The sequence below is a fragment of the Lactuca sativa genome, chromosome 4, assembly GCF_002870075.4.
Source record: "Lactuca sativa cultivar Salinas chromosome 4, Lsat_Salinas_v11, whole genome shotgun sequence".
In the NCBI taxonomy this organism is placed as follows: domain Eukaryota; kingdom Viridiplantae; phylum Streptophyta; class Magnoliopsida; order Asterales; family Asteraceae; genus Lactuca; species Lactuca sativa.
Window position 1 is genome coordinate 169,506,940 of NC_056626.2, and position 72,089 is coordinate 169,579,028.

The 72,089-nt window shown below is 35.3% G+C and overlaps 3 protein-coding genes across 3 annotated transcripts; 2 read left to right on the forward strand and 1 right to left on the reverse strand.

Annotated features, from left to right (window-relative positions):
- Positions 1 to 7,283: 7,283 nt before the first annotated feature.
- LOC111906854 (ABC transporter C family member 8) lies at positions 7,284 to 14,134 on the forward strand. The gene is made up of 12 exons (XM_023902629.3): positions 7,284 to 7,518; positions 7,705 to 9,659; positions 9,740 to 10,060; positions 10,139 to 10,225; positions 10,568 to 11,152; positions 11,895 to 12,059; positions 12,162 to 12,456; positions 12,613 to 12,827; positions 12,973 to 13,278; positions 13,358 to 13,421; positions 13,514 to 13,753; positions 13,824 to 14,134. The coding sequence occupies exons 1-12, from the start codon at positions 7,494 to 7,496 to the stop codon at positions 13,919 to 13,921; spliced, it is 4,356 nt and encodes a 1,451-aa protein (XP_023758397.1). The 5' UTR covers positions 7,284 to 7,493; the 3' UTR covers positions 13,922 to 14,134.
- Positions 14,135 to 19,328: 5,194 nt separating this feature from the next.
- On the forward strand, positions 19,329 to 20,359 carry LOC111906855 (serine acetyltransferase 5). The gene has a single exon (XM_023902631.2). It carries the CDS (start codon positions 19,392 to 19,394, stop codon positions 20,274 to 20,276), a length of 885 nt encoding a protein of 294 aa, XP_023758399.1. The 5' UTR covers positions 19,329 to 19,391; the 3' UTR covers positions 20,277 to 20,359.
- Positions 20,360 to 34,308: 13,949 nt separating this feature from the next.
- LOC111906856 (inorganic pyrophosphatase 2) lies at positions 34,309 to 35,495 on the reverse strand. The gene is made up of 4 exons (XM_023902632.3): positions 35,310 to 35,495; positions 35,108 to 35,229; positions 34,819 to 35,020; positions 34,309 to 34,726 (listed from the first exon to the last, which is right to left on the reverse strand). Exons 1-4 carry the CDS (start codon positions 35,445 to 35,447, stop codon positions 34,379 to 34,381), a joined length of 810 nt encoding a protein of 269 aa, XP_023758400.1. The 5' UTR covers positions 35,448 to 35,495; the 3' UTR covers positions 34,309 to 34,378.
- Positions 35,496 to 72,089: the final 36,594 nt, after the last annotated feature.

Below are 72,089 nucleotides of genomic sequence, written 5' to 3' on the forward strand. Positions count from 1 at the left end.
GGTGGTGGTGGTGAATTTTGGTTGTGGTGGCGAATGGTAGTGATGGAAGGTTGAAATGAATGGTGGCGGTAGGAGGTGGATGATGGTTATGGCTGAAGTGGATACTGTTGGCTACTACTGAAGATTGTTGCGATATAATTTAATATTACATCGTGCACAAAAACTGCTAATGATAAATCGTGTATATAAAAAAAATACCATTAATTGTAATACATGGTCAAAATGATAGATTGTAAATAGCTCATATGAATTTATGTTAAATAATGTAAAAGATTAATAATAATAATAATAATAATAATAATAATAATTTAAATGGTCATATCCTTACAAAACATTTTGTTCAAATTATTTTCGAAGGCATTTAAAGCCTTGTACAAGTTATTATTTCTTCTTTGACAACAACTCAACAAGGAAAAAAAACCTGGTTGTGTATTAAGTTATACAAACATTTAATGCAAAGAAAATTTTGTGTGTTAACCTATACAAACATTTAATTCGTTCTTTTATTTATTTATTAACATTTAATTCGTTCTTTTATTTATTTATTAACGACAAATTAATCTACAATTAATCTACATCTTAGGCTTTTCGGTATGGGCTTCACATTACGCGTGAACATCGCCCCAAACATGGATGGGTGTCTTGTGGCATAGTAACGGTTATGGACGAAGACGTGAATTGTGATTGGTTCATAGCTTTTTTGATCCTTTTTTTTTTAACGTTGGAACAATATATATAAAAAAATCAAATTTAAAACTTAACCTTCTCTCTCTCTCTCTCTCTCTCTCTCTCTATATATATATATATATATATATATATATATATATATATATATATATATATATATATATATATACCGACATATTTTCAACAAAACAAACACATTTTCAAACAATATGAATAATTTTATGGGTTCAATTTCTTCTTCTTCATTTGATGATGAGCTGGTTTTAAACACGTTATTGTCCGTGACACAAGACATGATGCATCAAAGAGACGAAAGTTCGAATATCGAAAAAAAAGCGTAGAATTTCGATCAATCGGGATCGTATCACAGCACACAAACTTTTGGTACGTGATTACTTTGCCCCTGATAGTTTATATGACCTATTGAAATTTGAAGATCGTTTTCGTATTAGCAGAAATTTATTTTTACGTATAGCTAGAGATTTAGCAAATAATTATGAGTTTTTTCAAATGAGATGAGATGCTAGAGGTAAACGTGGTTTTAGTACAATACAAAAATGCACAACTCTTAGACAATTGACATACGGCATAGTCGCATACGCATCAGATGAATATTTGAAAATATCTAAGAGGTTGGGTCAAGAATGTGCCTATTTTTTTGTGAGTATGTTATAGAGCTTTACGGTGACATATACTTGCGACATCCGACTATGAGTGATGTCGAACAATTATATGCCACACATGAAGCTAAAAGTGGTTTTTCTTGAATGCTTGGTAGTCTTGATTGTACACATTGACACTGGGAAAATTGTCCCAATGCATAGCGATGTCAATTCATGCTAGGTGATCATTACGTGTCGACTGTTATATTAGAGATAGTTGTTTCACAAGACCTGTGGTTTTGGCATGCATTATTTGGTATGGCGGGGTTAAACAACGACCTGAATGTGCTTGGAGCGTCTCTGTTATTTAACAACATTTTTCATGGAAAAACACCAAACATGTCATACGTTGTGAATGAACATCAATATAATTATGGGTATTACCTTGATGATGAGTATATCCAGAGTACGCTACCTTTGTCAAATCATACTCCTAACCGACACAAGTATGAGATAGGGAAAAATTGACGAAGGTGTTAGACAACTTGTTTTGTTTTACACAACATGATAATAGAAGAAGAGGATAAGGCAATTTGTATGTATAGTCTGAAAGACATACTTAATCCACCTGCAATTATACAAGTCGGCAGCCCAACATACTTCACAAGACTATTGGAGATACAAAGCAGTGAAACATGTCACAATCTACACCATGATTTGACTGAGCACATATGACAAATGCACTCCCGACAACACAATGACGACGGCGAGAAGAATGAGGACGTTGATGATGAAAACGAGGCTGGCGACGACGAGGATGACAACGGCGACGAGTATTATATTCTATGTTTTTTTAATGTTTTTTAGTAATTTAGGTTTTAATTTTTTATGTTTTTACGTAATTTAGGATTTAAACTTGTGTGTTTTTAGTTAATGTAATGTTTTTTAATTAATGTTTATGTTTTATTTTTGTTTAAAAAATATTTTTAGTTTATTTTAATGTTTAAAAAAAATAGAAAAAAATGGTAACCATTTTCAATGACTAGTAGTTTGGTGGTAGACATGTGGTGGAGCTGACGTGATGGATAGATGACACCATTTTTTTGTGGGTTGGTGGTAACCATAGCCCTTAACCTTGTTATCATCTATGTTTCAAATAAGATTTAAACACTCAACTTTAAGAAGAGATGATATACATCATACCATTTGGCCAAAATCCTTTAAATACTAGCTCTTTTATTTCAAAAGAAAAAGAATTGTGTGTTAAGTTATACAAACATTTAATGCGTCCATTTATTTCAAAGAAAATGTTATTATTATTATTATTATTATTATTATTATTATTATTATTATTATTATTATTATCAAGTTGTACAAACATTTAATGAATTCTTTGACTTTTTATTTAGGGAAATACACCTGAGAAATAGGAATCAATGTGATTTTAAATCATTTGTCATGATTCAAATATTTTTATAACAGTTGGAAACCATATTGTTTGTAAAATTACAAGCATTAAGTTTATTGTATAAAAGAAAGATATAACACTTTTGAAAAACCCTATAATATTGATTTCTCAAAAATCGAATTTGATCGAAAGTCAATCCTGAGTATCGAACCGAATTAACATCATCGGTACCGGTACTGGGAATGGTACCGGTTTTCAATACTCATACTAGTACCGATGGTACCGAATCCCGAATTTCGTGATTTTGGAGTACCGAGTACCGTCCCATATTTTAAATTCGATACAGTTCGGTACCGGTTCCGATATGATATCAGGATTTGGTACAAACTTCTCATCCCTAGATTAAACGATTGGTTATTAAGTCGGTGGTGATATTCTTACATGTAAACATTTACAAATGGAGAGGTGATGGTGATAGTGTTGTGTGGTTTGTGTGTGTGTGTGCATGAGAGAGAGGGAGAGAGAGGTGAGATCTTTTTTAATTAAAATAATAAGAACTTATATAAAAAAAATTAAAAAAGAATTATTAAGAAAATATTAATCATTTTAGGTTGGATGTGGACCAAAACAACACAAAAAATTAACCATAAGGACAAAAACCGTACAAATTATCTAAAATTAAACCACTAATTTATCAACAAAATTTTTTGAACCAAAATAATAATTTTGATGCGGTCATTTATGCAATTTTTGTCTATTTAAAAAGATAATTGTTGAAACTTAAAACTAAGAGCATCCACAATACATAGTTTAATGAGAGAACTGAATAAGGTGACATGTCTAATTTACATTAAATGGATTAAACTCTATCATTGTGGGATGTCATGTTGGCATTCAATGGACATGGAGTTCAATGACCATTGAGCTCTTCAACGGGAAAAATGAAACTTCTTAACTATTAGGATTCCCTCCACTGTTGCTCTTCATAAGAGGGGAGTCAATACAGGATCACTACAGTGTAATAGGGCTAATGAATGTGCAGATCATACCCTCTCTGATTGTAGCTATGTTACAACAACTCGTGAATGGATATATAGGTGGTGTGGACTACAAAATGTGGTTGCGGATATTAAAAGTATACGGGACCTACTTGACTTTGCTTCTTCTTGGGGGAGTTGTCCTAAAAAGAGAAAGGTGTTGACTCTAATCTTTTACGGTATGCTTTGGTTGGTGTGGAAAGCAAGAAATGACAAAGTATTTAACCACAAGTCCACATCTCCTGCATTGGTGGCGGATAATATAAAATCTTTAGTTTTTGTGTGGTTGAAGCATAGGGGGAGGAAAAAAGAGCTAAAACTGGTGGACTGGAGTGTTAATCCATTCTTAGGTTTATAAGCTCTCTTGTATCTCTTTCAATTCATGCTTTGTACTCTTTTGCCCACTAGCTGCTTGCTAGTTATGGCCATTATATCTAATTTTCCATTTCCAATATATATATATATATATATATATATATATATATATATATATATATATATATATATATATATATATATATATATATATATATATATATTCCATTGAACTTTATTGAGTTTAATACATTGTAGAAAAATTAATGTAGAGTTTTATAGTAAATAAAATGATGATGTGTTAATCCATTAAACTCTAATAAAAATAATGCATTGTGGATCCCTAATAAACAACAAATATCTAAAAAGATTATTACTGGAGAATCTTTTACACAGGGCCGACCCAATAGGGCGGGCAAGCTGGGCGACCACTCCGGGCCTGGTTATGGTTTGGGGCCCCAAAATTATATCTATCCTTTACCTTATATATATGAATTGTGTTTAAAATTTATACAATATTTCTCTAGACTAGATGGTTAGTAACGTGCTAAGTAATCAGATGCGCCTAGGTTCGAATCTTTGGACTCTTTATTTATTTATTTTTTAATACCTTTAAAAACTTATGTTTTACCGTTTTGAATCCAAATTACAGAAATAGTCCCTCCATTCTTCTTTGTTATTCAAAAATCATCCAAGTTATAGAAATGATTCCTAGACTCTTTGTTTTTTTTACAAACCACCCAAACATTTATTTCATTTAAAATTTTGGTCTTTTTTCTAGCCATTATCATGGATAATTTTTCTATTTATATATGGGATTTTCTATCTTGCATCATCTTTTAATATATAATAAGTATTATTTATAGTTTTGTTACAAAAAAATCATGCTAACCTACCTGTTTTTCACCAAACTATGATTTTTTTTTCCAAACACTCATCCTTTTTTTTTTTTTTTGTTTTTTTTAGACACCAAAGTGGCAGTTTTTCAAAATGGTTCAATTATGTGTTTTTTTCTTTGTCATTAGTTTTTTGTGCTAACATAGGGGGTGTTTGGCTTAACTTTTCACACCCAAAAGTTCTTTTTGGAAAAGAAAAGACAAAATTGCAAAAATGGTCCCTGTGGTATGCATTTTTTTGGGGTTTTAGTCCAAACCTTGACTTTTTTGGATTGGTGGTCCTTATGAGCTGGTTTGCTTGTAGTTTTGGTCCCTTGAAAAACTGAAAAGACTAAAATACCCTTGATGTATTTCTTTTTCATTTTTCTTTCATTTTTTTATCTATTTTATAATTAAAAAAAATTAAGAATACTCTCTCTCTCTCTCTCTCTCTCTCTCTCTCTCTCTCTCTCTAAACAAACGAGCCTTAAATCCCAAAATCCATTACACATCTCACTGTATCACCCACGTTAAGAATTGGAACATCTCTTCTTCTCAAAATCGATCGATAGTCTCCATAATTTTTTTCACAATTGATAGACACCCACCTGGTGTAGCCTTCTGAATCAATTACAGGTTTCCCTCCCCTATCATCTTCTTTGTTATGCATAGGGACCTCAGGTTAACCATAATATGAGAATAGGGCTTCTGATGATTTCTTGTTCAAGAAAAAGGAATAAATTCGATTCTTATCTATCAATCTGGAATTGCAAATCGATTTCTTCAAGGTTCAATGTGTATGTATTCGAGAAACTAGAACAAAATCGATTTGGACCCATAAATCTGGAATAAAATGATTTTGACCAACACCCAAACCATTGTCTTTTTCTACCTCTTCCCGTGTTAGCTTTCCTGTGAATACTTAATTAATCAATAATGAGCAAAAACACCATCCCATGGAGTTATCAAAGGAGGTGGGAAATGGAAACGCCAATGGTGGGAGGTTTGGTTCAGCAGCAATCGATCGAAGGATGATTAGATGGGGATAATTTAGGGCTATCGTTCCCTTTTCCTGTGGATAGCTGACTTCAGGCGATAACAGAGACCGGCGATGAGGCAAAGGTGCTTAAGTAAATCAGAGAAGAAGATGAAGGTGTGGGATGAAGCAAGGAGCGATGAAGGTGAATGGTTCGGCTAGGGAAGAATGGGGGTGGGGATCGTGTGTTGTTCTTCAACTTCTCAATCGATTTCTTCTGTTGTTCTTGAAGAGAAAACCCAGAAATCTGCAACTCTTTCATCCCCAAATCAATAGTTTTAAACCCTATCGTAGGTTTTAGGTGTAACTAACCAAAATCAAAATCAAATAACATCCTCCTGGGTTATCTTTTACTGTCTTTTAGGAAGAATTGCATTTTCCAGGGTCGAATTGTGTGTGGGTCTGGTGGTGTGAGGAGGTTGTGAATACAATGAACGGGTAAGTGAAGTAGAGGGATCGATGGTGTGGGTGGATTTAAATCCACAGTGTTCAATCTCCGACAAGTAAAATGCTTCTCCGGTCAACCAATTTTTAGTTCTTTTGTCACATAGAGAGAGAAGCACCGGAAGAATCTAAGCTCGTCTTTTGTTCATTACCAGTTAACTCATGTTATTGAAGACGAACTTATGAAGGTATGGGTTCAACTGGGTTTAAAGAAAGGTGTATAGGAGAGAGAGAGAGAGAGAGAGAGAGAGAGAGAGAGAGAGAGAGAGAGAGAGAGAGAGAGAGAGAGAGAAGTCCCATAATTATTATTAATAAAACTTTAAATTAAATAGAAAATATCATAAAAAATGTATCAGAAGGGCATTTTAGTCTTTTCAATTTTCTAAGGGACCAAAAAAGCAACGAAACTAGCTCAAAAGGACCATGAATCCAAAAAACTCGGGGTTTGGACTAAAACCCCAAAAATTTGCATACCATAAGGACCATTTTTGCAATTTAGTCAAAAGAAAAAAAGCAAAAGATGTTTGCCAAAACTAGTTTTAAAAGCTACTTTTGAAGTTTTTATATAAGAAAAAAGAACTTTTTGGAAATGTCAGAAAATCCTGATTTTTGTAACTTTTCCAAAAAATACTTTTTAGTTTGAAAAGGTAAGTCAAACACCCCCTAATGGTTTATTGGTTTAATATTTAGCTCATGCACTTGTCTCCATATCATTGTATTATTGTTTGTAATTGTTAAATTTTAAGGGACCTATTTTTTTAGTTTTTGCCCTGGCCTCAAATGGGCCCTGCTTTTACAATAAACTAAAATATATCTTTTAAAAAGATTACGATATTTTTTTTTATAATAAATGCCAACGACTTATTTATTTATACAAAATTTAGAAGTTGGCTGAACACTTGCACATGTTGAGGCTGCGTATCCAAACTTCCAAACACCAGCATCGATCGTCGGCGTAATTTGTGTAATTTTACGGAGATGGAGAAGAGAAGATGAGCTCCTTATATACGCACACGTATTATAGAAGCTGATAGTCAAGAATGGAGAATATCGTTCTAAATTGAGCACACATAGAGATCGTTTACATCAATGGCGTCTCTGAGGAGTTTACTTGGTAACTTTTCATGTTTTGACGCCTATTGCATATCTTCTTGCATCAACTTGTTGCTAACTGTATGCAGTTTTTGAGAATTTCGTTTTTCGCTACGTATATCCTAATTTTTATATTAATTTTAGGTTTTCAGAGGCATAATTCCAAACTGCATGTGCTAATTGTTTCTTTACAACGGTGCATTTGCAGGTGGATGCATTTGTGAGGATGAATGTGATTTGCAATCACCAGGAAGTCAACGAATCATCTTAGATTTGTTGAACTTGCTGTTTGTCATCGTGTTCTGTTCGATTTTATTAGTTGTTTATCTGAAGAAATGTGGAGTAGGAGAGAATCGATACAGGAGAAGCGACTGGATTTCTGTAGCAGTCGCTATCTGCTGTTTTCTAACCGGCGGTGCTTATCTTGGCCATTGTTTATGGGAAGTGAGTGCTAGAACCAGGAGCTTCAGTTGTTCAGATTGGGTTATGAACATTGGTAGGGTACTTATATGGTTAACTTTGACAGTTTCATTGCTTGTAGAAAGATCAAAATTCATCAAAACGTTTGTCTCTGTTTGGTGGATGTTACTATTTGTGTTTATATCCACCATAGAAATCGAGAATTTAGTAGAGAAACACGGCATCTTAGTGTTGGAGGTTATAGAATGGATAGCTAGCTTCTTTCTTTTCTTCTGTGCTCTGAGAAATGGCAAAGAATTTGTCACTCAACAGGCACCAAACACCTTATTAGATCCTCTATTGGCCAACGAAACCAAGGAAGGGAACACAAATCAACTAAAAGAGCCTAGTTTTTTAAGCAAATTGGTATTTTCTTGGGTTAACCCTTTAATTTCCTTAGGTTATAGAAAGCCGCTAGTTCTTGAAGACATTCCCTCTCTAGCACCTAAAGACCAAGCTATAGTTGCCTATAACCAATTCAAAACAGCATGGGACTCACTTCAAAGGGAGAAGACCTCAAATGATGCTAACCTAATTGTCAGGGCATTAAAAAGAGTTTATTGTACTGAAATGGTATTGCTAGGAATTTATGCATTGCTTAGAACTATTGCAGTCATAGTTGGTCCATTGTTACTCTATGCCTTTGTTAACTATTCCAATCAAGAGATAGAAAATTTACAATATGGACTCCTATTAGTAGGATGCCTGATTGTAGTCAAGGCAGTTGAATCTTTATCTCAAAGACACTTCTTCTTTGATGCAAAAAGAACAGGCATGAGGATGAGATCAGCTTTAATGGTGGCAGTATATGAGAAACAACTCAAGCTTTCTAGTTTAGGGAGGAAAAGACATTCTACAGGCGAAGTTGTAAACTACATCGGTGTTGATGCATACAGAATGGGTGAATTCCCTTTATGGGTTCATGTAGCTTGGACTTCTTTCATCCAACTCTTTCTAGCCATTGGTGTCTTGTTCTCTGTAGTAGGAGTTGGTGTTCTCCCTGGATTAGTTCCTCTCCTCTTGTGTGGGCTTCTAAACGTGCCATTTGCAATAGCACTTCAGAAATGTCAACTTCAGTTTATGGTTGCTCAAGACAAGAGACTAAGATCAACTTCTGAGATCCTAAACAATATGAAGATCATTAAATTACAATCATGGGAAGAGAAATTCGAGGGTTTCATTGAGTCTTGTAGAGAAACTGAATTCAAATGGCTAAGTGAATCTCAATATAAAAAGGCTTATGGTTCAATTTTGTATTGGATGTCACCAACTATCATTTCTTCAGTCATTCTATTCGGGTGTGCATTTTTCAAGAGTGCCCCTTTGAATGCTGCCACAATTTTCACAATTTTGGCAACTTTAAGAACAATGTCTGAGCCAGTCAAATACTTTCCACAAGCTCTTTCAATGTTGATCCAGAGTAAAGTTTCATTCGATAGGATCAATTCCTTTCTGGTGGAGAACGAGCTAAAAAATGATGGGATCGGAATCATCCATTCCGACATTCAGAAACATTCAGGTACCTGTATCAGTATACAACATGGCAGTTTCAGTTGGGATCCAGAATCACCCTTTCCGACTCTAAAAAACATAAATATAGAAGTTACCAGGGGACAGAAAGTTGTAGTTTGTGGGCCAGTTGGTGCTGGAAAATCATCACTATTGTATGCTATACTCAGAGAAATAGCCAAAACTTCGGGAAATGTGAGTACACAAACAACTTTTTTTTAAATTTCACTATAATATGTAAACTTCTAAAGCTTATTGCTTTTTCTTGCAAGCAGGTGGATGTTTTTGGATCAATTGCTTATGTTAGTCAAGCTTCATGGATTCAAAGTGGGACAATTCGGGATAACATACTTTTTGGGAAGGCAATCGACACAATCAGATATGAGAATGCCATAAAATCATGTGCTCTAGACAAGGATATTAATGATTTCAAGCATGGTGATCTAACAGAAATAGGTCAAAGGGGACTTAATATGAGTGGTGGGCAAAAACAGAGGATTCAACTCGCCCGAGCAGTCTACAGTGATGCTGATATATATCTTCTTGATGACCCTTTCAGTGCTGTAGATGCTCATACAGCAGCAACTCTTTTTAATGTTAGCTTCTATAATTTCAATTCTTTTTTTGTCATGATTGTCTTTTTGGTAATTATATTTGAATTATTTAACTTTCAGGATTGTGTTATGACAGCTTTAAGGGAGAAAACAGTCATTCTCGTCACTCATCAAGTGGAGTTTCTCTCAGAGGTTGACAATATTCTGGTAATGAGAGGGTAATTAAAGTCCTTTTCACATATTTAGCATATTTTGGGTCTGTTTTGGTATGATGGAATGGAATCACAAAAGAATGGAACGAGCAAGGTAATGGAATGGGTCATTACATTCCATTGTCATGATTGGTTGGCTTGAAGTAATGGATTGAATCATTCAAACATGTTTGTTAAGTATAATTAGAAAACCAAATAAAATTTAATTGGTAAGTGAGGAAAAATATTATTTTATAAACATAAACTTTAATTTCATAAAGATATATTTCATTTCGTTTGATAAATATATTATATGTATTTTAATAGTAGTCTCATTATTTTCTGTTATTGATTTAAGGTGATGGAAGATGGTGAAATTACTCAATCGGGTCTCTACAATGAACTCATAAAGGCAGGGACAGCTTTTGAGCAGCTTGTGAATGCTCACAAGAATGTGATAACAGAATTGGAGTCTTCATCTTATGAAAAGAAAAACACCCCTCAAAAAGAAACAATTAGTTTAAACCTTAGAAATGAAATTAATGAAATATCAAAGTCAACCATACAGTTGACTGAAGAAGAAGAGAAGCCAATTGGTAATATTGGGTGGAAGCCTTTCTTGGATTACATTGTTATCTCAGAAGGTGGATGTTACTTGTTCTTGAGCCTGCTGACTCAGATTGTTTTTTCTGCTCTTCAGGCTGCAGCTAGTTATTGGCTAGCTTTTGCCATTAAAATTCCTACAATCAGCAGTTTCATGTTGATTGGTGTTTATGCATTAATTTCAACCACAAGTGCTTTTTTTGTTTTTTTGAGAGCTTTATTCACTACCCTTTTGGGATTACAAGCCTCTCAAGCCTTCTTCTCAAAGTTTACAAAGTCAATCTTCAAGGCACCCATGCTATTCTTTGACTCTACACCAGTTGGCCGGATTCTGACACGAGTAAGGCCTTGTTTCTATTTTTTTTTTCTGTCTGAATAAATTATTCTTAAAAAATATCTGAGAAAATGAGAGGAAAAAACAAATGTGGGAAAACTTTGTAAAATATTAAGACTTAATGGGGAAAGCCTCCTTTTACTCGGTTTCTTTATTAAGTCGTTCTTTCTGCATTAAAGTAAAAAAGAAACATCCGTAGCTTATCAGGTGAAGGGCATTTTTTTTTCTCTTCTTCCCATTAAGTTCTGTATAAAGTGGCTGAATGGGTAAAATGGTCCCATTCAGCCATTGTTTGAATACAAGCAAATGACCATTTAACCCTATTGTTTATTGGAAGTGATTTGTACACAACACTTTTTATCCATACACCACAATCTATGCTTTAGAGGGGTTGTACCATATGCAAAAAAGCATATAAATTGTTGTTTATGGATAAAAAATGTTGTGTACAAATCATTTCCCATTGTTTATAGACAGTATTTTATTTTGGACAGAGTGAATTATCTGAATACGAGCAAAATGACCATTTTACCCTTTTCTGTATGGATAAAGTACTGTATAGACAAAGTCTGTTTCTTTGGACTGAATGAACTGTCTGAATACCACAAACTGACCATCTTACTCTTTTGTTTATGTGATGTAAATGTGATTCATATGCAATTAAATTATTTAGCAACAAAGAAGTTTAGCATTTTAACATATTCACCAAACAAAAACAAGATTTTTACATCTCAAATTACTCCTGCAGGCATCAACAGATATGAGTGTAGTTGATTTTGACATACCCTTCTCGTTTGCTTTTGTGGTGATCTCTGGTATTGAATTGCTCACCACAATCACCATCATGGCATCAGTTACATGGCAAGTCCTCATTGTAGGCATCTTTGCTACAATAGCTACAAAGTATTTCCAGGTGAATTTTTACCTTTTTTAATTTTACTTTTACAAAACATAAAACAAAATCCATGTAAGTACATAACATATTCAATCTTCTTGGTGTCTACTCTACATACAGGGGTATTATCAACCATCTGCAAGAGAACTTATCAGAATCAATGGAACAACAAAAGCACCTGTGGTAAATTATGCATCCGAAACATCACAGGGGGTGGCTACAATAAGGGCGTTTAAAAAAGAAAAAATGTTTTTCAAAAACTATTTAAAGCTAGTAGATATTGATGCAAGCACTTTCATTTTCACAAACGCGACATTGGAATGGTTGGTGTTGAGGGCAGAAGCACTTCAAAATCTGACACTTTTTACAGCTGCTTTTTTCCTGGTTTTACTTCCAAAGGGTTATATTCCTCCAGGTATTCATTTTCCTATTTTATATATATATATATATATATATATATATATATATATATATATATATATATATATATATATATATATATATATATATATATTAAAACTTTGTTATCATAAGTTTTAAATCAAATTAACTTATTTAATTTTTTTTTTAGGGTTAGTTGGGCTTTCCCTTTCGTATGCATTGGCGCTTACAAATGCCCATGTGTTTTTAACACGATGGTATTGTAGTCTGTCCAATTATGTCATTTCAGTAGAAAGGATAAAACAATATATGCATATTCCACCAGAGCCTCCAGCAATTGTGGAGGATAATAGGCCACCACTTTCATGGCCTTCAAAGGGTAGAATCGTCCTTCAGGATGTCAAGGTCAGCTCACTTGCATAAAACTAACAAAATGCTTTTCTATAGCCTACATGATTTTGGCTAAAGTTGCACAGATACCATTAAGACTAGTTTCAATTTTGGACTATTTTGCCCATCTGTAATTAATATTGTTGGGTGTGTGTTTCAGATTAGGTATCGGCCAAATGCGCCACTGGTTTTGAAAGGAATCAGTTGCACCTTCAAGGAAGGGACACGAGTAGGGATTGTTGGAAGGACAGGAAGTGGCAAAACTACCCTTATAACTGCTCTTTTTCGTTTAGTAGAACCTGATAGTGGAAGAATTTATATAGATGGTTTGGACATTTGTTCCATAGGCTTAAAGGACCTCAGAATGAAACTCAGTGTCATCCCTCAAGAACCTACCCTTTTCAAGGGTAGCATACGAACAAATCTTGACCCCTTAGGACTTCACTCCGATCATGACATATGGGAGGTAAAAAAAATATATAAATGAAAATTTATATTTAATTTTCCGAAAACTTTTTTATTAATTTGACTGAATCTTTCTTCAGGCATTGGAGAAATGCCAGCTTAAGAGTACCATTAGCAGTCTCCCAAACTGTTTAGATTCATCTGGTAACAACACTGTAGAATTCAAATTCCAATTCCAATTCCAATTCCATCAGATTCTAATATTTAAATGTTTTTTTTTTTTTTTGGTACAATAGTGAGTGATGAAGGAGAAAACTGGAGTATGGGTCAACGACAACTGTTCTGTTTAGGAAGAGTGTTGCTTAGGCGAAACAAGATCTTAATTCTTGATGAAGCAACTGCATCTATTGATTCAGACACAGATGCCACTGTACAAAGGATTATAAGGCAAGAATTCTCAAGTTGCACTGTTGTAACAGTTGCTCATAGGATTCCAACTGTTATAGACAGTGACATGGTCATGGTCCTCTCCTCTGGTATGTAGTATCTTATTTGTAAAATGACACAATTACCCTCTACAAAATAGTAAAATTTCATGTATAATAGGTGAAATGATGGAATATGATGAGCCATCGAAGCTAATGGAGTCGGATTCTTATTTCTCAAAGCTTGTTGCTGAGTACTGGTCCAGCTGCAGGAGATGATCCATGGGTAGTTTCTTTTCAACTTAAAAGTAAAAATAAAATTTCTTATTATTCGTTATATGTATGTATATGTATGTGTATATATGTATACATATATCTGTTAATTCATTATTCTTTATGAAGATTTGAACCTGGTAGTAGATGATAATAATGGAAATCTGGAAGAATAATATGCAAGTTATACAAAAATTTCAAAAGGGTATTTTGGGTACTTGTAGTAGATGTTAACCCACAAGAATAATCGTTACTGCATGATTGGGTGAAACTCATTGTCGTTCTTAAGTTTTTTTTTTTATTAATTATTGTAGTATAATAGAGGGTATTTTAGGCACTTTAGTTGTCCATCTTTTCTTGTCGGTTAACAAGTTAACATATTTAATCATTTTCTTAAATGACTTGCTTGTTGTGTATCCTTCAAGTTATAAGACTAGGTTAATGTCGGTTACACAGAATTAAAATTATGTAAAAAGAAAATTTACAAATATTTTTTTAACAGTAACTATTTCATTGGAATTAACTATTAAATAATAGTTCATATACTAAATTAAAAATTGGATATAAAATATTGCTATTATTTTGAACCATATGATAAAAAAGACATCATTTAGTATTGTTATATTATGAATTTAATTCACAAAATAAAATTCAAATCCTGATTTCGATATCATCTATTCGTGAGCTACCCATGAACAAAAAATATGTATATTCTATTTAATATTGTTTCTTTAACTATTATTATAGTTAAATGGTTTTAAAGCTGCAACTTTGATCATTTTCTATTTTGATCATGATAGTTTAGTGAAATTTGATTTGATGTAATTTCTAACTATTGTTATTATTAATTTATTATCTAAGTAAAAACTAGCCTTTTGGATATTCTAAAATTATTTAAAACAATAGCTTTTAGACATTTTTAGCTTATCTCACATTTATACTTTATTTAAATTAACAAATTAAATACATTGGGTAAGGATTCGAAGAACAAGTATTAAAGATAAATATATAAAGAAGGTCAACACATTTTCGAAAAAATACAAACTAAATGATTGGAAATAAATATTTATCTTGAACTATATAAAAACAAAAACCACTATTGTAATATATACACAAATAATTATTTGTATTGATAAATAATATAAAATATAAATATTCAGACGTTTCATTATATATTTTTTTAAAAAGTCTAATTGGTTATATACATTGAGGCATTGCTTGATTTGAAAATGTAGTCTTTTTCCACATTTTTAGAATATATGGACCAAAATTCTACAGTGTTCTAAAAGATTTTAAATATGCATATTTGTTCGTTATTTTTGTAGGCTACATAACCAATAAACCATAGATATGGATACTTGTGTCGCAATCATCATCAAAACTTGTGCATACCTGAAAATTAAAATACAAGGATACATGATCACAAACTTGATCACCAAAAAGAAAATTGATATTTCTCATTTTATTACAGTCCCTTTCTGTGTGGATTGTCATCACATTCAGGTCTTATGTATGTACTGTCTTCTGAAACAAACAATTATTTTTTTGAAATATTTGCCCGCCTGCAACATAACTGATCAAAAAGATCTATAAAAAAAACAAACACCACCTGTGAATCAAGAAACTTTCTTTTATAATATTGTTTCTTGAATAAAATGTCTCATGGAAAAATAGAAATATATACTAAATAACATAGTGAGGTCAGTCATTACTATTCAACCATTCATTACTATTTAACGTTATAATTTTTAATAAAACAATTAAAATGGAGTTTTTAACATATTTCTCAAAATGGCCATATTGTTCAAAATTTCACATTTTGACTAGGGTTTGGATTTTAAAGTAAATGCTACCTTTTTCTTGAAATGGCAAATGCGTTAATATTAGATCAAAAACCCAAACCATTAGCAAGAAGCTACGGAGAGAAACGCAAGGGAAAACAAAACAGGCAATTTACAAGCACAAACCAAAACAAAACCAAACGGTCAAAAGAAATGATTTTCATCCATCAAATGGGGAACACATCCAATCAGTCCAGTTCCTTCTTATATTACCCTTATACTTAAACCAATCAAAAGTTTGTGCAATAATAAGATCTGACGTTCTTGTAGAAGAAACATTGCTTTTGTTGAATTTTTTTTTTATTTCGGGCTAACCAAATATTCTAAAGTGAGGAGTAGAGAATCGCGATAAGTGAGAGTCTTTTCTTTGGGTAATTTCTCCGGGAAGTAGCAAAATCAACCAATTTCCAAACGTTTGCAAGTTGAACACCTTGTATCTCATGTCACCTAAAGATTCAAAACCATACTGTTTTAGAGAAATTGCATTCCATTAGAAGATGAGAAACATATTCATCTTCCTGCCCACATAATTGACAACACAAATGTTGGACCAAAATGCCCCGCATCAGATGTTTTTCTAGAATAATATTTTGATATTAAAACCGAGGACTAGAGACAAAAGACCGTTGGGATCAATGTTGTGAATGGAAAGACATTTGAGAGCCTTATCAATGTTCCTCCGCGCTGGATGTATTCATTCTTCCCAACGAATGCTATCAATTACATCAACCCATAGATGTCCTTGCTCGTTTTAAGTCTCCACCACCACTTGACTAGGAGTGCAATGTGTTGAGTATATAATGATCCAACTCCCAGACCACCTAATTTTTCCCAACAACTATCTTGAACCAATCCACCCAATGAATCTTTTTTTTTTCATCATTCCCACCCCATAGAAATTGCCATCTCATTTTTTTTCCAAAGAATCTAAAATACCTTGGGGATCCTTAAACAAGGAAAAATAATAGGCGGGGAGGCTATTAAAAACAGATTTTACGAGAGTCAGTCTACTACCAAAAGACAGCGTGTTTGCTTTCCATAAAGAATGTTTAGCCTGAAACTTATATAGAACTGGTTTCTAGTTCTTTTTATGTAGCATATCGGCACCCACTAGAACTCCGAGATAAATGCTATCCTAAAAAGACATTGTTTTTAGTAAATGATGACTTTGGTGTGAACATAAAGTTATGATAATGTTATGTGTAAATTTTTTAGGAGACAGACAATATTTACAAATTATATATGTTAGAAAGGTATTTTGGCTGAGGGGATTGAACATTTTGAGTAAGTTATTAGTAGAAGAGTGGAAATGCGTTCTAGATCAAGTGACTTAAGCTTCAAAATCTACACACACAGAGAAAGAAATCAACCATTTTATATACGTGGTATTCAAGATAAGTTATTAGTTTATTGTACCGATAAGTGTTCCTTTGGTTACTCACATCTTTCGATCTAGATTAAAGATTGTGAGTATTTTGAGTGGTTTGTACCTGACAATTGGTACAAGTAGAAATTTTGGAAAATACACAAGCAATTGAAATGAGATAATCGAATAACATCCTAACGAACAAAGTGTTTAAAAACCAACTTAAGCAAACAATTATAGTCTAGCATTCTTTTATTAGGGTTTTGATATTCTGTGTTGCTTTCATTGCTTTTGGTGTTTTTGTTATTTTGATATTGTATAATTATAATCATATGAGGACATTACCCTAATTGGTTGAATGTCATTATAATTGGAAGTTTGGAATAGGTATGTAGGTCTTTGTATGTTTTGATATGACGAATGAAAATAAAACAGTTTCCTTTTATATGAAAATGATTGATTGTGGTTTGGCTTCAAAATAAATAATATGCTTTTTACCATTATATAATGTATTGCCAAAAATATACCAAACATGTCACATAACGCAACCAAGTTCCAGTCGAGTTCACGACATTCCAATAAAATAGTTCCATATAACTTCCAATTGAGTTTATGACATTCCATGTCAATGCAATTTATACCTTTAGGGAGTGTTTGATATGTAGTATAGAACCGGCTACACTAGACAAGACCCAATTGACTATTTATATAACGTTTGACAAAAACAGAATGAGTCTGAACAAAATTTCATAAACTATTTCTATTCTTTTAGGGTATAATACTTATAAGTATATATATCCTTAAAAACTTTACTAAAATTATAATAACTTTATTAAAAAAGAGTGGTCTCTCTTTCATAGATTGGATTTGCTTTTTTTTTTTTTGGTCAATTGCTATCGGTAAACTTTAAGAAAAAAAAATTAAGATTGTATGTGGAATAGATGATTATCGGTCATCATGAATAAGAATGATAAGATGTATTGCGTTTGTAAAGAAAAAAAAAAAATATGATAAGAAAAAATATTACAAGAGGAAGAGAAGGTGTGGGGCAAAGAAAGAAAAAACACTAGAACAAAAATAAAATAAGGAGAATAGGCATTATTTTAAGGTATTTTTGTCAAATATTTCTAATTGTTCCACATTTTTGGATGAGACTAAAATATTAACAATTAGTCCCATTTGACTTAGTCAATAACCTCTTTAGTTCTTGTTCCATTCCTACTAAATACCCTTTGAACAACATTGTTCCGTTTTATTCGGTTCTGTTTGTTTCTATTTCATCCACTAAATGTTACATTAATGGTGGAGGTGGCACACATGGTGCTTAAAAAACCGCTTATTGAATTCATTAACTCTCACTTGCTGTCAAACATGGTAATCAAGACATATCACATATGCTTAGTGACTGTTCGACGAAGGTCTTTGAGTTCTGAGGTTGGTAAGGCCTCATAAATCTTTAAACGAAAAATTGAAGTCCAACATTGTAACACCCCTCCTTAGGGGCCCATTTGTAAAACATTTTCAAAACAAAGTTTAAACTCTTAAAGTTCAAAAGTTTCAAGTTTTGATGTGGAGAAGTTTATCAATCCCAAAATTATAATTAAAGTTTCAAATTGTTCATTATGTATTATAACAAAGGTTAAGTTCCCCACAAGCTAGGGTATTCTAAAATCCATGTTATCTTCTAAACACCAAGTTTCTCAATTTGAACATACATTCAAAATAAATTAAGACATAAAATGTCTAATAAATTACCCGAGGAAAAGGATACAAAGGAAATATGTCATGTCTACTCACAATATGTATCGTTGTATGTTCAACACTAGTCGATGACAGTCTTTCTGGACGGATGTTAGGTTACATAAGGTTTGACCCTTCACCCATATATATTTCCTGATTATCAACTGGGATACCTCTTTTTAAGGTTATATAGTTTAGAGGTTTATTAATAAAATTGTTTTATGAAAACATAACTTAAATAAAAAAATCTAACTTTTATTATTTGATAGTTAATATTTAATAACTTAATATAATTAGATATTCAAAAACTCATGGATAAGGTTTAAAATGTCAATATGCTCCATACCATGGTATTTAAAATACAAAATAAAAGTATGGGACGAAGGGCATTAAAGTAAAAGAACAATAATACCTGATTAGTGAATGGTATATGCTGTATCATTTTATACTATGACCGTACAATAATCCGGTTTGGGCCACACCCACACCCACCCACCCACATATTCACACACACTTCCGCCATCTCAAGATGCCGGTTCAAGAACGGAACGCCACATCGCAGTCCACAATGTCATCATCGTCTCCACAAACCGCCGTCAACGGCAGAGATAACGAATGTGACTGGGTCTGGAATGAAATCAAAGCTGAAGCTCGCCGCGACGCCGAATCGGAACCAGCCCTCGCCAGTTACCTCTACTCCACCATCATCTCCCACTCATCTCTCACACGCTCTCTCTCTTTCCATTTAGGAAACAAACTCTGCTCCTCCACTCTCCTCTCCACCCTCCTCTACGATCTTTTCCTCAACACCTTCTCCTCCGACCCATCTCTCCTCTCCGCCACCGTCGCCGACCTACGCGCCGCCCGTCAACGAGACCCTGCCTGCATCTCCTTCGCTCACTGCTTATTAAACTACAAAGGCTTTTTAGCGATCCAAGCCCATCGTGTTGCCCATAGACTTTGGGCTTTAAACCGGAAGCCTATAGCACTTGCGTTGCACTCACGCATAGCGGATGTTTTCGCGGTGGATATCCACCCTGCTGCTAGGGTTGGGAAAGGGATTTTGTTGGATCACGCAACCGGTGTTGTGATTGGGGAAACGGCGGTAGTTGGGAACAACGTATCGATTTTGCATCATGTGACGTTAGGTGGCACCGGAAAGGTAGGTGGCGATAGGCATCCGAAGATTGGGGATGGAGTTTTGATCGGTGCTGGTGCGACGGTTTTGGGGAATGTGAAGATCGGAGAAGGGGCGAAGATTGGGGCGGGGTCACTGGTGATGATTGATGTTCCACCGAGGACGACGGCGGTTGGAAATCCGGCGAGATTGGTTGGTGGGCAAGAGCAACCGAAGGTGCACGAGGATGTGCCTGGTGAGACGATGGATCATACGTCGTTTATCTATGTGATTTGAGGTTTGTTTTAGATTTACTGTAATCTGGTATTACTATGATTGTGATTAGGGTTTTGATTATTCATGGCTAAAATTCATGGGAACCATCGCTAAATTCACAAGTAATGTTCTTTTTATTTTATACTTCAACATATTTTCTATCTTAAAATTTGTCATGAAATGACCGATTAAATAAAAGAAAAATTGTTTGTTGGTATGCTGTACACACAATGATTTAAAGTTTTATTTTTGGGATGTCGATTAAACTAACCATTTAAAAAGATGGTTACTAACAAAAATGACTAATTATTTATTTTTGTGATAACGATCTATTTTGGAAACGTTAGTTCGTAGTACCATTCAGAATTCCCGACTCTATCATTACGAAGTAAGATAACTAGTTGTGTTTTGGTGATTATTGTAAATCCAAGCCTAAGCTCTGTATTTTCTAATACATTAGCATATACCCGAATACGTTACAATTAAAAAAGGCAATAAATCAATTTGTATGTATATATATGAGACTTGCTATATAAATATTAGGGTCAATGAACTTGAAAGGAACGAACTTTCGTCTTTGTTCACATTAAGGTAATAACTAGAAAGTAATGAACTTTGGTCTTTGTTCACATTAAGGTAATCATGTTTTTTTCGTACACATTTGACCATTGAACTTGTTTGACCGGTTCATAATAAGGTAATATGAGTGGTAATAAGCGGTAACATTACTCTATTATGAACAGGTCAAACAGTTTACTGGTCATATGTGTACGAAAAAACATGGCTACCTAAACATTGACAAAAACCAAAGGTCCTTGCCTATTTTGGTAATATTTGGTTCTTTATGTTAATTGCAAGTAGTCATAAGATCCATTGACGTGATATGAAATTGGGTTGTTCGGTCTTTGTGTATGAGGAGATAGTCAAGTCTTGGGCTAACCCAGTTTAGGCCCATCTAGTTAGGGTTTAGGTTGTATACGCTTAAGGGGCTAAACTATATGTGCTTTAAACACCTAGCAACACAGTCTAGCCCATGACTAGCCACGACTGAATTGGGTTAGACCAAGCCTAACCTAATTATTCATTGGGTGTTGTAGCCTGATTCCAGAGCACAGTCCTTGAGAGGGTTCTTGTCCAGAATTACCAAAACGGGTAATAAATTTTGGTTTTTGTCCATATTTAGGTAATCATGATTTTTTTTTCATACATATTTGACAAATAAACTTGTTTGACATGTTCATAATAAAATAATATTACCGTAATTACAAGTCATAATACCTTATTTTAAACACGTCAAACAAGTTTAATGGTTAAATATAAACAAAAAAAAACATAATTACCTAAATGTGAACAAAGACCAAAATTAATTATCTTTTTAGGTCATTAACCCTAAAAATTATCATATACTTTATGATATTAACCATAAACAAGACATACTACTTGTTTTAGGAAGACATATAACAACATAAATAACTAAGAAAATATTTTTATACTAACCTTTTCTTTACTAAGCTTTCTTTTCCTTTTCTTCCCTCTCATTCCTTCCTAGAAAAAACTTAGAACAAGGCCTTTGGGTATGTCTAACTTGTTTTAACACAAAAAGCCATAAATATATGGTACTAAAAAATGTTTGTGCATACAAATGCTAAAAAGAATGTTTGTGCATACAAATACTAAAAAAAAGTCTTTCGAGTACACACACTACAAATTCGAAACAAACATTTATGTTCTGAATACAATAAACTATTTTGGAACGGGTATCTGTGACGTTTTGTTTTGGGGTGCTTTATAGATAGAACTAAAAGAACTAACTAATAATGAAGTTTTGGGGTGTTTTATAGATGGAACTAAAAGAACTAACTAATAACGAAATAAATTATGATATAAAACCATTATTTGCTGTCACTTTAACAAATAGACAATGAATTGAACATTGGGTGGAAGGAGTCCCTTCAAACCCACATGTCATCTAGACGTAACATTAGCTTTTATATTCTTTCTCACTTTCATCTTTTCTAACTTACAACAAATGAAAATTCATTCTTCTTAATCGACATCATTGAATACAACTTATTATGCATATGGTATAAGTGAGAGAAGAAAAAGAGAGTGGGAGCAATTGGTTCATGAATCCGCTCAACATGCATCTTTTGCGATACCACAAGGGAGTGAATGATTTTCCTTATGGTACTGTCACTTCCATATACAACCCACTACTCTCCTACACGATTCTATGCACCCTAAAGTTAGTAGAAATTTCTTAAGAAGGAATGATATTAATGAAAATGAAATCAACATTAACTAAGTCTCGGATTGGTTGATCCGGATTAGTCCGAAAAAGGATTAACTTTATGTCAATTCAACTACTTTATGTCATGTCTCGGTCATCCAAATAATTCTAATTTTTTGACATCTTAGATTTCAGACTACATTTACGTCAAATTTTACCAATTTCAAGACAAACATTATTACTTCGGAATGTTATGTTCCAAACAAGTTAGGTTATTTTTAAAAATGAATTAGTTTTGTTAATTACTTTCTTTCAGGCAGTCAAATAAATATCCAATATCCCTTTATTTATTGCAGCATAATAAATATGCTTCAAATAATCTTTTAATGACGATATTTATATAAAAAATAGATTTAAAAAAAAGAAATTAATAGACTATACATGTCATGAATTTATATGATTTTATATGAGTAGGAAAATAATTAGCAAAATTATAGGATGATATTTAATTTTTCCATATGTCAGCATACATTACATACATATGCTAATTTATTTCTAAACTATTACTTTTTTTTCTCAAGCTGAGATACTAGAGCATTTCAACCCATTCCCATTCTTCATTATTTTTCCCACTTTCTTTCTCATTCCTCTGCAACCCTACTGTTTTTATTCTCAGTTTTGGGGGAAATGAATTATAACACCATATTTGGTGTTATACTATTCATTTCCTCCAAAATTGGGATAAACTTTGAGTTGTCGGTTTTACTCATTCATTTTATATATTTATATGTTTCTAGTTTTTTTAATCTACTAATTATTATTTAAATGTAATATTTAATACTTATAATATTGTGTTATATATTAAATTATATTAATTAATTATAAATATAAAGTTTGTTTTTGTTTAACAAATTATATACATATATTATATACTAACACGTCTTGGAACAGTAAATTTCTCAACATTTAGACTTTTACCACATCAATTTGTAAGAAGCTACAATTTCGTCCTTATACATTTACAACATCTTAACACGGACTATCAGATTGTAAAATCCACGTACATTCTTTTTCATTCGTCTCCAACTGTGATCGTTTGAGTCTCCCATCGACTTCTCGTCCAAAAATAGAGGAATTGGAGACTGTGATCTTTTGATTCTCCCACCGAATCTCATCCGAAAATAGAGGATTACAATCTCATCCAACAAGAAAGGAAATCGATTCCTCAGTGACAACCTCCTACGCTCTATTGCCGCCGCCCGCAACGAACCGCTTCTACCCTGTATGTTGTTGGTTCTTTCAATTACCTTATGGTTTTTCTTCAATTGCCCATATTTCTAATCCTTCTGTGTTATTGAGTGACGTCTCTGACTGTTTGGTTTTGCCAATCGACGATTTCCGTCCAACGAATCAGGATTCGATTTCTGTCTTACCACCAACAAAAAACTTCAGCCTGTGAGGAATTAGATATGTTGGTTCTTTCAATTTCCTTATTATTTTGGTTCAAGTGCTCCTATTTCTAACCCTTTGTGTTCGTGAGCGATGTCTCCGAGTTTTTGGGTTTGACTATCAATATCCCGTCCAAGAATCATGATTCAAATTCTGTCACCAACCACGCCTGCCATCAATTTCCGCCACTAAACGCCTGTTCTATGTTAATGTTTACAATTCAGTATGTCTAATATTGTTTTCTGTATAATTGATCTTTGTTCTGTTTTTGTTAAACGAAGCCTCCTACTCTTATTTTAGGAAAAAAAAATTACAAGTTAATCTCATTTTAATCGTGGTAGCATAGTTCTGACCAAATATCTTTGCTATTTTAAGAACCCTTTCTGTGAAGACCATGGTAGTATCTGATTTCCCATGCTTGGCCTCCGTAGACATAAGAACCTGTTTATCTTTCAAATATACAATTGTATGACCTGATGGCAAGTGATCAAATGCAAGAAAAATATTAATCTATGGGAATAACACAAAAAAAGACATTATAAACTTATCTATATTCATGTTGAAACCATGTGTTTTTAATATCTTGAATAGTAACAACCCAATTATTTGACCTAAATCGTGAAACAACCTTGCTCAGAATACCATCATTGTGGAATCACAAAGGATTAAGATCCTTCAACCAATTGGTCGGCAGGATTCTAATCCTTTCTAAATTTTTGCTTGCTTTGGGTATCAGTTAAAGCATATAAAAGTAATAATTACAAAATTAACCTTTAAAGCTTTTCTATCAAAAAAATTTCAAAACCTTTTAAAACTATTTAGGTAAAACAAAATGCATTCATATCAGTAAATTTATTAAAAAAAAGTCAGTGAAGGTAAGTTTCTCATTACATTCTGTAGTAACCATAACCATTACTCAATAGATGAAAGTATGTTGCTATAATATGGAAAGATATAAAGTATATTGTTATTTTGTGGATCCTAATCTACTACTGATTTCTAAAACCATACACCATGCCTCTTAACAATCAAGTCATATTAATGTATTTTTAAATTTTAGACGGATTTTACCATGCATTTTCTGAAATGACAATAATGCCATTAACCTTTTTTTTTGTGTAATGTCATAAGGAATTTTAACATAATAAAAGCTAAGAAAAACATGATTCATAACTTCCTATCTGTCTTACATATTGATACACATAAAGCCCTAATCATATTCTATGATTTTATATTACATTTTCACTAAAGGACAATACTGCCCTTAAGTATTTTGTAATGCTAGACGGAAAATTTACCTAATAAAAGCCAACATAACCTGTTCAAATTTTACTGCCTAACACATCTAAATGATGAAGTATGCTACAAATCTAAAAAAAATCCCATAAATAAAAGTATGTTGCTGTAATATGGAAGAAAGATATAAAGTATATTGTTATTTTGTGGATCCTAATGTACTACTGATTTCTAAAACCATACACCATGCCTCATAATAATCAAGTCATATTAATGTATTTTTAAATTTTAGACGGATTATACCATGCATTTTCTGAAATGACAATAATGCTACTAACCTTTTTTTTTTGTAATGTTACAAGGAATATTACCTAATAAAAGCTAAGAAAAAATGATTCATAACTTCCTATCTATCTTACATTTTGATACACATAAACCCCTAATCATATTCTATGATTTTATATTGCATTTTCACTAAAGGACAATAACCTGTTCAAATTTTACTGTCTAACACATTAAATGATAAATTATGCTACAAATCTAAAAAAATAATCCCATACAACAACCCTAATCGGGTAAATAATAAAATATGCTATGTTTACTATTGATTTCTAAAACCATACAACATGCCTCTGAACAATCAAGTCAACCACGGGTCATGTTAATTGTTGTTTTCTTACAACCGTTTTATAAATGGTAAATGCATTAAATTATCGCTATTATTAAATATATGATAACTGCTTCCACTGAGTTGAACAATTATATAAGTAGTGTATCTAAGAAAATTTTGTTTACAATTTTACATTGACATTCGAGGAGTCTGGAATACTTAGTTACTAATCAAATAGTTAGTTTCAAATTTACCTTTTTAGAATATAATTTTCCATTTCAATTACATATAAAGTATGTTAAAGGTCGATGAATTTTGGATTTCCATTTCAGTAAATGCCTTCTTGTGATGCCTCCAAAACGGCAACGTATGACTTCTACTTCCAATACAATAATCCCCTGCCGTTCACGTAGGAGTTCACTTTTAGTGGAGATATCAGCGTTACCTTTTTATTATGACCGTGGGAATTGTTCTTGTGTATGTGAGTATTGTGGGGCTTTTTTTGGAATCATGAGAGTATTGTATTTATCCCGGGCCAATCATCCATGATATACAAAATGTTGTAAGTCGGGTAATGTTGTTCTTCCTTACCGTCTTCGTTCGCATGATGTGCTTACGTAGTTCTACGAAGATGATCACTTTATGCATAACATAAGAGCATATAATTCCATGTTCTCTATGACTTCTTTTAGTGAAAACGAAGATGAATCAATCAACAAAGGTCGTGCGTCATATGTGTTTAAGGTTAGTGGTCAGATTTACCATTGGATAGGATCCATTTATCCTAAAGACGTTCATCAACCTCGTTTTATTCAATTGTATATGTGTGATATCGAAAATGAGGTTGCTGATAGACTTCATTCTTTTCATGGTGAGGGAGAAGTACTTTTATCTGCAGATGTTGTAGATTCATTAAGTTATATGTTACACATACATAATGAGTATGTTCATACATTGAAGACTGCGACAGAAATAGCTCAGTCAATAAATTTAGATGCATATGGTGTACGTTTATTTGGTGCTGTACCAGACATAAGATATGGGCCATCGGCCCCTGGAAGTTTAGGTTGTATTGTTTGTGGTGATGATGTTACTAGGGCTGTCTATGACATTGTTGTCTATTCAAAGTCTGGGTCACCTCGACGAATCAGTAAGCTTTATCCGACTTATATGCCTTTGCAGTATCCATTACTATTCCCGTACGGTGAAGAAGGATGGTCTACCCCCTTGCATCTACGTACTGACTCTAATAGAAGTTTAACAAATAATATGTATTACAATTATCAAATTATCAAATAACATTTACTTTTCAATTTGTTGTTTTTAGTGTGTTTATTGTTCATGCTTATATTCGTGTGGCTGAGAAATGTTGGTATCTATTAGAGCATTCTTTTGTTCATGTCGTACAGAATAACAAGTTTATTCTAGGTTGCAAAAGCAATACCTTTACGAACTACTTCGAGTAAACTTCATGAATATTAGAGTTTCACAATATACCTTTGTAACATTCACTCTTTCATCCATCTATGTTGACGTTTCAAACAATTTCTCGTCCATAATTCAGGATTCAATTTTCGTCATCAAACGTTCGCCACTAACTAACCCGTGGTTCACCACGGGCTTATACACTAGTTCATATTAAAATTTAAATACATATTTGAAATTTTAAAACACAATAACGTATTTTACAAAAACTTATAACTATGTATTATAAATATAATCTTATTTTTTAATATTATTGTAATAAAAGAAATATAGATTGTATATTTGTTAAAACCAAATTAATAGAAGGGCTGTTTTGACAATTTATATAGGTTAGAAGAATGAAATATATTTTTTGGGGATAAAAATTAGGTAAAAAATGGAGTAGGACCGGAGATAAAACACTATTTACCTTATTTTTTACTCCATTTTCAATAGAAAAAATGAAAGTGTGTTAAAGATGATCTTATAGCATATACTTTAGGACTCATGTAATTAAATGTCTTTGGGGTTTCTATGTGTTTAAGGTATATCAAACAGTGGTGAGGCTTGTGCAAGTGAAGGTGGGTCACTTGACCCACCTAAACAAAAAAATTGTGTAACAAGTAATTAATAAAAATATTGTGACCTACCTTAAAATTTATAGATGATCCATCTTAATTTATTTGTAATGTACTTTTAGCCCATCTTTTGTATTTCAATGGTTCACTTTTAGTTTATTTCAAATATTGTCTATCAAAAATTAACCCAATACCTTTTAAAATTAAAGAAAGAAAATACAAATTGAATGCGAATTGTCCATTTGTTTCTAGCAAATACACACAACGCAATGAAAAAAATCACAAGGAATGGTTGAAGACCGAAGTCACTCCTATCAATCACTAGATCAGGCCGCCTGTCCGCCTCCCTCCGGCCACCGACAACCTCATATTACATTAGTCTTGGCCTACAGTCCACATTGCTTTCTTCTTCTCATCGAGTTTTAACTTTGAAGGTTCTCAATTGTGAACTTGTGATTGATAATGATTGCCTTCTACGATTTTACCCTTCTTCTAATCTTCGTCATAGTTACGAATAAATATAATGAAATCAAAAGTTCAAGACATAATCAATTTAATATGTAATCTCTAATCTTGGCACCAGTGATAAGAACATCTATTTTGACTTCTACACAATAGGTTTGTGTGGTAGGTTTTGTCACTTCATGTGGTATGTTTTAATATGGATTATCATTGATTCAATCAATCATGAAATCAATATAGTTTTATTTGATTGTTTTTGTTTCCCAACTTAGTTGATAGTTTAGTGCTATATATTGAAACAAAATGTTTTAGCTAGTATTAATAATGATACGATTGTGGACATATATCAAGATATTAGACCTCTTCGGGTACGATTGTAATATCTTTAAAAAGATTTCTTATATGAATCGACTAGTTACTAGTTTTTTTAGATATGTCATTTCTATTAGTTTCACTTAAATAGTGACCCACGTAGGTTGTTGTTCTAAACTCACCACTGATCTCAAAGCAATCATTACTCTTAGTATTAACATTATTTTAATATTTTTGGTGTAAAGTTTCTATCGTATTTTTTTTCTTGCACTAAATATGGTATTGTGAATGATATAATACCAAATTTAACATTAAAGTTACATCGGAGTAACTTTGGTCGTCAGTTTAATTTTTTTTATTTCTTTGATTGTTTCAACTTTAAGACCCCGTTTGATAGTTACTAACTGAGAAAGTGTTGATTCAGAAATGTCTGTCTGAGTAAGAAATTCTAAACGAGTGAGAAATCATGCTGTTTGATTGTACATCTAACTAAACGTGATGCAAAATGACCATTTTACCCTGATACGCTATTTATTTTTATGCAATAATAATAATAATAATAATAATAATAATAATAATAATAATAATAATAACTAGAATGCTTCAAATCAATGCTCTTTTGTGATTTCAAACCCTGCAATCAATGAAATTCAATATGTTCGTCAGTAAGTAGAATGACATTTTTACCCTCAAATTATTGATTTGCAGACAATAGATGATACATTGGTATTGGCATCAACAATAACATCTCTATTAATCACTTGAACAGATATATGTATGTGTTTAGGTATGAATAAAATCAGCAAATGCACATTCAACATCATACCGTGAAGTGAACAACAAATCACTTGGTTTCTCTTCAAAAAAAAACAAATCACTTGGAACAAATCATTTGAAAATTCAAAACTTTTATCCATTCTCAACAACGAAAGAGCTTTGAACAACAAAATAGATGCAAAAATCAAAACAACAACAATCGAAATAGCAAAAATCGAGAAGTAAAAGTCGAAACTTTTAGAGAAATAATGGTGGAAATCAGAACTATTGATGCAGAAATCGATGCTTCCTAGTCGATGATGGCAGGAATCGGAAGTATTTATGAGACGAGGAAAGAAAAATCGATGCTTACCTGATCAGAATCGGAACTATTGATGCAGAAATCGATGCTTGCTTGTCGGGGCTCGAACGGAGGAATGGTCTTTCTGGCCGGTAGTCGGACTGAGAAAGGGACGGCGGCGATGGAGATGCGACGGAGAGCTGTCAATGTTGGCGGCCAATTTTCCTTGCAGATATCTCTTTTTGGTCACGATGGGAAGAAAGCAAAGAGAGGGTATGTGTGTAATTTTTCCAGTCAACTATATTACAAAGTTTGACCGAGAAAATGATATGAGCGAGACGTTCTGATTGAGAAAGTTTCTATCAAACACATATTGTCTGACCGAGTCAACCCAAATCGCTGATTCGATGCGAGTCATATGGTAACAAACAGGGCTAAATCTATATGTTTTTAATTAATTTAAATGTATGGTCATATTTTAAATATAGTAATCTTACAAATATAAATTAAAATAACTTTTAACAATATAAGACATAACACATTCAAATTATGTTAAAGTTTGTGTGCACCCCTATTTATTATGCTATTCAAATGATCGAAAAAAATCTTAAAAAAGTCCAGAAATTTTGGTCATATTTATTAAAAAAATATGATTTTATTTTTTTAAATAGAAAATAACAAAATAAGGAAAACTTTACACATTTTAATTGGTCATTTATATCACATTGAAATATATAATACCATCGCAATAAGAACACAATAACACTATTATATGAATTCAATAATATTATGGTATAAATACAACGATATAAATAATTCTATCTGATCGGATTATCTAGATCAGATAAAGAACTTATAACACTATTATAATAATATTATAAGAAAAATATAATAGTATTATAATAAGATAATACTATATTGATTGGCTTTTGATTATCTAGATAAATATACAATATACAATAAAAATATTAATAAAATAATTGTTTTTATCTAATCTATACAATAAATATATAATAAAAATACTAATACAATAATATTCTTTTATCTAATCCATGTTATGTGCATCTAACATAGAAAATACTTTAAAGTTAAAAAAGTAATGATAATACTAGATTACAATAAAAAAATAGTAAGATAATGTTTTATGTATGATCCATATTATCTATATCTAGAATAGAAAATATGCAATAATATTATTTTTATTAGGCAGAAAAAATCAAATTAGATTACAATATGATAACATAATCAGATTAAATTACAATAAAAAGATTAAAATTAATTTAAACTGAAATAATAAAAAAGCTAATTTTAAGAAAACCTTTTAATTTTGATCATTATTCTAAAAAAACCTTTTAATTTATACTATGTTCTTTTTTTAGTTAACTACTCTGTACTGCCGTACTGGCTAAATTGTTAAAGGGATTAATTATGTCTTTAGGTTATAAACTATGGACGACAACGAAAATGATATTACTAATCCTAGTCTCATAACTGATTATAAAACGGTGTCCTAAATTGAATTTTGTCTAGTCGGGTATCCGGATAGTAATTACCCATTGTGTTCGTGAATACAGGCGAATATCTAGTATCACATGCATGTACGATATATCTTCATATATCACAATTTAGCCATTGAAAACTTTATTATCTAAAACTCCATCACAATCTCATCCAAATAACTTGATTTTTTAATAATTTCAAACATCAACAAGTATAATGTCTATCAAATCACCATACAAAATTAATAATATTTGAAATTTATGATAAACTAATCAAGATCATAACATAAATTTTAAAAACAATATCAATAATTTCCATTAAAAAAAGTAGTAATTACATAAAAAAAATTATATTTCTGATTAATATTCACATATAATATTATAATGTAATTTTGAAATGATATACGTTAATAATAAAAGATAAAGTGTTAGATTGAGTAATTGGATGTGTATAACCCTAATGTTTAAATCTGATTCCTTGTTTATTTTGCTATTAATTATACATTTGTAATTTTGCTCCAAATGTTTCAAGTTTTACTTCTTGTTTATCTCGTTCAACCCACATAAAATTTTGAGCGAAAATTGAGGTTTTAGGTGCTCAAGGATTTATACTTTGTTCTCTAATTTTTTTAGGGAATGAAAAGAAAGAATTATGAGGGATTAGGAAGAATAAACGTGTTCTTGGGTTTTTTTAGTGAAGAAAATGAAAGGATTTCTATGAATTAGAAAGGATAAATCTAACAAATTCCCCCCTCTAAACCATTGGGCTGATTATGAGGGAAAAGAAAGGATTGCAATGTAAAAGAGAGTGATTGCTATATAAAAATGTCATTTTCCTTTTATTTCCTTTCCTTCCATATTAAGCTAGAACATAAACTTTTCTTGGGTTTTTTTTTTCCTTGCAAGTAATTGATTTCCCTTCCCTTCTCTTTTTCTTTTTCTTCCATTTCTTTTCCTTAATTAAAAATTGAGCACGAGGCTTTAGGATTTTCATTTGTGGCTTCTGTTTAGATCTAGTGTATCGCAAATCAAATTTTCCTTTTGTTCATTTGAATATCCATCTTTATTTTGCTCCAAATATTTCAAGTTTGACTTTACTTCATCTTGGTCAAAAGCCATTGAAGATTGAGCGCTAAGAAGGCCACGATGGATAAAGAAAACGAGCGATGGAAGATGGAAGATGGAGTTGTAAGATTAGTGATGTAACGAGAATAAATTATAAAAGATTCGTCGAGAAAAAAAACCACATTAATGTTTCACTAGGGAAGATGAAGCACATCAAAGAAAAACCAATTGGGATCTCTTGTGATGGGTGTGGAAAATCTAACTTAATAAATAAAAATTATTTTTCCACATGTCTTATTATTATTATTTTTTTTCATTTTCTTAAATTCAAGAATTTATGATTATATATAGAAGGTTGTCATTATATTCATGTAAGATTATCATCTAATCTAACATAATAAAAGGAAAACATTTTTCCACATGTTTTCTTCTCTTTTATTTTGTTACATGGTTTTTTTTTTTTTTTTTTTTTTTTTTTTTTTTTTTTTTTTCATATTCTTATTTTCCACTTGTCATTTTTTAAGGTTTTTTATTTTCATACATTAAATTTCTAAAATTTACGATTATATATGCAAGGCTGTCAATATATTCATGTAAGGTTATCATCTAACCTAATAAATGAAAATCATTTTTCTATATGTCTTCTCCTTTATTTTGCCACATGACTTTTTTTTTGGTTTTTTTCTTTTTCTTATTTTCCACTTGTCAATTTTTAGGGTTTTCATTTTTTTACATTAAATTTCCAGAATTTACGATCATATATGGAAGGTTGTCATTATATTCATGTAAGGTTATCATATAATCTAACCTAATAAATGAAAAACATTTTTTCATATGTCTTCTTCTCCTTTATTTTGCTACATGACTTCTTTTTTTTTTTTTTTTTTTCATTTTCCACTTGTCATTTTTTAGGGTTTTACATTTTCTTACATTAAATTTTCAGAATTTACAATCATATATGGCAGGTTGTCATTATATTCATGTAAGGTTATCATCTAACCTAATAAATGATAATCATTTTTCCACAATTATTCTTCTTCTTTATTTTGCCACATGACTTTTTCTGTTTTTTTTTTCTTATTTTCCACTTGTCATTTTTAGGGGTTTTCGTTTTCTTACATTAAATTTCTCGAATTTACGATCATATATGGAATGGAAGGTTGTCATTATATTTATGTAAAGTTATCATCTAACCTAATAAATTAACATCATTTTTCCACATGTCTTTCTCCTTTATTTTGCCACATGGCTTTTTCTAGTTTTTTTTTTTATTTTTTTTATTTTTTTTATTTTTTTATTTTCCACTTGTCATTTTTTAAGGTTTTTTATTTTCTTACATTAAGTTTCCAGAATTTACGATTATATATGGAAGGTTGTCATTATATTCATGTAATGTTATCAATATATTAATTTGAGAATAAATTCACATAAATGTTACAAACATATTGTTTCATTTTCTTTTTTCAATTACTTTATAAAATGTTTAGTGTTTTCAATTATTATAGGGGCTTCAAGCCTAGTATAAAATACTAATTAAAAAATTGTTGAAGTTTTAGCTTTCTTATATCAGAACTCAAGACATATTTTTCTTTCATCTTTCATTTTCTTGTGCCACCTCGGCAACACCATATTTTTCCATTACTCTTACATCACTCTTCAAAACCCATAGAATGGTAAACTTCTATTTTCTCTTATTTTTAATTTTATTTAAAAAAATATATTGTTTACCAATATTATACTATTTTTTGTAGAAAATTAAAACCATACATTTTAATATATACTTTTAATAATTTTTTAGTATATATATAATTTAATTAAATACTGTAAAAATTAAAATAAAATTTAATTTTTTAGTTGTTGGTCAATAAGAGAATGAGAGATAGTGAGGGGAGTTTACCCTAAGGAAACCCTTCTCCTAAACCGCATCTAAGATATAGTGTTGTCTGGTACAGTTTCTTGTCCTAATCAGCAAACCACATGGTGAGAGGGAAACAAACCATGCGACCTTAAGTCTCTTTTATTTTGGCATCTATAATTTTGCTATAGAATAACAATAAAAACATAGATCAATAAGTTTAGCATTACTCCGTATAAACACAAGCCAAAAAACATTCATTATTTAAAAAGTATCAATAATCTTTAGATAGTTACATATGGATTTCTAAGGAACATAGAGAGGTTTAGGCAAAACTTCATGTGCAATTGTCTCAAACTTGCAATCAAACATTTGATTTGTGTTCTCATCTTCCATCAACATCATTTTCCCAATGAGTTGGAGAAGAACTCGCTCGAGGTCTTCTCCATCAGTCCATTCATGGACTTCAGCTTTTAGAAGTTTTCTGTTTTTGCATATCAAATCCCAAACAGGAAAATCTTTCCTCGGCATCATGCAATCATTTCCCCCAAGCTTTAGACTCGGGCAAAAATCACCCGCTCCATCTCCTAAATATATAATCCTTTTCTTTCCTTCTTTTGCTAACTCGGCTTGAATTCTTTCCACTATTTTACCCTATTAGATAAATTTTCAACGAAAAATATTAAAACATAAACTTAAGTGTTAGATTTAAATATTATAAAATTACCAGATAACTAAAAACCGACCTTGCACATGTTGGGAGGGCAAAGGGTGCAACCATGAGAGAAAACATGGAAATCATGGTACGGCAAAATCCTTAACTTTCTTTTGTCATCGACAAAACCCGGGTTCGTATTAATCTCTGAGAAACATTCACGTATCCCAAGATGCTTAAGTATAGTTTCTATATAGAACAAATTCGCATCACTTAACACCCTCAAATCACATCTGAAATAAATTCATTACATATAATTAGTCATTTTCATACCAAACAATAACTATTAAAAATCCAAACAAAAGAAAAAATAAAGTTACCCTAAAGCATATGCAGCTTTAATGGTAGGAACAACCCGAGGATGTATCGGGGTACGTTTAAGGACATTTTCAATATCTTCAATGCTCCTACCTTGCAAATGTAGCTCATTCATCATCTTATCCTGTTCAAAACGAATACTTTAAAGATAAAAAAAATATATAAATATTTATACGTATCTTGAAAAATAAAAAACTAAAATACCATAACGGAGTTCCATGGCATGGTGGGAAGAAGTTGGTTGAATAAATCGGTTGCACCCAACTCATCGACCACCCAATTGTCGCTATCAATGTCGATGATTGTTTTGTCGAAGTCAAAAATCACTACAATTCCTGACATTGTTGTTGAATAATGAATACAAGAAAAGAATGAGGATTTTGGTATAATAGTAAACTACGAGTACGTGAAAGTATTTATAGGAATTGAAAAAGTGGGATGTTTTTAAGATGCCAAAGGAATATTTATCGTGGGATTTGATCCGAGGCGTTGGTTTGTTGTCACGTGAGGATTGAAAAGTGATCCAAGGGTGGTTGTTTGTTAAAGTAGTTTAAAAAGGAATATACTGATTTTGGGAAATGCATATGACGAGGAATATCCGTTTAGGAGAATCGAGAATTGAGAATTGAGAATGGAATTTGTTTCCTTTTCCGCCATGAATTAGTGGATTAGGTGAATACCATCCACAAGAATCTAGTGAAGCTTGGCGGCCTACAACTTTGGTGGTGGGCTGTGGTGTGCCTAAAGTTACTATGAACCGATAAAATAAATAAATTTGAACTAGTACTAAGTAGAGGTGCATGTTAATTAGTGGGTTAAAACGGAAACTCCTTTTGTGAAAACAATTTTGGTATTTATTATTTTTTTTTATATTGGTTTTGGTGGCGTATTCGGCAAAATTAGCTGGTAGCGGTAACAGGTAGCTTATAGGTTGTAGCATTTTGTTAAACGCTACATTAAGTAACATTTGGATTTGGAGCGTTTTGTTTAAACAAAACGCCAGAAGCTTTGAAAGCTTGTAATGCTAAATGAGTCATTTTGTTTAAAACAGAACGTTTTGTCAAATATTAAAAGCTAGAAGCTTTCAAACGCTTAATGCCGAACATACCAATAAGCGATTTTGATAGTTTTTCTGAGCTTAAAGGGGATAACAGGTTTCTTTTATGGATTAACCGTTTAAAAAAAAAACAGATTTTACTTCAACTTATACAAAATGTTTTTTCTTTTATTCAACATTTACTCCAATCAAATAACTATTTTTGTAAGATTACGAGGTCATGATTTAAGAAGGGGTTACCTCCACACTCCGATTAAGGAGATATGTACTGCATCGGGATTATGAAATGTGGTGATGAATCGATCTAATTCTCCATATAAGATTAATATTCTTTTAAAAACTTGGTTCTTCATTATTTTTGGTTTTTTGTTTTCTTTTAGTTGTTTTTTTTTTTATTTTTCAAATTAAAAACAACATGGTTCTAGATTTATCTATTTTTTATTTGAACCAAAATTTGTTTTTATTTATAATATGGATTGGGATCGGTTTGATGTTTAATTGCATTAAATTTTTTTATATTTTTGGTATACTCATTATGGTCATAGCTTGCAAGACAATGGACATCTATCTATGGCCCATGTCTTTAAGGAATCCTCTCTCTCTCTCTCTCTCTATATATATATATATATATATATATATATATATATATATATATATATATATATATAGAGAGAGAGAGAGAGAGAGAGAGAGAGAGAGAGGATTCCTTAAAGACATGGGCCATAGATAATGTTCATTGTCTTGCAAGCCCTGACCATAATGAGTATATATATATATATATATATATATATATATATATATATATATATATATATATATATATATATATATATATATATATATATAGGGAAAAGTGAATATACCCTTAAGGGTATATAAACTTAGGTACCTAAACCCACCATAATACGTCGTTTTGTTTGATATATTCATTATAATGTTCTTAAACTTCAATCCTAACTTGATTTACTTTCAAAATTTTTGAAATTTCACTATTATATTTCTCTTACATCACATCTTTATGTTGAACACCTATTATGCTATATATATTATAGTTAAAAATGAAAATTATATAAGAGAAAGATAAATGTAAAATTTATAAAAATCTTAGAATTAAATCAAGTTAGAAGTTGAATTAGAAGAACATTGAACAATTACAATATTTATATATAATACAAAACGACGTAATATGGTGAGTATGGGTACCTAAGCTTATATACCCTTAAGGGTATATTCACTTTTCCCATATATATATATATATATATATATATATATATATATATATATATATATATATATATATATATATATATATACGTATGTATGTATGTATGTATGTATGTATGTATGTATGTATGTGTGTATGTGTGTGTGTGGAAGAGATCCATAGAAAATGCATAATTAAGGTTAATTTGTGATATCCAATAAAAACATGACATGTCTCTTTTTTAAATAAATTACATAAATGGTCCTTATGGTTTACAATAGTTACCCATAATTTACCAACCACCACACATTTAAGACTCTTTCTCTCTCTCTTTCTCTCTCTCTCTCTCTCTCTCTGTAACTTCTTTCGAGAAATTTCTTATTTCGAGATTGCAGACAATAAATGGATCAAATAAATGCCTTGGCCTTTAAGGGAATATGGTTTAGATGCTATTGGATGTTGATAATAATGGTTATGCGATCCAATTAAGCCCTTTGGTTGTGTTGGAGTCAAAGGGTAAAATGAGAAAAGTGATGTTTCAGACTTCTTGCATTAAATATGGATTTTTGTTCATGAGGTTTTTAGTCAAAGATATCTAGATAATATTGTGGAGCTCATAAATACCTTTCTGTGGATACAAAGATCGTCTAAAATGGAGTTTGAACGAAGAAGTTATGACCGTTTGAAGTTATGAATGTTTTTGGTTTAGTCTAGTACGTTGGGTGTACTAGGCATCCTTGGTATGCTGGGCATAGCTGGAGTATGCTAGGTGTACACGATCAGAACCCAAACCCTATTTTGGTGGTTTGAACCATATTTAAGCTCCTTAACTTCCCCAAACCAATTCACTTCTAGAAAAACAGCCTTTTACGACGCACAATGTGTGTCGTAAAACGCTGAGACGACGCGCAAATGCGCGTCAAGGAAGACCCTGTCATAACGAGAGACAACACGCTTTTGCGCGTCGTCTATATGACACGCAATGCGTATCATTAAAACCCCTGTCAAGAAAGGCCATGTCATAAATGAAGATGACACACATTTTTGTGTATCGTAAATTTAAATGTTTTAAAAAAATATTTTTATATATTTATTAAATTTTAAATTAAATTTGCATTTAATGTCTCATAATAGAAATAAAATATCATATACAAAAAATACAATCCATTGCATAAAATTTAATGTCATACAAATCTATTTCATACAAAAAAAAATTGTTTTCCATTGCAAAAAATATAATCCATTGCATAATTTGAAATGAAGTCTTCCACTATCACATACCCACAAAAAGAAAATTGTTTTCCACTACTTGAAGCCAATCAGCAACAACACTGATGGTTTAGAAGGATCCCATGAGAAATATGTTGTGAAGAAACAAGGTTCATTTCCCTCCATTACTTTGTATAATGGCACATGTGAAGACAATCCATCAAGAGATCCGGCACATTCTATGTATTTCTGAAATAAAATTCATCAAAAAGGAAAAAAAAAGTAAATTAAGATAACCATTATTTTAGAACTAGTTACAAGAAATAACAATCTACATTTTTTTAGAACTGGATAACACACACACAGACCAACCTTTTACCAATTTCCCCTTCCTAAAATTGATGAATATTGTTAAAAAAAGTTTTATTGGAACGGAAAGTAAGGGTAAAATTGTACCTGTGTGAGTGCAAAATGGTCTCGGTGTATATCCAGGAACAATGGAGGTACCTGTGTGAGTGCAAAATAGGTGACTCGTCTGCTTCTTCATCTAAAGTGACTTCTTGACATGCTGATACTCATCTATAAATATATAAAAGAACAAAAAAAAAACTAAAAATCATTAGAGTATGTTGACTTATATTACTTTCATAGATAAAAAATGTGTTGACATATATTACAACAATCACAAACTACATGCATAAAAAGTGATCATCTTTTTAATTTGCAAACCTTTCCTCCAGCAGCAAGAATCTCAAGAAATGGAGTCTCCACAACTTCATGCCCCTCAGTCTCCATCTGCAAGGTTGAACAATCTTTTTCATTTAATTATATTTTTCTAGAATATGACTACTAATAACTAGGCATATTCACAAATATTTGAATCTGAGATCCAAAATTATTCAAGTTTACAAAACTAAGAAGAAAATATGTCGTGGCACTTGGCTTTGGTTTTGGCTTCATAAAGAAAAAAAAGAAAAAGAGAAATATTGCTAAAAATACTCAACAGGTTAAAATCAAACCATATAAACTCGCCTGGGTGTTTATCTTCGTTATTCTGAACTGAAAATGGTTTCTTCTTGTTCTTCTTAATACATGGTCTTCACTCAAACAAGACCCCTCTGTTTAAAAAACCTTAAGCATAGCAACTCCAATCTTTGCTGGTGATTCCACCACTGTCACACCGACTTCCCTCAGCGTTCTGATTTTGTATTGTGTTGTACCCTTTCCACCTGATACAATGGCTGCCAATTCAAACCAACATTAATTATTAAGTTAATCAATAATCATCCCACACACCAAAAAAAACTAACTTTATTCTTGGTTGTTTCAAGGGAATTCTCGTCTTTCACACAGATGAGAGATGCCCATGTCCCATTTTTATTAGGTGGGACAAAGAATTGTAATTTCCTTGTCCAATTCAAACCAAACATATAAATATAACTAATTATTTTATCTTTCTACATTAAATATAAATGTGGCAAAAAGTTTATGATCTGAAACCTCAATTTTTCCATTTTCTCCAAGTAAAGGTGGAACATCCTCCTTTACAGGAGCCGTTTTTTGTCTGACCTTTGACAAAAGCTCCTTGTTGCTTCAGCAGAACTAGTAATTAGAACAAGAGTACTAGTTTTAGAAAAAGTCGAAAATAGCCCTAGAAAATTGAAAAAGCCATGTCCCATGTAACAAAAATACATAACAAATCTACCTACTGCTTTTCCTCTAGTTTCCTCAGGAACAGAAGATTTTGAAGCTACTGACCAAGATGCAAAGTTGGATTTAAATGAACTTGTCTCATGACCTTGACCAATACGGGTCACAGGAGTTGACTTTGGAAGATGTTCTTTGAGAATAAACTCCTACACAGATGGTGGTTATTGACAAATCATACCTCTCCTGGGATTTCTATAGACAACAATATTCTTGTCAACTACAACCCTATAGATCTCAGCAAAAAACCTTTTAGTAGAGTTAGGTGAGAAATACCCTACTACCAACTGTATTAGATGATGTATTAGATAAGGAGCACCATCAACTGCCAAAAGCTAATAAAACTTAATTAATAAATAGGAGAAAAGGGTGTAAGAAACAAACACCTTATTTATTTATTTATGGTTGTTAAAAAGGAAAAGCTGGTAGTAACATACCTTACAGTTCTATAAGTATCTTTAACAGTCTCAACCAAGTAACCTATGCATCAAATTGCATAATTGGACTAAGAACTTCTTCTCATAGTAAGGACTAAATGCAATAAAGAGAAAGTATTACCTTCCCCTGATGGCGATTTCTCTACTTCATTCCATACCATACGTCCAACAAGATACATATGAACCTGATGAAATTAAATTTTTGGGGAAAAGAAAAAAAATAAAGATAAAATACATACAAATTTGATTCAAGTTAATTATATTCCATTAAAAAGATGCTAATAACCTAATACTTAATTCTTGAAGATCGATACCTTTGTAGAAGAGTGATTAGAGGATCTGATAACCTGAAGAATCTATTTGTTATGACTTGATGAAAAATACATGAGGAATTTAGGGTTTCCTTGATTACTCCCTTCACATCCTTGACAATCTTCATCTAGTTGACTAGGGGTGGTCGATTAGGAGTGGTCAAACTGGTAGATCTGATTGACGAAGAGATCTCATTCATCATAGCGTGGTGGAAGAGTAGTAGTTCCCGATCGACACTACAATCGAGGGGAGTTGCAATCTCCGATCGACTCAGCATGAGGATACCGATGAGACACAAATACTATTTTTCATAAGTCGTAAAACCAGTAGGTGCATTCTTCATGTTTCTTTTCTTTTCATCTCTGTCTCAAAGGGAGACTAGGGCTTGAAATTTATTGATCTTCAGAGTGACACTAGAGCAGAGATCCGATGAGACAATTAATAAGTAAGGTCATGAGTAGCGGATCGGAGAAGCGGGAGAAGGAGGGAGGATCGGAGAAGAGGGGAGAATCGATTGGAAGATGAAAGATAGAAAGAAGGTAGAAAAGAAGAAGGCGGGTTTTCAAAATTTTGGGTATTTCATTTCCCCCCGTATCTAATAAACGCGCGTTCATTAAAATTATAAAGCGACACTTACAGAGGACGCACATTTAAGATATAGCGCCCTCCATGTTTTTATTTTTTTTCTTACGACACTAATTTAAGGGCACACAATAATGTGTGACCTAAATCTTTAAATTTTTTGAAGAGATGACACTTTTTTTATGTTACTCTCTTTTGCGTAACATAAATCAAAGAGCGTCGTTGTTTGCGCATCGTAAAAGGGTCCTTTTCTTGTAGTGATTCCATTCTCAGCATCCACCTCTCCAACACCCTTCTTTGAAACCCTAACCCTAGTTTGAGCCTTGTAAGCAAAAGAAGGTGTTATTGAGTGTTTTGGAGTGTTCTTGGTGCATCTTAGAGAAGAAGGAACTCATGGGAGAAGTGTTGGTTGCTTTGGAGCTTGTAGATTCAAACTTTGTTCACCTTGATCTTTCTTCTAGCGGTATAAAGCTTGAATCTTGATGGTGTATTTGTTAGATCTAGCTAGTTTTGGATGTTATGAGCTTTTTCTCACTTTAGGGCATAAAGTTTAGATCTTTAAAGTTTGTGACATGTATAAAGTTGGAAACTTTATCCATTCTAAACATCATTTTGATTCAGATCTAAAGGTTGGAAAGTTGGACTTAATGCATTAAGTAAGGAAGATGCACTTTCGGTCCGTTTGAAACTTAAAAGACTAAATCTTGGTCGTTTGGACCATTCTAATGGATAAAGTTGGAAACTTTATCCATTATGGAGCTATTAGGAACCATAAAAATGGGATCTTGGTCCTCCCATCCCTTCCATGCAAGAGTTATGATGTCTTAATGGATTAATAAATTAGGTTTTAGCTTTTAGTCCTTTTCTAGCCAAGGAAAGTTATAAAGGTGGAAAATGTATGACTTAAGTCAATGTTTTGAATCTGGATTTGAGCTTTGGACAAAAGGTCTTAACGGATAAAGTGGTTAATGGAATGTTGGGATCAGCCGGCATACGGTGGGTGTACCTGGGAGTATGCTTGGCATACTGGACTTGAATCGCATACGCTGGGCATACGCAACAGGTCTTGGGCTTTGACATTTGTTGACTTCCCTTGACCGTTGACTTTTTGACCAAGTTTTACTTTGGGTCAAACTTGAGGATTTTGGACTATTGATTAAGATTTTGTCTGGTTTTGGTGTTATTGGATTCATGGGTGCAATAAGTGTAGAAAAAAGGATCATATCGCAGTGTTTCATAGTTCTTCGATTCAAGTGAGTTTTCTTCACTGTACTTATGGGTCGAAGGCACCAATGTTGACCTATTGGATTAGATAGGTTGTAGGGAATACGAGGAGATCCAGTCATGTTGAAGGCTCATGTATGCATTGTGTTGTTTGTGTATGTTATGTTATGTGGTGGTACTTTGGGGAAACTCACTAAGCTTTGGCTTACATATTCAGTTTATTGTTTCAAGCCCTTCAGATGACCATGTCAAGGCGAAGGGGTGATCGTGCACATCCTTTAGATTTATGTGATTTGGATTTTGGGATACTCTGATTATTGATTAACACTTTTGAAAAAATGGTTTTGTAAACAATTATGGTTATTAGGTTGTTTTTGAAATAGAAAAATTTACTATGATTTTTTTGGGATGTTACAAGTTGGTATCAGAGCCTTGGTTTGAGAGAATTGGATGAACATTCGTGTGAATCCAGAATCAAACTAAGGCACTGCAAAAAGGTTTTCAAAAAAAATTATTTTCAAAAGTAACCAAGGAAGGATGCGATGTGTACGATCAGTTGGAGCAAGAAAGTATACCCCAAGTTACCTACACTATTATTTGATTTGATGTTTATAGTAGAGCAACATGCTAGTTGTAGGGTATGGATCTTTAGGGATTGCATGGTAGAATTGTCTGATGTATGATGCCTTATTCCTATAGAGTTTTTTTCTTATTGTTTGTAGGACTCTTTCGAGTGTGAATTAACTATTAACTGAATACATTAAGTCAAATGCTGCATGGGTTAAATAAATTTAAAGTGAAGGATTTGGTCTTATTGCGTAGCTCTTGTGTGAATCCAACCGTTTGTAGGGTTGAATCTTTTAATATGATATTATTTAAGTTATGTTGTATGTGATTGTATTCATGAAGTAGTTAACTAGCACCAATGAGGGTCTTCTGGCAGTTGATGGCAGGGTGAGGTGTGGATCCTAGGATAGCCTAGGAAATGTTATAGTATGCATGGTGTGCCGTTTAGCAGGTTTTGGTGATATTATTATGAGTAGATGACTTACAGGACTCGTGATGATTCTTGAGGAAAATATGGATAAGTGTGGAAGGTACTATTGGGCTCGTACTACTAGAAGCACATGATCCGTACTCGAATCGAGGAAAATTTAGGGGATTCTAAGGAGCTGGTCGAGGAAGATTACATGGTTTAATACCATGATCCAGGGTAAGTGTTTCCATATCTGTCAATTTGTTGGTTATGGTTGTTCCGACTGGAGATGGGTCTGGTGGTTATCTGGGCCTAAGTAGCCATGTCAGTTTGGGTTTGAATTTTGCAGGCCTAGGTGAGTTAGTTGATTTGAGGTCTTGAACTTGCTCGATGGTAGTGCGCGTTGAGTTGCAGGACTCAAGAAAGAAGCGATTGTTATGATCGGCTCGAGGATTGCAGCTAGTGGCTAAGTGATCGACAATATGGTAGTGTCAGAATGCACATGAGGATTTTTGTGGATTGGTTGCCTTGATATGCGATCAAGGGTCTGTTTTTTTGGACATAGGAAGTTCAGGTACCAAATTGATGGTTAGGGAATTGTGGTCGAGGTAAGTGGTAATCCATTGGTTTCAGGATAGAAAATCGGTGCTATGAATGGACTGTCAGAATTATTACTTGTGCATCTGCGCGGGGTTCTCAATGTTAGAAGTGGTTATGATTGGAAATTTCTGAGGTATTCATCTAAGATTTAAAATCTCTTAGGGTTTGCTTGGTCTTATCTGGAAGATCATCTTGTGTGTGTTATACATAATGGGTTTTGAGCACTACATCATTCCTATGGTGTACATGCAAACCCTAATAGCTTTTGGATCTAGTTTGTCTAATGAACATGCAATTGAATATCCAAAGCTATAAACCCTAGATCTAATAAAATATAACTGAAATTAGGGTTTAGAGAATACCTTCGATTGTTATGTAGCAATAACAATCTATTCCTTGGCTTTAGAAAGCTTAGAACCTCAAGTGTCGCACCTCTAATGGAGTCACAAACACCATGAGCAACAAGGATGAAGATGAGAAGAAAGGAGGCAGCCAAAAATGTCTAGAAACCCTAAAGGAAGTCTTAGCCACGTTTTTGGGTCTCAAGGGTTCTTTAAATAGGTAGACAATTAGGGTTATCTAACAAGGAAACCCTAATTTGACTGCTTAAGCCCTAAGCAGCCCATGGACCCCTTCTGGAACATGCCTTGGACGATTTCTAATGGGCTTCCCCGTAGAATTCGTCCAACCTATTATACCAAGGTGATCCATAGCCCAATTGCAATTATCTTATAATTACAATTCCAGTCCCCTAAGTTTAATTACTCTCTTTTAGCCACAAAATTAATTCTTTATTAATTCTTGATTAATATTAATTAAACAATATGATTTCTCCTTTAATATATTATTCTCATAATATATTAATAAACCATAATTAAACCTTTCTCTCCTTAATTCATCCTACAAGTTGCTATGGTGAAGGAAACCCAAAAGGACCATGCTCATAATCGGGTCAAGTACATACCAAAATAGTTATGGACTTAGACACTAATCCAACAGTCTCCCACTTGGATAAGTCTAATAACTATTTTGCATAACTTTAGAACCTGATCAACAATCGTAGCTTTCAAAAGCCGCTGTCAACTCTGATCTTATCAGATACGCGTGTCCTTTAGATAAGGGATTATATATTCCTCCATTCTCAAGATATCGTATAGACACAAGACATGGATTTAAATCATTCTCTATATCTATGTATTGTTTCCCGACATCTGATTTATGACGACTGACAACAGACTACAATTGAACACATCAACTTAGTCCCGGCTTGGCCAAGCGCTTAGGGTGTCATCACTAAATCATCGAGGGGCCCAAAAATATCGCTTTTATCCCACTTTGGGTAAAAGGAATGGATAAACTTTGACTAAAATGCTTGCTTGCACCTACTAATCGAATCGCACACAATAATAAGTTTTATAACACCAAGTTATTGGTGCGTTTACTTATCATCAATGTTCAACCAACCAGCAAATAACAATTCACACATCTTGGTTTCAAGAATATACAATGTTATCGTCTCACTAATCACCCGTGATAAATCCATGAAGTGGTTCAAGTGAGAGTGGGTTTAATCCAATACTTTAATCTTATCAAAGCACTCATGAACTCCGCAGCAAACCTGTGCTATGTGTAAACACTTTAGACAATCTACAAACAGATTCATGACAATCTTCCTTCATACCTACTTCCAACGTATGAACGACTGTGTAGGTTCGAATAACCCAGTTATTCTGGAAGTCAAAACATGCAAAATGAAACACAACGATAATACTTAATCCTATATGGCCCCAAAACTTTTGAGCGTAAATAAAACACTTTCATTTAAACACCATATTGACTACTCATTATTCATTGTTTAATGTTTTGGATAATCAACTTATTACTTGAATTACAACAATAGCTGTCCTATGCTCCGAGCATGCACACTATGTTACCTATGATCCTTACTTTGAGAAATAGATCAATTGAAAACCTTTCCAATGAAACTCATTTCACAATTCCCAATCCTCATCATTAGTGTAAGAATACCAAATTCTTGCCACTTTTGGAATATGTCAGATTCTAACATTTTATGCAACGATCCTTTCGTAATGTCATAGCACAAAAGTCACCAAGACTTGGCTAATGAAATTCCAAGGTATTCTATCGGAAATTGTTACAAGACAATTCCATAGACGCGAAGTCTCACATTCAAAGTACATTCCTTTGAGCATCCTTCTTGCATGAAAGTTTCTAATCTGGCCATAGACTCTCAATATCCAACTCCCAATGTGGAAACATTTCCATATTTTCCATATGACAACTTATTATAAATAGAGTCTTATTTATTCAAAATAATGTCAACATGATCCATCCAATACTATACTTCCAACTACTCACAAGCAACAAATCCTTGGCGAACCTTAGATCGTCCTTTGATAGTTGTTTAATTATTTTAGCCAAAACTGTTCTAGTCCTTTTTCCCTCTTAATGCGCTAAGCATTCGGAAAATTTAAGAATGATCAAACATTATAGCATATGCAATCGATCCTATACCCGAAGCGTATGGAATACAATCCATAATGTCTCACATGAAGACGTGATACTTTACCAGTCTTCTGCTATAATATTTTTAATTGCCATGTTCTCACAATTTTGATTATGAAAAAGGATGTCGTAATCATAACCAAATTTTGAGAATGCAATTATCCTTTCCATATTTAGAATTTCCTCATGTTGAACAATTCCAACACAACATTCGTATATATTTGACTAAATTTGATTAAAATTCCACAATCTAAGCCTTTAGATTTGAAATGAAGTATAATATTCTCTCCCTTAATTATAGCAAAACAAATTTTCAACCCCTACAACTTTGCAAAGTGAATCTTTGTTTTCTATAATTAATATTGCTAACTTGCAATACTTAAAATAATAATCATGCTCCCACTAACATGATGATTATTACCATACAAGCATAACACTTATGCTCCCACTAGCTTTGACATATATTTAGAAAACATCTGAACTTCCAAAAAACAATGCTTATTGAATTCCTTAAGTTCATACTTCTAAATACCTGATGCTTTGATAAGCCTTTATCTAAGCTTCTTAACCTCATACACCTTTGCCTTAGAAAGCTCACATGTGTGTCTAAAGAAATTCAGAACTTATGTTACTAAGTCCAAATGTTCAGACTAATTGCCAAATCTCACAATTCGAACTATGAAAAGGGATGCCGTAATCATAATCGAATTTAAGAATATAATTTTTTTTTTCACAATTTCAATCTTCTTAAAATCTCTCTTAGTGAAAGCATTTCCTCACAATCATTTTGATGATGGAGAGAAATCTTATGACACTTAGATTTTAAAGTGTATGTGTTCCTTTCCTTGTGAATTTGCCAAAACCAAAGTTTGTGACAAATCCAAACTCATATGGACCGAACGTTCTTAATCTCGATTTCTTGCCTCATGGTAACACGAATGCCCACCATGTCTTCCAAGCAACTCACCCTTTCATATCAATGTATTTTCCATTGATCAAGGTGCTTTGTCTTTATGCATTCAAATGAGAACTCATAGAACTCACATGCATAATTAACTCAATTGGAATGGCACACAAAAAGAGTATGTCATCCACGATAGGCTTTAGACCTCAAGTCGTATGCTAGTGATGATCAACTAGGTTTAACTCTTGATTTGTTCTTGAAACCTTTCAAGACCATTAAGACTCCCACTGAATCCTTGACATATAAGATTCTCTTGTCAAGAAACATTCCTTGACAAAACAAATATTTAAGGGTTAGTGTAGTTTTATCAAGACTATCACTTCACATAATTGGTTCTAGGTGGTCTTTGTCTTATCCAAGACATCACAACTTACCAATTTCAAATGTGCAGAAACAAGAAGACTTTTTCCAATTCCACATTTGTTGAGTGTTATAAACCTACTAAAGACGTTTCACTCAATTCACAATCTTGGAGTATAACTCTAAGACTTGATATTGGAATGAAGTATGACTGACTTCTTGATATAACCATTTCCACAATTCTTGATTCCTCTTCTTAGACATACAAATGTACTAAGACTCACTTAGAGGATCAATTGAGATATGGTTCTTAATCATTAGGACTTATCATAAAACACAATAAAAGGTACTCTCCCTTCTTCTTAGAATGGAGAAACCTTTATCTTTCTGCCTACTTGATTCTTCTTTATTCGTTCTGCTATTCATTGAAACTCCTTCAACCAACTCAGAATTACACTTAATCTTATAAGTATAATCATATTTACTAAACTTTAGTAAATCATAACGAATATCTTTATCACTCTTATGGTGGACTTGATCAACGTACAACCTAGTATACTCGATCTCTTAGTCCTTCACTTGACACTTTGTCAAAGAATTAGTCTAATATCCAAATATGAAGTTTCTCATTCATCACACAATCAAGTTGTATGATTCCAAGTTTCTGTCCAATTGAAACTTGGGCGATGAGAAAATCTCCTTATTTGGTAATTTCTCGACATTTCACAAATAACAAAATCAAGAATCACATCCAATTCAACATTGCTAAAATTAGAAATACATAAACATCCATTTATATGCCATTGCAAGGATAAATAAATAAGACGAATTCAAAATTCATTTTATTGCGGAAAAACCTGTCCTTACAATACAATTCAAATGAAAACTATGCTATTTCAATTTCTAAGCAATCTATTTTAACTCTAAAGTAGTAGCTCAAAAATCCGATCTTCAAGCAATGCGATCGAAATCCATTTCTTCACGATCAGATTCAGCTTACTTCTTCCCTTAAGCTTCCTCTCTTTTCTTCGATCCTACAAAACATAAAAATTTAATCTTATCACATCATGTATTGAAAATCAAAGAATAGGAACTTATAGAGTTAGTTATTGGATTTTACCTGAAGTAGAGCCATACGTATTGACTCTCCCATCTTTTAGATCTCTCAGGTAAACAGGGCAACTTCGTCTACAATGCCCCTTCTCTTGGCAATAAAAGAAAATGGACTCCTTTGGCAAAACACATGGTACAATCTCATACTTAGTCCTTTCTGGACTTCCAATGTTGCCAGTGTCCATTGAAGTTTGGGAGTTTGATTGATCAGACAAATTTGCTTGATCAGCTCGCCAAATCATTGCTAATACAGCAGCTATAAGCAAATAGGTCAAATCAATGAGGGTCACGTCGTGGTATATCATATAGTACTCTCTAACGAACTTACTATATGATTCAGGAAGTGACTGAAGAACCCAGTCAACAACCAACTCACCTGAAATCTCGACACCCAACATCCTTAACCTGTCAATGTGTGACTTCATCTCTAAGACGTGTGCACACACAGGTTTCTCATCTTTGTGTTTACTTGCCAAAAGGGCTTGAGTGAGCTTGAACTTTTCAAGCCTTCGAACTTGTGGGTCAGGGAGAATAATTGGAGGAGGTGGAGGAAGTGAAGCATGATCTCCAATTCCTTGATCATATCGTGGAATATCATCTTCATTTGGAAGACTTGTTCCATGGGATTTGGGAAGACCATTTTTAGATTCAGACATATACAAAACGGGAGAACTTCAAGTTAGTTGATAAGAATCCTTGATGTAACACCCAAATGAAACATCAAGGCTAGGATCCAACACGATACACTACAACCTAGAAGAGGGATGCTGTAATCTAGTTGCAAAATATTTGAAGGTAGGTAAATGACGATTTACCAATTTCCACCATGAAAAACAAAATGAAGTTTTAGTTTTAAATGAATTGAAACTCGTAGATCTTTTGAGATTCATTGAAATCTTCAATGGCATGTTTAATCTCGATTATGCCCTTTAAGTTTGTGACTGGGATGCCGAGGATCAAAAACAAGGTGTGAATAACCGTGCAAATCACGTGGTGCACTCAATGCTACTATCACCTAATCAATGTGCCGGTTAGCCACACATGCTCCATTGATCTATGATAAACATCGAGCCACCCTTCGCTACCAATGCCAAACCCAAATTAGTGTGCCAGTTAACCACACACGCTCCACTAACGTCTCGGTAAGTGTACAAAGTGTCATTCCATGGATTAGCATACAATTTCACATTTTTCCTAAAGTAACTATGATTTGGGAATTTGAAAAAACATTTAGTTACTTTGTACTTCATTATACTTATAATGGAAGTTTTCTGTCCTATCCTACCCGTTCGGCTAACGACCCTCCCCTAGTCAAGAGTGCGGTGGGTAAGAGTGGATACCCATTCAATCGCCATTTTATAGGCAATTTCCTTAAACACCCTACAACTTCGTGAATGAGGCCTACTAACGGTAAGACTGACTTTTTACTCATATATATAATATTAGACTTTTAATGTTACATATATAGTATAAGGTGTATTTTACACTTTTAAAATACTAGGTGTTTTTATTAACTTTCTCTTTTAATTAAACTTTGAATTAACTTAACAAAACCATGAGGGTGTAATTTGAACTTTTCAAAATACTAGAGTTTTAGAATTTAGATATTACATAATTAAACTATTAATAAAAACTTTAAATTCCAAAACTTGAGGGCAAGTTTTGAAACATTTCAAAACATTAGGGTTTAACTATTTAAATTTCAAAAACAAAACTTTTAATTTCAAATTTAAACTGTAAAACTTAAAGGGAGTAATTTGAAACTATTCAAATAAGGCAATTATCTAATTTTGACCTACTCACATATCTTGCAGGATAATTCATCAAATAACTCAAATAATTAAACATTATCTTATAAGGTAACAAATATTTGATTAAATGATAATTATCTACTATTTTGGTGAGGATATTCACCCAAAATCAATAAAAATCCAATTTTATTAATTAAAAACGTTTATGGTAAGTATCCCAAGCCAAAATAGCAAGAAAATCGCCAAAAAACGCTGCCAGACCCTCGGACTCGCCAAGTCAGCCTGACTCGCCGAGTTCATCAACTGACTCGCCGAGTCAGTCAAGTAGAAGGGCAAAAAACGTTTTATTCAGCCAATAAACTATCAAATGAGCATCAATTCACTAACAAACAGCCCTAGGCTCTGATACCACTAATGGGTTTTGAGCACTACATCATTCCTATGGTGTACATGCAAATCCTAATAACTTTTGGATCTAGCTTGTCTAATGAACATGCAATTGAATACCCAAAGCTATAAAACTAGATCTAATAAACTATAACTGAAATTAGGGTTTAGAGAATACCTTCGATTGTTATGTAGCAATAACAATCTATTCCTTGGATTCAGAAAGCTTAGTACCTCAAGTGCCGCACCTCTAACGGAGCAAACACCATGAGCAACAAGGATGAAGAGGAGAAGAAAGGAGGCAGCCAAAAACGTCTAGAAACCCTAAAGGAATTCTTATCCACACTTTTTGGTCTCAAGGGTTCTTTAAATAGGTAGGCAATTAGGGTTATCTAACAAGGAAACCCTAATTTGACTGCTTAAGCCCTAAGCAACCCATTGACCCCTTCTGGAACATGACTTGGACGATTTCTAATGGGCTTCCCCATAGAATTCATCCAACCTATTATTCCAAGGTGATCCATAGCCCAATTGCAATTATCTTATAATTACAATTCCAGTCCCCTAAGTTTAATTAATCTCTTTTAGCCACAAAATTAATTCTTGACTAATATTAATTAAACAATATGATTTCTCCTTTAATATATTATTCTCATAATATATTAATAAATCATAATTAAACCTTTCTCTCCTTAATTCATCCTACAAGTTGCTATGGTGAAGGCAACCCAAAAGGACCATGCTCATAATCGGGTCAAGTACATACCAAAATAGTTATGGACTTAGACACTAATCCAACAATACATTCCATGAGTCAGGATGGTTTGTACCTAGTTGAGCCAGTTTCAGATATGGTTTGGTTGCAACAACAGTGGGTGGTAACTCGAATCCTAAGTGGGGGAGAATTAAGTATTCTTCTTGGAGAATCATTGATCTATTCGAGTCTATGGTGTTGGATGAATGGTACATATGGATCTGCGGTTCGGGTATGTGAGACCCTGTTTCAAGATTTGGTCAAGTCAGGGGTGTAGAGCAGGCTGTCATCAATGTATGTGCTCAGGACATACGCGAGTCGTCTCGCAGCAGGAAGTTGTTGATCTAGGAGCTTGTTGCACCCATTGGTTCCTTTCGAGATGTCGAGGAATAAATTAGAAGGCGCTAGGGCTGCTCAGGTTGAGAATCAGTTGTTGAGGGATGTTTTAGCTCGTTGTATGGATTGGTATATATAGTCTATATTGGGCAGTTTTCGATCGGTAAATCAATTTCAGAGATGGGTATGTTCAGCTCTGCATGGGTTTTGGTTCAACAGTGTATTGGTTCGTTCGATTAGGTGTCAATGCATTCTCGATAATTGGTCATCTCGTTCATCATTAAAGTGGAGATTCTTCGAAAGTTTTAAACTGTATCAGTTGAAGTTCAATGGATTCATCTGCCTATCATCAAGTTCGGCTCGAGTTTGGAAGATGTCCTTGGTTACTGGGACACTAGAATTTGGGACAATGTTGTTCAGCTTTCCATAGGGACATTAGATCTATGTAGAACATAATTTTGGCATGTCATGTTGGAAAGGTTGATAATTGGATGGATCTGACCATGGTTTTAGCCACATTTATGGTTAACTTTATAAGTTGTATTGAGTTAGTTACGTATTGATAGGATATGTTTTGTTCGTTCATGAGGATGTTTCTGTTTATGATTGAGGGTCGCCATTTCATTAGATCTTCTAGTACTTCACCTTTAGGTAAGGTTGTGAGGAAAAGGGAACACAATAGATCCAGGTTTGGTTATGAATTTCCTTATCAGTGTGTATGGTGGTGAGTTCATTAGATTTTGTTGTATGGGACGTATGTGGTCTGGACAAGATAGCAATGGAGCACTTAGTTCAAGTTATATGCATGGTTCTTATTTGGGTTACAACCTTTGAATTGGAATATGAGTGTAACTGCCTATCTCATTCCCTGGTTGAGTGCGACAATGTTTTCGTCTGATTTTGCGTTAGTAATAGCCTGCATTTTGGATGGATTGTGAGTGATAACAGGGTATGTGTGACAACTAGGAAATTTTAAATTAGACAAGGATTAAAATGTAACATATTTCGTAGTAATAAAGGAATTATTTGAGTATTATGTGAATTATGTGAATTTATGTGCTTTATACTTGTTTATAATAATATAATAAATTAAGAATGAAAATAAGCATCAAAAATAACATATTAGATAAACCCGATATCCATAAAGCAAGTTGTACTGGTCCTTACAAGGATTCTGGAGATATACAGAACACCGAAATCCGAGTTATAACAAAGAAGTTATGACCTATCAAAGTTTCGCGACAAAACCGGCACGACGCTGTGTGACGTAAAAAGTGAGTTTATGATAAAGTGCTTTTTAGTCTTAGCAATCTAAACAAAAGTCGTAGTATATGTTAAACCGAGAGCATGCATAAAAAGAACGTCCAAATCTGACTTCCTGTGAGGAAGTTATGAATTTTCTAAGATTTAGCATAACAGCGTGCAGCTCGGAGTTCGAATTTTAGATCGATTGGTTTTTAGCCGACACAAACTAAATGATAATTGAAGATCTCATTAGTAGGAGTTCAACGATATAAAGACAGATGAAAACGGAGTCCGTATGTAGAAGTTATGAATTTTACACAGTCGTTTAACAGTGTAATCTTCTCATACTTTTAAATTTAAAATCGGTCGAGAACTAGCCGACCGAGTCTAACTAAAGTTGTAGAGTATGTTCCCACCTACACGTGGATATAGAGAACGTTGAAAAAAGAGCTTGTATGCGAAAGTTACGGGGTTTAGAAGTTGGTAGGGTGTTGCAGCGAAGTGGGTGACGTGACGTAATCTGAGCCATTGCTTTCTCTCCACTAAATGACGAAACGTGGGACCATCTCGACGAGTTGGACCAACAACTCGACGATTTGGGTGCCAGAAACTCGACGAGTTGGGATAGAAACTCGATGAGTTCAACACTTTTTCAGCCTATAAATACCATCCGAGAGTTCCTTCATTTTTCACACTTTTTACCCTTTCTTTCCCTCTCTACCCACTCTCTAAACCTCCCAGAACATCCCCAAAAGCCTAGGAAACTTCCCTAGCAATAGAAGAAAGCCCTGGAGCGCCATAAGGCTCCGATAAGAAGAGCTTTTCGGTCCAGAAACTTTGCCCCCGCAGAGTCCGGTTTTCAAGCAAACCTCCCGGTTTCATCAAAGCAAAGCGATGTCCAAGTTGGAATCACCACCTTATCAAGTAACACCATCCTCAAGGAGTTCATCAACCCCCATTCAAGAGTTTAGGCTTGGAAATCTTCACACCATCTCCTCAAACAACCCACAAATCCACTCAAGGTGAGTTCATACCCCCACATTTTCAAGCTTTTTCATGTTTTAGGGGGGGGGGGGGATACAAGTAAAACTTTTTTTATCCCACAAATAATTTCATGTTTTTCATCTTTATGATAAAGATAAATATTATTTACATGAGTTATGGTTTATACTAGTTTTTGGTATAAATATTTGTGATATACTATTGTTAAAGCAAACATAATCTAAGTTATAATATCATACGAAAAGTTATGATTTGTAAAACTTCATGACTTTGGGAAAATTTACTAAAAGGTAACTTTACTAGCAAAAATGGTTACATTATAGTCATTTACTAAATTAGTGGGTTTTAACCCAAAAATATTATGTTTTGATGTTATATTTTCATACTAGAATATACATTTATATTTATATAAAAGATTATATGAATATTTTTAAACCAAACAAGTTAAACTATAAACAATATATTTTGATAGCTACACAACCACTCGATCATTTTCAGAGGATACATATAATTACTCAAAAGTATAATACTTAATATTACGAGAAAAAAGGAGTCATAGTTCACGTAAATCTGTTAATGCTCTTCTGCGACGTTCATTCACCGTACCTACCTAGTGTACACCTGAAGTCCTGCATTATAACAGAGTCTCCTTGAGGAAGAGTGAGACCGTTGTGTATAGATCTATGCGCACACCTCAGCTGTTCACTGCAGTTTGACCGGCAAGTCTAGGGTGACAAAAGTCTACCAATTCCGACGCCTGAAGAACGTCGTTCAGGCATAACAGTCATATTGTAACGCCCCATTTTTGGTATGTAATTTAATTAAGTATCTTCATTTCTTAAGGGGTACTCGATGAGTCTGTAGCCCGACTCGTCGAGTAGAATCGGGATGATCACGCGATTTAAGTTGGCTACTCGGCGAGTCCATATGCTGGGACTCAGCGAGTCTGCCTGCCTGGATGAAGCCCTAATTTCAAGGGTTTGCACCCTATTTAAACATATTTATGCGCCCCAAACCAGCCTCCATCACCGTTAGATCGCCCCTTACTAAACCCTAGCCCCCTTTAAGCTTTTTGGAGTATTTCTCATCTTGTGAAGGATTTTTGGTGCATTTTGAGGTTAGGAGAAGAAAAGAGGAGAGAGGTTTTCAAGAGGAGCAAAGGAGATCTGAGTTTCTTGTGTCATTCCAGCCTCCATTAAGGTATAAAGATCGAATTTTGACTTGTCATCATGTAGATCTTCTTAAAGGCTTGCTAGTGTTGCTTTTGAGCCATGTTCTAGACTTTGAGGTTGTATGGGAAGTTAAGACGAATGGGTTCAGATCTAAGCATTTCTGGACTCCTTGAGCTCAAGGTTGCCACCTTTATTGAGCTAAACACCCATTCCAAACCTAGATCTCCTCTTTTAGCTTCTTATTGGGCATTTTAGCTTATCATGAGCATGCATGAACGTAAAGTTAGAAACTTTACGTGTGAAATCAATCCTAGGAACCCAGATCTATGAATTGGACGCATTGGAATTGAGAAAAATCGACTGTATAATAATGGCATGCTTGGGACTCGGCGAGTCGAGTCGCGAGTCCTCGGTTTTTCCCTGATTTGAGAGTTTAGGGTGAATCAATGAGTAGAGTAAGGGCTCAATGAGTTAAGACTTGGATTTCGAAGTAGTCGGACTCGATGAGTTGTTCATACGACTTGGCGAATCAAAGATTGGATGTGTCCTTCTGTTGAAAGGGAACTCGACGAGTTGTTCATACAACTCGGCGAGTCGGATGAAGATTAGATTCGATGTTAGTATCAAAGAAGAACCCGTCGAGTCTTTTCCAAACTCGACGAGTAGAAGCGAGTAGAGGACTAGAATGGATGATGGGCACTCGGCGAGTTGGCAATCCAACTCGGCGAGTCTGGTCAACTGAAAGTTGCCTTTGACCTGGAGGTTGACTTGTCCAGGGGTAAATAATCATTTTACCCTGAGATTTGTTATCAGTATTTGATTTAGTGTTTATGGGATTTGTAGCCGGGGAGTTCCGGAGCACCAGTCAGGCAGTTTTAGAGCCAGTATCTCAGTAGCAAGCGTTACGAGTTGAGTTTTCCTTCCAGTAGGAACGGGTCTATGACCACAATGCCGACCCGTCTAGTTAGCAGTAGTTTCGGACTTCGGTCCGATGGAGTAGTTCAGTGTGCTTGATGTCTTTGTGATTCAAGCATGTCTTTGTGTTATGTGTTCTGAACTTTGGTCCAATGCAGAGGGCAAGGCCCTGGTTAGTTCCGGACTTCGGTACGATGCAGTTTCCGGACTTTGGTCCGATGCAGAGGGCAAGGCCCTGGTTAGTTCTGGATTTCGCTCCGATGCATTTTCTGGACTTCTGTCTGATGCAGAGGGCAAGTCCCTGGTTAGTTTCAGACTTCGGTCCGATGCAGTTTCCGGACTTCGGTCCGATGCAGTGGGCAAGGCCCAATATGTTTTTATATGTTGTTGTATAGTATGTGGTAGTTTGGGGGAGCTCACTAAGCTTCGTGCTTACAATTTCAGTTTTGGTTTCAGGTACTTCCGCTAGCAAAGGGAAGAGCTCGGGTTGATGGCATCACACCCACCACAACTTCAGTTTTATCTTGGGAGTTTATTCAGATATTTTGTTATGATTGATAAAGTTTTGTTTTGATACAGTTACTATGACTTTTTATTTACTCATTCCGTGGTTCTTATTATATATGACATTCGATGATGTGATTTTTAGTAATATTAAAACAAAAATTTGTGGGTCGTATTTTGGGTCGTTACAAGTTGGTATCAGAGCCTTGGTTTGAGGGATTCAGGCATACTTTCGAGTGTGTCTGAGCTCAAACGAAGGAAATGGTAAAAGATTTTTAAAAAGAGAAAAATTTTCGAAAAGAATTTTTGAAAAGAACTTAGAAAGAAAAAGAGTTTTCTTAAAAAGGGGTGTGGTGCTTGCGATCAGACGAGCTCAAGTAAGTACTCCCAAATTACCCATACAAGCTTATGTTATGATTATCAGTTTCAGTTTCATTAGAACAACATGCTAGAATAGTACTAAGGATCTAGGAAGATGCCTTATGTGTTTCAGCTTTATGAGAATTGCATGCTAGTATTGAGTAGACAGCAGTAGGATAGCCTGTTTAAGTTATGCCTGATAGTATGAGCTTAACATTGTATGCTAGTACAATTTCTTGTTATGAGGATAGAATTTTTTTTGAGTAGTTTCCCGAATCCGAATGCTTCTTGCTTTGTGCTCTGTGGGACGCTGAGTGATGGGAGTTAGCCATTAGGTGAATACGACACATCACATGTGATCATGATTGAATAATCTCAGAGTGCTGGATTTGAGCCTATTGCGCAGCTCTTGTTTGAGTCCAACCGTTGTAGGGATGAGTCTTTTACTCGAAGGATTATCTGAGCCTCGTCACATGTGATGATATTCAGGTGATGATTAATTGGCATTCTAAAGAGGCATTCAGCAGCTGAGGACTGGATTTGATTGAGTCATGGATTTCCCTAGGGCAAGCCTAGGATGAGAGTAGCAGAGATTAGTAGCAGTAGTAGTGACGTGGTGGAGTCGAGGTAGTTCTTGAGGAAAGTACGGATAGATGTGGAAGGTAGTAGGGGCCCATACTACTGAAAGTAGATGATCTGTATTGAATCAAGGAAGGCCAAGGCGAAATCAGGAATCTTGTAGTAATAGTGATCCCTCGAGATATATCAGTATTTTTGACGTTTGTTACTATGTGTTTCAGAATGGTGGTTTTACACCCTAGACCAGCAGTCGGCAGTTCAGGTGCCGATGAGGGATCAGGACTAGGCTCGGGAGCTGAGCATTTGGATGATCAGACTAGGGAGTTTCTCTCTTCAGAGATTACTCGCATCATACTTGAGCAGACTCCTGTGATCTTTGGTTCGATCAAGGAGGATATTTTGGAGCTGATGGATGGGAGGTTGAGCACCTTTCGTGCTGAGGTGGCGATCATGATGGGGTCGCGCACGTTCACTTTCAGGGAGTTCAGAGCCTGTAGAGCTCCTGACTATCATGGGGCGCTAGACCCCATAGTGAGTACTAGGTGGTTGGAAAATGTCGCCAACGCTTTCCGTACCAGCAGATGTCTTGAGGGGGACAAGGTCAGATTAGCATCCTTTCTTTTGAAGGACAGGGCACGAGATTGGTGGGAGGAGATCGAGCATGTCATCGGCGATGACACAACAATTGATGCGATGACTTGGGCTGATTTTACTACCAGGTTTAGAGCCGAGTTTGCACCGGTTATCGAGGTGCAGCAGTTAGCCAGGGAGTTTCAGGATCTCACCCAGACTACAGAGACAGTGGCAGAGATTACCGCTAAGTTCAGGGAGTGGGCTCTTCTCGTTCCTCAGTACGCAACTGATGAGGAAATGAAGAAGGCCCGTTATCATGAGATGTTGCAGAGTGATATCCGCTAGTTTGTGAGCCGTTCCAGCTGTAAAACACTGGATGACATGATTGCTAGGGCTCGTGAGAGAGAGATTGATTTAGAGATGGAAAAGAAGAGGAAGCCAAAGGCGGTATCTAGCACATGGAGTTCGGGCAAAAAGCCCAAGGTATCAGATCACAGATCTAGAGGTCAGCAGATCCACGGTCGGTGTGGCAAGTGTGGGAGATTGCACGATGGGGCGTGCAAGTCAGGGAGTCTCGGTTGCTACAAGTGCGCTGGACCGGGCATATGAGCAGAGATTGTACAGCTACTCCCACCATTACCGCAACATCTGATCTGATTTGCTTCCATTGCAATCAGAGGGGACATAAAAAGTCCCAGTGTCTAAGTTTGACAGCAGCAGCATGGAAGGTGGTAGCACCTGCCCCTGCAACATTGAGGATTACAGACGACCGTCAGGGCGGAAGTGAGGCGCCAGTGGTGAAGAGTAGAGCTTTTCAGATGACAGCAGAGGAGGCGCGAGCAACTCCTGATGTGGTGACGAGTATGTATCTTCCCTTCATCTCTTTATTAATTTTGATTGTTTCTTATAGTTATATGTTTTTATATAGGGTCGTTCTTAGTGAACAGCATATCAGCTACAATATTGTTTGATTCGGGGGCTACCCGATCATTTGTTTCACTTGCACATAGCAAGAGGTTCAGAAGAGCTCCGAGGGAGCTGGATTGTCCACTTGAGGTTGAGATAGCTGATGACAGGACCGTCAGGGTCGCGAGAGTACATAGGGCTTGTTCGCTGCAATTATTTGATGAGCAGTTTTCAGTGGACTTGGTTCCCATTCCCCTGCGAGGGAATAAGGTTATAGTGGGTATGGATTGGCTGAGCCCCAATGGGGCAGTGATTGATTGTGACCTACAGTTAGTGAGGGTCCACACCGCTGGTGGGGGAGAGTTAGTGATTCAGGGCGAGAGGCGACAACACAGACCGATTCTTTGTTCGGCAGCGAGAGCTCGACGCTACTTCCAGCAGGGTTGCGCGGGGTACATCACCTATGTTTTAGATGCCCAAGAGAAGGGCAAGGCGACTGTTGACGATGTACCGGTGGTACGTGAGTACCCGGATGTATTTCCAGAGGATCTGCCTGGGATACCTCCGGAAAGACGGGTTGAGTTTCAGATTGACCTGGTTCCGGGTGCGGCTCCGATAGCCAAGACGTCGTATCGGTTGGCACCTCCAGAGATGCAGGAGTTGTCTACGTAGCTGCAGGAGCTGCTAGACAAGGGTTTCATCAGACTGAGTAGTTCACCATGGGGAGCCCCGATCCTGCTTGTGAAGAAGAAGGATGGGTCGCACCGTATGTGTATAGATTACCGGGAGTTGAACAAGGTATCGGTGAAGAACCGTTACCCACTCCCGAGGATAGATGACTTGTTTGATCAACTTCAATGAGCATCTTGGTTTTCCAAGATTGATCTGCGCTCCGGTTATCATCAGATGCGAGTCAGAGGTGAGGATGTTAGGAAGACAGCTTTTAGGACCCATTATGGTCATTATGAGTTTGTGGTGATGCCGTTTGGGCTCACCAACGCTCCAGCCGTGTTCATGGATCTCATGAACCGCGTATGCAGGCCGATGCTGGATCGGTCTGTGATAGTGTTCATTGACAATATCTTGGTTTATTCCAAGACTCAGGAGCAGCATGAGGAGCACCTGAGGGAGGTGCTAGAGACTTTAAGGAGTGAGAGACTTTTCGCGAAGTTCTCCAAGTGCAAGTTTTGGTTGCGCGAGGTGCAGCTACTTGGACACCTCGTCAACCAGAAGGGGATACTAGTGGATTCGGCCAAGATAGAGGCTGTGATGCAGTGGGAGGTCTCGAGGTCCTCATCTAAGATTCGGAGCTTCCTAGGGTTAGGAGGGTACTACAGGAGATTCATCTAGGACTTCTCCAAGATAGCAGTTCCACTCACCCGACTGACTAGGAAGTCGGTGGTGTTTCGCTGGGGGCCTGAGCAACAAGCAACATTTGAGACCCTCAGCCAGCGATTGTGCGAGGCACTGATTCTTACCCCGCCAGAAGGAGTAGATGACTTTGTAGTCTATTATGATGCTTCGATCACAGGGATGGGAGCAGTGTTGATGCAGCGAGGGCATATGATAGCTTATGCCTCTAGACAGTTGAAGCCTCATGAGGCTAACTATTCGACGCACGATTTAGAGCTGGGGGCAATGGTGTTTTCCCTTAAGATTTGGAGACATTACCTCTATGGGGTCCTCAGTACCATTTACACAGATCACAAGAGTCTGAGGTACCTCATGGACTGGCCGAATTTGAACATGAGGTAGCGTCGATGGTTAGATGTGGTAAAGGACTGCGATTGTGAGATCCTTTATCATCCGGGCTAGGCCAACGTTGTGGCCGACGCCCTGATCCGCAAGGCGATGGCAGCATCGATCAGATATATATGTCTGAGGATGACGGTGATTACTCCATTTTTGGAGCAGATTAGAGAGGCATAGGTTGAGGTCCTGAAGGAGGAGAGACGAAAGTGTGAGAGGATTATGGGCCGATCAGTTTCTTTCGATTATGACAATCGAGGATTGTTGACCCTTCATGGGAGAGTCTGGGTGTCGTAATGGGGAGGAGTACGGCAGGTGTTGATGGATGAGGCCCACAAGTCCCAGTTCTCCATCCATCCAGGGGCGACGAAGAAGTATAGAGATCTTCGGCCTGATTATTGGTGGCCCTGCATGAAGCGGGACGTAGCTTGGTACGTAGAGAGATGCCTGACCTATAGGAAGGTCAAAGCTGAACACCAGAGACCCCACGACAAGATGCAGCCGTTAGACATTCCTGTGTGGAAATGGGAGGATATCACTATGGATTTCATCACTAAGCTTCCCAGGACCGTACGAGGAGTTGACTCGATTTGGGTCATAGTGGATCGGCTGACCAAGAGCGCGCATTTCATACTGATTCAGGAGAGCATATCGGCTGAGAAGCTAGCCCATTTCTGATATGTAATTTAATTAAGTATCTTCATTTCTTAAGGGGTACTCGACGAGTCTATAGCCCGACTCGTCGAGTAGAATCGGGATGATCATGCGATTTAAGTTGGCTACTCGGCGAGTCCATATGTTGGGACTCGGCAAGTCTGCCTATCTGGATGAAGCCCTAATTTCAAGGGTTTGCACCCTATTTAAACACATTTATGCACCCCAAACCAGCCTCCATCACCCTTAGAGCGCCCCTTACTAAACCCTATCCCCCTTTAAGCTTTTTGGAGTATTTCTCATCTTGTGAAGGATTTTTGGTGCATTTTGAGGTTACGAGAAGAAGAGAGGGGAGAGGTTTTCAAGAAGAGCAAAGGAGATCTGAGTTTCTTGTGTCATTCTAGCCTCTATTAAGGTATAAAGCTCGAAATTTGACTTGTCATCATGTAGATCTTCTTAAAGGCTTGCTAGTGTTGCTTTTGAGCCATTTTCTAGACTTTGAGGCCGATTTATGGGAAGTTAAGATGAATGGGTTTAGATCCAAGCATTTCTGGACTCCTTTAGCTCAAGGTTGACACCTTTATTGAGCTAAACACCCATTCCAAAACGATATCTCCTCTTTTAGCTTCTTATTGGGCATTTTAGCTTATCATGAGCATGCATGAACGTAAAGTTAGAAACTTTACGTGTGAAATCAGTCCTAGGAACCCAAATCTATGAATTGGACGCATTGGAATTGAGAAAAATTGACTGTATAGTAATGGCATGCTTGGGACTCGATGAGTTGTTCTTCAGACTCGGTGAGTCGAGTCGCGAGTCCTTGGTTTTTCCCCGATTTGAGAGTTTAGGGTGAATCAGTGAGTAGAGTAAGGAATCAGTGAGTTAAGACTTGGATTTGGAAGTAGTCGAACTCGACGAGTTGTTCATACAACTCGGCAAGTCGGATGAAGATTAGATTCGATGTTCGTATCAAAGAAGAACCCGTCGAGTGTTTGCCAAAATCGACGAGTAGAAGCGAGTAGAGGACTAGAATGGATGATCGGCACTTGGCGAGTTGGCAGTCCAACTTGGGGAGTCTGGTCAACTGAAAGTTGACTTTGACCTGGAGGTTGACTTGTCCAGGGGTAAATAGTCATTTTACCCTTAGATTTGTTATCAGTATTTGATTTAGTGTTTATGGGATTTGTAGCCAGGGAGTTCCGGAGCACCAGTCAGCCAGTTTTAGAGCCAGTATCTTAGCAGCCAGCGTTATGAGGTGAGTTTTCCTTCCAGTAGGAACAGGTCTACGGCCACAATGCCGACCCGTCTAGTTAGCAGTAGTTTCGGACTTCGGTCCGATGCAATAGTTCAGTGTTCTTGATGTCTTTGTGATTCAAGCATGTCTTTGTGTTATGTGTTCCGGACTTTGGTCCGATGTAGAGGGCAAGGCGCTGGTTAGTTCCAGACTGCGGTCTGATGCAGTGTCTGAATTTTGGTCCGATGCAGAGGGCAAGATCCTGGTTAGTTCCAGATTTCGGTCCGATGCAGTTTCCGGACTTCTGTCCGATGCAGAGGGTAAGGCCCTGATTAGTTTCGGACTTCGGTCCGATGCAGTGGGCATGGCCCAATATGTGTTTATATGTTGTTGTATGGTATGTGGTCGTTTGGGGGAGCTCACTAAGCTTCATGCTTATAGTTTCAGTTTTGGTTTCAGGTACTTCCGCTAGCAAAGGGAAGAGATCGGGTTGATGGCATCACACCCACCACAACTTCAGTTTTATCCTAGGAGTTTATTTAGATATTTTGTTATGATTGATTCATTTTGGTTTTGATACATGTACTATGACTTTTGATTTACTCATTCCATGGTTCTTATTATATATGACATTCGATGATGTGATTTTTAGTAATATCAAAACAAAAAATTTTGGGTCGTTACACATATCAAGCATGGTTATAAGAACTCACATAGGGATTAGCGAAACTATTTGGTTTACGGGAAGCTTATACTTCATTAGTTTTATAAAAAGGAAATAAAACTATATACTATTTTCAGTACAACATTCACTTACATCTTGGTCTTAGGGTTTAAGACTAAAGTTCATATTTAAGAAAATATTAGATTTTCTGGTAACATACCTTATTACTTTACAAGGAAAAGATACAAAGGAATTACATACAATTACAGTTCATATTTAAGAAAATATTGGATTTTCTGGTAACATACATTATTACTTTACAAGGAAAAGATACAAAGGAATTACATACAATTACAGTTCATATTAAAGAAAATATCGGATTTGCTGGAAGTATACGAAACCATTTTTTGCGAAACAGTTACAAACCCTTTTTTTCATACAAAATGCTTATGAAAACACCAACTTTATAGTTGAAACTTTTCAAAATCACTTGTATTCTCAGGAAACCAGTAGATAGGTATTCAACCCTTCTTGAGGGCCGACGTCGTCGTTTCATGTTTTCCACTTTTCAGTTATTTGTATTTAACTTTTGAACAAACAAAGTATTGTAAACAATGTAAAATTGTATTATCAATGTATGAATGTTTGGGTTGCAATGTTTCATTACTATTCAATTGTTATGGTACTATACATGAATTCACTCCGTCCGCCCCCAGACGTTTCCATCGTTCTGGTTTGGGGGTGTGACAGTATGACATGGCTTGTGTTTGGTTAGTGTCGAAAGGAATGTTGAATGGGTTTTCTGCAAGAAAATGGGTTGATGGTTGAGTATCTTTAGACCTGTTGGCATTGTTCATGAGTCTTTAGGCTAGTAATGGAATGATGACAAGAACATCATAGTATCGTGAGCTTATCGTTTTAGTGGTTAGAAGGTGTCACGATGTATCGTGAACCAGTGGCTGTATGATTCTTGTGAGCGAGAGCCGGTATTCGTTTGGTTAAGACTCTTAGGTCTTGGATCGTTAGTCTTATTCGCATGGTGTAAGTCCCTTTTGACCCAACACATGGTTAGATGATAGTGCGTTGGTTTTGGGAGTCGGGAGACTCGGTGACCAGTTGGTTTGGATCATGTGGTCAGAAAACATTATTTAGGTTGGTATTGTATTTGTGCACTGGAAGTCGCTTGATGAATGGTTGTTATGGTGGACCCCATCTTCTTGTTGGCTGTTTATTAGGAGTTTAGTTTCCATTATGAGGAGTTGGTTCTGAAATATCGAGTCACGAAGTTCATTCTATATGTCTCGAGTGATTTGTCAGGTGGAGGTACACCTGAGCTGATGATGGATTTCGATGCAACGTGCGAATTATTGGATTGACCATCCTTATGCTTGTGGGGGCAGTGGGTTGGTGATGAATTGTCAGGAAGTCAAGAGTATATTTAAAGTTTTGGGGCAGAATTCGCAATCGGTTTATTTGGAGTATTCTTTCAGCATGTTTTGGTGGTGTTCCTAGTCAGGGAATAAGGGTAGGTTAGATAAAAGGACGATCATCAATCTTAGGGTAAGGTATTTGAAGAATAAATAGATGGGTTCCTGATTTCAGGAAGTATAATGAAGAGGATGGTTTGTGGTTGTAGTTCTAAGAGTTCCCGGTTTTTATGGTTTTCTCTGGAAGTTGGGTTATTCAGTTAGAGAGAGAAAGAAAAATTGTTGGCAGTTGTGGGTTTTCGAGTGGTCTCTCAAGTTTACTTTATAAAATGCCTTGATTTGGAAACAGTTAGAGGGATTTTATGGAATATGTTGGTCTTGTTTCAGAAATCGCAATCGAGACGGATTTCGAAGACAAAATCCAGTTTAAGTGGGGGAGAGTTGTAACATCCTGTTTCGAGAAATTTCTTATTTCACGATTATGGACAATAAATGGATCAAGTAAAGGCGTTGGGCTTCAAGGGAATATTGTTTAGATGCTATTAGATGTTGATAAAAATGGTTATGTGATCTAAGCCCTTGGTTTGTGTTGGAGTCAAAGGGTAAAATAAGAAAAGTGATGTTTTAGACTTCTTGCATTAAATATGGATTTTTTGTTCGGATGGTTTTTAGTCCAATATATCTAGATAATATTGTGAGGCTCATCAATACCTTTTCGTGGATACAAAGATTGTCGAAAATGGAGTTGGAACGAAGAAGTTATGACCGTTTGAAGTTGGGTAGGTTTTGGGCTTAGTTTAGTACGCTGGGCGTACAGGATTTACGTTGGGTGTACTAGGTATCCCGATATGATGGGCGTACTTGGAGTACGCTGGGCATACACAATCGAAACCCAAACACAATTTTTGTGGTTTGAGCCCTATTTAAGCTCCTTAACTTCCCCAAACCCATTCCATTTTCAGCCTCCACCTCTTAAACACCCTTCCTTGAAAGCCTAACCTTAGTTTGAGCCTTGTGAGCAAAAGTAGGTGTTCTTGAGTGTTTTCGAGTGTTCTTGGTGCATCTTGGAGAAGAAGGAACTCATGAGATAAGTTTTGGTTGCTTTGGAGCTTTTAGATCCATACTTTATTCACCTTGATCTTTCCTTTAGGGGTATAAAGCTTGACTCTTGATGATGCATTTGTTAGATCTAGCTAGTTTTGGATGTTATGAGCTTTTGGTCATTTTAGTGCATAGATTCTATATCTTGAACGTTTGTCACCTTGTTATGGATAAAGTTGGAAACTTTGTCCATCTAGAGATCATTTTGATTCAGATCTAAAGGTTGGAAACCTGGACGTAATGGATTAATTAAGAAGGATACACTTTCGCTCCCTTTGAAACTTAAAAGACTAGATCTTGGTTGTTTGGACAATTATAATGAATAAAGTTGGAAACTTTATTCATTATGGAGCTATTAGGAACCATAAAAATGGGATCTTGGTCCTCCCATCCCTTCCATGCAACAATTACGATGTCGTAATGGATTAATAAGTTAGTTTTGGCGTTTGGACCTTTCTAGCCTGGTAAAGTCATAAAGATGGAAACTTTATGACTTAAGTCGATGTTTTGAGTCTAGATCTGAGCTTTGGACAAAAGGTCATAAGGGATTAAGTGCTTAATGGAAGTTGGGATCAGCCAACATACGTTGGGCGTAACTGGGAGTATATTCGACGTACTGGACTTGAATCCCGTACTATGGGCGTACGCAGCCAGTCTTGGGCTTTGACTTTCGTGGAGAATTGACTTTTTGAAAAAGTTTAACTTTGGGTCAAACTTGAGGTTTCTGGGCTATTGATTAATATTTTATCTGGTTCTGGTGTTAGTGGATTTACGAGTGCAAGGAGTGTAGAAAAAGGGATTGTATCGCAATCTTTCAGAGTTCTACGATTTAGATAAGTTTTCCTCGCTGTACTTGTGGGTCGAAGGCACCAATGTCGACCCATTGGATTAAATATCCTTGTATATAGGATGTTGCTATGATATAGTGATCTGTTTGTAACACTCGGATTCCACATATTTTGTATTTTGACCTTTGATATTAATTAGTTTGCAAATTTGATCCCAAGAGGTGAATAGAGGAACTTTTGAGGTGGGGCACGTACGCGGGGAATACGGTGTCCCGGGACAAACCCTGATTTTTAGGGTTTGGAACCTATTTAAGCATCATTATGGACTCCAAACCTTTCCCCTCATCAGCCTCCTTACCGTAGAAGATATCCCCATGAAACCTTAACCCTCTTTTGATTATTCTTGAGCCTTGTAGTGATCTTGTGGTGTTTTTGGATAGTTCTTGGTGGAGAAGGTATCAAGTTCACACCTTGGGGTTCTTTGTTCTAGATCTCATTATGTTCATGTTTATGCACTTTATTGTCCCAAAACCTTGGTTCTATGGAGTATGGACTAGTCCAGACCATTTGAGCTATCCTTTTGAGCATTTAGGAGTGCATGGAGCCACAAAATCGAATCTTGAAAGTTAAAGTTCATCGAGGTTTGATTTGTTGGCCTTTTTATGGAGTTGTGGACCTGTAACATCCCAAAAATTTCAACAAATTTAAACTTTTCGAAACAAACCTTTTACTAATAAAAGTTTTTACAAAATCATTATATCCAAAACATTATTTAAAATCAGAGTCTCAATCAGTAGTACAACCAAGGTTGTGTACGGTCACGCCTTCGCCTCACCACAATCATCTGAAGCACCTGAAACAATAAAATGAAACTGTAAGCACATAGCTTAGTGAGTTCCCCTAAAATACCAACACACAATAAATAACACATATATATTGACAACATACTATGGGTCCAATCAACCATCGGGTCGGAATACCCCAATCCCTCAACCATCGTGTTGGAATTCCAACATCCTATGGGTCTAATCAAACATTAGGTTGGAATACCCCAGGCCCTCAACCATCGTGTTGGAAAGCCAACATACTATGGGTCCAATCAACCATTGGGTTGGAATACCAACATACGATGGGTCCGATCAACCATCAGGTTAGAATACCCCAGGCCCTCAGCCATCGGATTGGAATGCCAACATACTATGGGTCCAATCAACCATCAGGTTGGAATACCCCAGGCCCTCAACCATTGGGTTGGAATGCCAACATACTATGGGTCCAATCATACTTATGATGGAATACTCTCGGGTCCATTCAACCATCGGGTTGGCATGCCCCGACCTATTGGCTTACGCACAAAGCAGTGAAGCCTCAGCCATCGACCAAACAGGTGCACATATAACATATAATCATATAGCAGTCTACAGCCAGTCAAATAGATCTACAGATCACTCAACATAACATAATCCTATATACCAGGATACCGATATAACAGATTACTGTAGTACAATAGCATGCATAATAGGATATCAATCTAACGGGTCGACACTGATGCCTTCCACCCGTAAGTACAGTGAGGAAAGCTCACCTCGCACTGCTGACTCTCACAGAAAGAATCTCTGATTACTGCCCGCAAGAATCCCCGCGCTATCAGTCTCAAGATAAACATCCATCAATAATCAGATCCGACCCACACTAAGTGTCCAAACTAGGGTAAAATACGTTTTCACCCTCTTCATAACTTGGCCCAAAGCCAAGACCCAATCCAACAATCCAAAAGCCCAAATTCCCTTTAATTACCCAAGGCCTAATTATGGCCTAATTTTCTAAATTGGGCCTAAACCCTATCATGGGCCTTTTAACCAAGGTCCAAAACATTCCTAGACCAAAACACTTGAATTCAAATCGCCCAATAAGGCCCAAAGTATCAAAGTCCAAAAAAATGGCCCAAACCGAAGATCCATTAATACGAGACCTAGCCTGCTGAGTATGCGGGGTGTACTCAGCTCGTACGCACAACGTACTCGCCTTAGGGTTTGTACGCTAAGCGTACTTGCTTGTATGCCCAATGTACCCTCGCATATAGCCAACTTCCATTTTTAAATATTAATCGATAAAGACTTTACACCACAATCTAGATCCGACTTCCTTGGACTGATTAATCACATAAAGTTACCTACTTTACGATAATGCATGACTAAATGAATATCCTAAGCTTTAAAAGGACTTAATATACATCTTAATGCATGCATGAGGCCCAATACCCCATAAAGTTGGCACCTTTATGCATAAGGAACTCCTAATAAGCTCAGATCCAAAAGATTAAGTGCTTCAAATGCTTTATCTCCACAACCAACCCAAAAAGGGACCAAAGACACAACAAGTTAAGCCATAAAGAGATCTAGACATCTTCAAGCCAAGGTATGAACTTGATACCTCAAAGAGATTGCAACAAGTGAGATGATTTTGGATCTATGACCTTATTTCCAAGAAAAGCACCTGCAATCTTCAAAGCTTCCTTCAAAAAGAGAAAAACAACCACTAAAATCCTCTCAAGGGCTCAAGAACACCACTAAGGAAGCTTAAGGGACGATTTAGGGTTTTAGGAGGTTTAGGGGCTGGTAAAGAGGCCATCCCTAAATACTTAAGGTGCTTAAATAGGGTAAAACATCCTAAAATTAGGGTTTCTAGAATCCCTCGTACGCCCAGCGTACTCCTTGTACGCCTAACGTACGAGGCTGGAGCTTCGTGACCAACTACTGACTATGCTCAATATACCCCAAGGTATGCATCGCGTAAGGACCCTCGCACGAGTACACGCTGCGTACTCCCATGTACGCCCCACGTACGAGGGTTTTTCCTAAAAACCCTAAATTCTCCGAAGGCTATACCTTCTTCATTCTAAATCCGATTCCGACAATCCTTATATCCATGAAAAGGTAACGAGAAGCTCTACACTTTAATCATCTCATGATTGCCTAAAAATTTCATAAATAAATATCCCACTTCCATGAAAGCCCGAACTAACATTTTACCGTAATACCCCTTGGCTCTAAGGCACAAACCGAACACCGAAAATCATCTAAATTACGTCACCTACACCCAAATGGGAATGATCCGGGACAGGGTGTTACAAGACCTAGGGTTTAGTGTTGGGTCCCATTAAGAGATGCAAATGATTAAATTCTTAAACTTTATGGAATAATACCTTATTTAGATGTAGATATGAGGTTTGTACGTTAAGATATTAAGGGATTAAGACATTAGAAGAGGGTTTGGGGCACTGACCAGTACGTTGGACGTACTCCTGAGTACACTGCATGTACAGGGTCTGAAGCCCAATGGAGTTCACTTGAGTAGGCGAGGAGTGCAGGCGAAGTACACAGGGCGTACTGCCTACTGTGGGCCTAGGTTGCTTTTTGGTCCATGTTGAGGGTTTAGTCCTTGATTGTATAGGTTTAGCTTTGAGGGGGTAAAATAGTCTTTTACCCTAACAGTTGGGACTATGGATTGGAAATCTCAGTTATGGTTTATGACCTAATTATTAATTAGGGTATTATTTGATCATATTTAGTGGAGAGATTTCTCGGACCAGCAGTCTAAGCATTTATTTGATTTTTCAGTAGTTTAAGGTGAGTCTCCTCCCATTGTTTGGCGGGTCAAAGGAACTAATGTTAGCCCATGGATTATTATCATTTGTATGCTAGTTGTCTATGTGACTCTTGCATGTCTTGTATGTGTGTATTAATGTCGGGCGGGGGTCCGATGTCCGGCGAGGCCCGATGAGTGTGTTAGGCGGGGCCCATCGCATGTTACTGACAGATCTGTTCCGAGGGAGGCCTGCTGGTTTTTGTGTAAGGCCTGTTGTATGTACTGCATGGGGTATTTTGGGGAATTTACTAAGCCTTATTCTTACGGTTTTCAATTTATGTTTCAGGTACTTCTGGTTCAAAGGGGAAGAGCTCGGGATGATCACATCGCACACACCATGATTTTTCCGCTTTATTGACTTCGTTGTATTTTGGATGATTGTTTATACTATAACACCCTTAATCAGAAAGACCAATAAAGGAAAGGAAAACCCTAAGTTAAAGGGCCAACTCGTCGAGTCTGAGCGGGATCCGGGTCGAGGAGTAGGTGACCGACTTGGCGAGTCGGAGAATGGACTCGGCGAGTCCGGTTTAAAGAGGGAAACCCTAAATCCGGGACTTTGTGCACTATTTAAGAACCTCATTCTCTTCCTTAGGGTTCGTTTACAGCTCCCCTCATCCAGAACATCGAACCCTAGCCACCATATCCGTTTTTGAGCAAAGATCTAGCCTTGGTGTGGTGATTTGAAGCTTGGAAGAGAAGGAAGTTCATAGTGATGCAAGAGGAAGCCTTGGATCCAAAGTTGGTGTGACTTTTCAGAGCATTTGAAGGTAAGAAGTCATTATCTTCACTCCTTTGCTCATAGTTCCCTTTTTGTCATGAGATTTGGGGCTTTTATGCCATGTCCTAGAGCCAATTGGAGTTAGAAGCCCAGATCTGAAGTTGCTACTTCAGATCTAAGTGTATTCTGGCCTGGAGAATCATAAAGTATCAGTCTTGGGGGTGTAGGTGAAGCATGGTTGTCTTAAACCCGAGTATGGAGTGTTTTGGGCCTAGATCTCCTTAGCTACACGTAAAGCTTGCA

What these genes read in the sequence shown, in the direction of transcription:
- LOC111906855 (XM_023902631.2), top strand. Translation starts at nt 19,392, where the DNA reads ATGCCGGTTCAAGAACGGAACGCCACATCGCAGTCCACAATGTCATCA.
- LOC111906854 (XM_023902629.3), top strand. Translation starts at nt 7,494, where the DNA reads ATGGCGTCTCTGAGGAGTTTACTTG. An exon ending in TTGGCCGGATTCTGACACGA is followed by an intron (nt 11,153 to 11,894) that starts GTAAGGCCTTGT and finishes TTACTCCTGCAG; the next exon opens with GCATCAACAGATATGAGTGT. An exon ending in AAACTGTTTAGATTCATCTG is followed by an intron (nt 13,422 to 13,513) that starts GTAACAACACTG and finishes TTGGTACAATAG; the next exon opens with TGAGTGATGAAGGAGAAAAC.
- LOC111906856 (XM_023902632.3), bottom strand. Translation starts at nt 35,447, where the DNA reads ATGTCAGGAATTGTAGTGATTTTTGACTTCGACAAAACAATCATCGAC. An exon ending in TGCCATGGAACTCCGTTATG is followed by an intron (nt 35,230 to 35,309) that starts GTATTTTAGTTT and finishes CGTTTTGAACAG; the next exon opens with GATAAGATGATGAATGAGCT. An exon ending in AAAGCTGCATATGCTTTAGG is followed by an intron (nt 35,021 to 35,107) that starts GTAACTTTATTT and finishes AATTTATTTCAG; the next exon opens with ATGTGATTTGAGGGTGTTAA.